Here is a 62066-nt window from a genome sequence, read left to right as displayed (position 1 = left end):
GGAGAGGCTGAAGCAGCGAGAGCATGGAAAGAAATAAGTTATGCTACTCAGAGGAAGAATTTAAAGGGCCCTGTGAAGGTTATAAAGACCCAGATGTGGATTGATTTAATAGGGGCAGGAGCATACAGAAGGAAATTAGATGGGAAGTCAAATAGAATCTTACTGGAGATGTGGTAACAACTGAAACTGGTGCAGCAGTTCCAGCCACAAATAATGAAGAGGCAGAGGCCAAAGACAGAGTCACAAGTCCAGCCTGTGTGTTTGCAAGACTTCCTGTTGGAGAGTGAGCCAACCTCACCTGAACCCACACAGGAAGATGACTGGGGGACACAGTTTGAGGGGAAGGTCGAATAACTGCCCTGAGGGAATAGGGGAGTCCAGAGGCCACATGTTAAAATATCTATTCATTGATCCCCAGTGAACATACAATGTATCCTGGCTCTGGTAGACACAGGAGCTGAATGTTCACTGATTTATGGCAACCCTGAGCAGTTTCCTGGGACCCCTGCTATTATAGATGGATACAGGGTTAAGGCTATCAGAGTGAAACAATCCCAGATCTCTTTGGGAATAGGGTGTCTACCCCCAAAGAAATATACTGTGTACATTTCTCCCATCACTGAATATATTTTGGGGACAGATATCCTGCAGGCCAATGGTTGCAGATCACTGAAGCTGAGTTCAAACTGAGGATAGTGTGGTAAAGGCAATTCTGAGGGGACATGCTAGGCACCTGCCTATAGCTTTGCGTATGCCTCGAAAGGTGACTAATACCAATCAATACAAATTGCCAGGGGGGCATAAAGAAATTGGAGAAACCTCCAGGAACTGGAAAAGGTGGATATTGTAAGCCCACCCATAGCCCTTTCAGTTCCACAGATGGCTTCTGGCATATGACCATGGATTGCAGAGAACTGAATATTAAGTCATACCCTCTATGCATGCTGCCATCCTTTCTATTGCAGACCTGATGGACAGCCTCAGTCACAAACTAAGAGCATACCATTATGTTGTAGATCTTGCTAATGCCTTCTTTTCTATTGACATAGAGCAGGAAAGTCAGGAACAGTTTACCTTCATGTGGAAAGGATGACAATGGACTTTCACTGACCTTCCAAAGGGATACCTCACAGTCCTGCCATTTGTCACAGACTTGTAGCCTGGAACTTGTCAGAATGGAAGGAACCACCAATGGTGTGGCTGTACCATTATATTGATGATATCATGTTCATGTCTGATTCTAATTCAGATCTAGAAGGTGCAGCTCCTAGACTGCGGCAACATCTACAGGAGAAATAATGGGCTGGGAACAGCACCAAAGTTCAGGGACCTGTTTGTCAGTCAAATTCTTGGGGATCGTCTGATCAGGTAAGACTAAAGTTATACCAGAAGCAGGCATAGATGAAGTCCAGGCCTTTCCTATCCCTACAACTGTGGCACTGTTACAGGAGTTTTTGGGCTTTTTTAGACTACTGGAGAGTGTTTCATCCTGCACTTGGCACAAATTCTGAAGCCCTTATACCGTTTGGTATGAAAGGGTGTCAGGCGGGACTGGGATGAGACATACGCATCTGCCTTGACTACAGTGAAACGGGTAGTCAAGGCCATGTAGGCCTTGAGTGTGATAGATCCATAAGGCCTGTGAGTTGGATGTTCATGTAGCTAAAGACGGTTATGGATGGGACCTCTGGCAGTGCCTTGAACAAACTCACCAAACTTGGATTCTGGTTGCAACTCTAGAAAGAAGCAGAGGTACAATACACCTTAATAGAGAAACAATTGGCTGCCATGTGTCATGCCTTGCTGGCTACAGAACCCATTACTGGAATGGCTTCAATAAAGGTAATAACCACCTATCCCTTTGTGGAGTGGGTATGAGACTGGACCCAAAAGCCACGGAATGGTGTGGCATGGACACCCACACTGGCCAAGTGAGGTGTGCACCTACAGCAGCATAGTGCCCTCTCTACTAGCCCCTTGAGTGAAGAACTCCCAATGCCTATTGGGGCCAGTGATATACACTGGTGAAAGGCAGGAAGAATTTACTTTAGAGCCATTAGTAGCAGAGAGTCGTCCCTATTGGGAGGGAAGAACCCCTATACCCAAAGATGCTTAGTACACAGATGGCTCCAGCCTTGGGCAGCCCCCAAAATGGAGGGCCATAGCTTCCAATCCTAAGACTGAGACAATACAGATGGAAGATGGTGAAGGGAAGAGCAGTCAGTGGGCAGAGTGGCCTTTGATCACCTAAGAGCCCTCCCTGACAGTTGTCTACACTGACAGCTGGGCTGTCTGTCAAGGCTTGACCCTTTTGGCTACCAACATGGTACCATGCCAACTGGTTGGTTGGTCACTGACCCCTTTGGGAGCAAGAATTGTGGCAAGGCTTATGGGCCTGTGGTCAGACTAAAACAGTTACAGTATATCATATGACAGGTCATTTGCTGCTGGCATCCCCAGGAAATGATGAAGCAGATGAATTGGCCCAGGTATGTTGGCTAGAAGGAAAGCCTGCCTCTGATGTGGCCCAATGGTTACATCAACATTTGTTGCATGCAGGGCAAAAGACAATATGGGCTGTAGCCTGTGTGTGGGGCTTGCCTTTGACCTTTGAAGAAGTCAGCAGAGCCCGGCAGGAGTGGATTGTATGCTCTAAAATGGACTTAGACCAAGTTCCACAGCATCATGGGACAATAGCTAAGGGGCTGAGAACCTTTGGTAGGTGGCAGATAGACTGTATGGGGCCTCTGTCTGTGTCAGAAGGGTACCAATATTCCATGACTTGTGTGGACACAGCTACTGGACTTCTGGTAGCTTTTCCTACATGTTGTTTAGACCAATGGATGACCAAAAGAGGCCTGGAGAGTCTCTTTGCAGCCTATGGCCAGCCACAGATAATTAAGAGTGGTCAAGGTACCCACTTTACTGGACATGATCTGTAGAATGGGTGTGACAGTTGAGAATCAAATGTAAATTTCATGTGCCATACAATCCCACTGCAGCAGGCATGATAAGAGAGGCACAGTGGCTTGTTAAAATCCGGACTAAAGTCAGATACCAATAGTCTGCGGGGATGGTCAGTCTGCTTATGGACTGTGCTATGGCATTTGAACAAGTAAAGGGAGTTCTGAGTCCTATAGACATGCTAATGCATATTGCTGCCTCCCCGATACAACTACAAGTACAAACCAAGGAGGAATCGTTGAAACAGGTTTCATCACCAGAATATTATCTTGCTGCCAACTACACTAAACCCCAGAGACTCCATTGAGTGGATGTGGCCTTGGACATTTTGACACATGGACCAGCTGACCCTCCTGGCACCTTGGGGACAAGGCCTAGAAGCTGGCCTCCTGTGTATTCCTGGAGTAACAGCAGAGTGGTCCCCAAGGATCACAGTAGTATATCCTAAATGGCCAGAAGGTAGGAGCATCTTACTGGGGAATTTCATTTTATCATTATGGCCAGTGCATGCACCTCCAGTAGCACTATATATAGACCCCTCAGTAACCCCCATGGGGAGAGGAGTAAAGGTATGGTATACTAGACTGGGACAGGACCCCCTTCCTATCACAGTCCTATCACAGGACTACTCTCTTCCATGACTCCTACCTGATTGACAAGATTTGTCTATGTTTGTGTCATTAAAACATGTGTCTTATCACCCTTAAGGTCTTTGAGGATTGGGCACACACCCTAGCAAAAACCTGCTACTTGCTGGGATGCATGGAGCTCCCTATCAGTACCACTAAGTGTGAGTCATGAACTCATCTGAGTAGAACTGGTTTTGAATATAGCTGGAGTAACTTCCTCAGGCTTAAGGATAATTATAATTTTTGTTACCTTGTCTTGTCACTGGGTTTCAGCCTCGGGCAAGTTCCCTATGGATTCAGTGAGACTGAGGAGTGACTATGGAACATTCTTGGGATGAAAGGGTTTATTACCCAGCTTGTTCTCATGTCAATAGGGTGAGCACTAGAATCACATCTGCATCCAACAGTCTGCAGGTCTGTAATCCTCCTTCATCTCTGCTTCCACCCAGATCACTGGGCAGAGCTCTTTACATAGAGTCAATTACAATATATTGCCCACACGTGTGTAGTGAGTTAGCTGACCAGGGGTATGTGAGAATCCTGGCCACAGGAACCTTCACTTTATCCACACTTCACCCCTCCAGGATTTTCACCTCTCAATCTATGTGCCCTGAATCCTCTGCAATGGTCCCTGTGTGAGGAAGCTAGAACATTGTTTCTGGCTTCTGCTTCGTCCTCAGCAGCCAGAACTGCTGCTCTGTCTCACTTGTTTGCACAGCTCCAGTAAGATTCTATTTAACTTTTCATCCAATTTATTTCTGTCTGTGCCTGCCTTTATCAAATCAACCCATATCTGGGTCCTCATTACCTTCATGGGGCCCTTTAAATTCTTCCTTTGAGAAGCAGACCATATTTCCTTCTGTGCTTTCATTGCTTGAGCATGAGGATAGAAGCAGAGCATGGAGTGCTCCATGACTTCAGGAGGGGGCTGCACCTCTCCTGGAAGAACCCGTGGTTGCCACCTTCAGGTTTTCCACTAGCTTTCAACCAGGTGGGGTTTCAACTGAGGAGGAGCTGATGCCTCCAGCACCACAGGGCCTCCACACCCATCTGTTTGTCAAACCTCTGCTCCTCCATTTCTGGGGCTGTCAGTTCCACTACATCCTTCATCTACCCCCACAGCACCTGGCAGCCTGCACACTCATGCTGCTGCCTCTTGGGCTACCACATCCTTTACCATTTCCACAGTACCTCGTAGTGAAGCCATTTCCACTAACAAATTGTTTACCTCGTCAATGGCACCTTGCAGCCAGCATTCTTGTACTGCCTCCTCTCGTATCAATGCCATTTCATTCTTCAATGAATCCACCGCAGTTCACGGCTCACATTCTCATGCTGCCATTTCTTGTGTCTCTTTCAGAAGCATGTTCTTCTCTTCTGTAGACTTTTTAAATAGTGTGAGAAGCAGCCAACCCACAGTCCCCGCTGCCTTACAGACACTCTTGTTTCTCAAAGGGCCACCCCTACTGCCTCAGGTGTCACCTCCACCTGCCTCTTGTCTGGGGTGGGGCCCAGCCTCCAGGAGGCAAGCCACCTCAGACCACTTACCCATTGGGGAACAATCAACTGTCTCCCCATTCATAGGAGCAGCCCACTGAAGCACCCCTCTCATAAGGGCAGCCTGTCTTTCTTTTCCCTTAGTCAACAATGAATCCTGCCAATGTTGCCAATTGTCTTGCCAATGGCTTTCAGCCCTGGGCAAGTTCACTATGGATTCAATGAGATGAGGAATAACAATGGAACATTCTTGGGGTGAAAAGGTTTATTACCCAGTTTGTTCTCCCGGGGATAGGTTGAGCACTAGAATCACATCTGCATCCAACAGTCTGCAGGTCTGTAATCCTCCTTTGTCTCTGCCTCTGCCTCCACTCAGAACACTAGGCAAAGCTCATTATGTAGAGTCAATAACAATGTATTGCCCACACATGTGTAGTGAGCTAGCCGACCAGAGCCAAGTAAGAATCCTGGCCATAGGAATCTTCACTTTATTCGCATACCTGTATCAAAATTTTGTTGTGTGAAAAAATTTTTTATTATCTCTATGTTGTTCTCCTCTGTTGCTGTTGTGAAATCTGGTTACAATGTTTCAGCTTCCTTGCACAGGGACGATTGTGGGAGATTGAAAGCATGTAGATTGTGAGGCGAGAATCCTGGAGGGATGGAGTGTGGGGAAAATAGAAGTTGCTATGGCCAGGATCCTCACCTGTACCTAAACTACTTGATGATGTAACTGGCTTACTGCTAGGCTACTGCTTCCACACCCATAGACAATAAGCTGTTGCTGATTGAGTCACTATATAAAGAGCTCTGCCCAGAACAAACCTGGGTAATAAACCCTTTTACCCCAAGAACGTTCCATTGTCATTCTTTGGTCTCACTGAATCCATAGTGAATTTGCTCAGGGCTGAAACCCATTTGCAAGACAATATTTCAAATACCAACTTAGTAAATATTTTCCTTATTGTGGTAAAATATGCATAAAAGTTCCATTTTAACCATTTATAATATACAATTTAGTGGCATTAAGTACATTTACAGTTTTGTGCAATCATCGCCATTATCCATTTCCAGAACTTTTTCAACATCCCAAACAGAAACTCTGTGCTTATGAAATATTAACTCCCTCTTTTCTCCCCCTGGTAACCTCTACTCTACTTTCCATGTCTGTGAGTTTGACTTCTCTAGTACCACATATAAGTGGATTCATACAATATCTGTACTTTTGTGTCTGGCTAATTTCACTTAGCATGTTTTCAAGGTTCATTTATGTTATAGCAAATATTAAAATCTCATTCTTTTTTTAAAAGTGACTAATTTCTGTTGTGTGTATACTACATTTTGTTTATCCATTAATCTATGATGGACACAGTAAACTGTAAATTGTAAACTGTATGAGGAACATGATAAAAAAATAATGTTTGAGGAGGACTATTCTGGCAGCTATGTTTTTCCAAATCAGATCTCAGGATATATGATTTATGGTTTTCTTTTTTCAAATTTGTGAACTTAATTATTTGAACAGTGTCAGAAAGTTATAAAAAATAAAATGCATCTTTATATTTAATGAATCATTAGCACTAAAAGGGAAAAGTACATATAATAGAAATGCTTAGAAAATCAAAAGTTGCAGATTTTGTGAATGAGAGTTGGGAAAGATAAGAATCTTTCTTAATTCCAAACCACAGCAAAGTAAATAAGCCAAACCAATTCTAGTTTTTTTCCCAAGTCCAAGAACTCAGCCTAACCTTTGGCTGGCAGGTCACAGCCCCTGCACAAGACTTGCTAATAAGCAATCTGGACAGTTCCTACCCTGATGCAGCTGAGATGGAGCTGCTGGGAATCACTACTCTTGCTCTTATGATTAGTGTCACTTGCCTGGTTTTCTTTTTTGTGCAGAAGAAAAGTGACAAAGGCAGAAGGCTCCCCCCTGGCCCAACTCCCCTGCCAACAATGGAAATATGATGCAGCTAAACCTCAAGGACATTCCTGCATCTCTCGCCAAGGTAAGGGGACTTCATTCTGGGTCCAGCCATCTCCAAGTGAGTAACCATCTTCCAGCTCTTCAGGTCATTGCCAATCTTTTAGTTTTGTGTGTCTGTTTCTGTATTACAAGACAGATATCCTCTTTCTTTTTGGACTGGATCACTTTAGGATAGGTAGTAAGGTGTATCAACCTAATTTGAGCTATAGGTTGAATTCTAGTGAATGAGAAAATTCTGAGATAAGAACATATTTTAATTAAAGGCTTCCAATACCCTCAGCATATAACACCAAAAGACAAGCCCAGCAAATATAAAAATGTAATAAATCTCCTTTTTTATTATTATTACTACTGTTTTATACTGAATGATCTGTGGGATCATTGTGATATTTTGTGATCCTCCTTCTAAAAAGTGATCTCCACTCCCTCCCCAGCATCTTGCTTTTGCACAGTCCAGCTCTGGCACCCTGACTAAAATTCATTCCTTTGGAAATACTTTTCAGGGAAAAGATATTATCTCCATGAGTTCATTGTGCAAGAATATATTCTCTAGAACAACCTAAATATCCATTGAAAGGTGGATAAAGAAATTTTGATACACATATACACACACACACAGGAATGTTATTTAGCCTTAAAAAAGAAACTCCTTTTCTTTACAACAACATGGATGGCTCTGGAGGGCATTATCCTAATAAGTGATGTAAGCCGGACACAGAAGGACAAATATTGCATGATCTCACAAGGGATCTAAACTAGACAAACTTGTAGAAATAGAGAACAGAATATTGGTTGCCAGAGGCTGAGGGGCAGGAGAAATGTGGTGGTGTTGGTCCAGTTTGCTATAAAATGAAATGTCATGTCACAATTGCCAAAAGGGAAGAATCTAGTGCACAAGTTGGGGAATTGGGCCTTTTTCTTAGGTGCATGGTATGTCATTTATATTAACAGAAAACCATGTACACTGACACAGATTCAGGTAGATGATTAAATGCTATAGTAAAAGCATAAAAAAAAAACCCTCTTCTGATTATTTCTATCATCTCTGTGAAATAGAGAGCAAAGACATCAGCTGAGGGTGAGGTAGAGAGAGGAGCTGGCAGTTTTACCCCCAAAAGAGATGCTCTCATTCATAGGGACAAAGGAAGCAAGTTCTTTTCTGGGTCAGAGAAAAGATACAAAGTGACAAAATTCTCCACTATTTAAGTCCAAGTAGAAGAGAAAAAGGCAGAAAGAAAAAAAAATAGGTGGCAAGTTCAATAAGTTTGGTCTCTTAGAAATAATTATTATAAATAAAAAATAGGAGATTATAACATACAAGTGGATTTTTAATGTAATTTTATTTTGCAACCATTTATTTAGAACTTGAACATGTTCCCGTTCCATTATATAGTCCCCTATAACTAATTTCAAATGGCTGCTCTGAAATGCTCTGGATGTAGGATAAGTCTGAAAGCCAATCCCCAATTGCTAGTTGTTTTAGTACTCTATTTTTCCTCTTGGAACAATGCTATCATAAATACGTAGATTTCATCCTTTTTTATCCCTGCTTAGTGAGCTCTTCTCCAAGCCCTGATCCTGGCTGCTGCTTCCTCACCTGTAGTTTTATCCTAAGTGTTACCTCTCCATAGATTCCTGACCTCTCTGTTTTATTAAGTTCCCCCATCATCCAGCACAGTGCACTCTTTATCACTGTCATGGAATTATGCTCAACCTGTATTGCAAATGTAGTTTGTTTGGCTGTTTACTACCTGTCACTTTCACTAGACTCTAGGTTCCCTGAGGGATCCTGGGCTGTGCACAGGGTCTGTCATAGTAAAGGCACTTAGTAAATAATTGCTCAGTGGTTGTGTATCAAAGAAAGAATAAATCCATGACTATACCCCAGGTCAATTCCTAAAATGGAATTGATGGAGCAAAGGCTAAGCCACATGTAAATTATTACTTAATTTCTGCCCATGCCTCCAATGGAGAGATTTCACAGTAGCACTTATGCAACCACTTGCATCTCTTTCCAGCTGGCCAAAGAGTATGGCTCTGTTTACACCCTGTACCTTGGATCCTGTCCCCTGTGGTCTTACGTGGATATGAGGGTGAAGGAAGCTGCGACTGATCAGGGTGACAAATGCAGGCAACATCTTCCAATTACTGAAGATACCCAAAAAGGATATGGTATATTTCAAATCAAAATACAGTTTGATTTCCTTGGCAAAAAAAAAAATCTGATAACTAACTTAATGATTGTCTGTAGTGTACCAAGCAACTGATAGGTACCACAATACTGCTGTGCAGTTCTGATTCCAACTAACCAGAGTCAGTGCAGATGCCATGTGTTAAGGGTAGTATCCCTAACAAGTCTGCCCCCACTTCAGATGCCAGCCACAAGTTGAGGGGTTCCCAGGTCACCCACACTTTTGACCAACTGGCTAAAAATTCCTGAACAAGTTGATTACATGGGCTGTATGTGAGCTGTAAAATTAATTTTTAACTAAAGCTGGAGGCTACTTGGCTGGATTGAGTTTAAGAGGGGAAAAAATTATTGCTTAAGAAATTGAAGGCTTTACAGCTCTCAGAAGATTGGTTTCCAAACTTCCTATAAAATTCTTGTTACTGCTTCTTGCTTGCATATGATGGGAACAGATAATTCATCTCTTCCTTTCCTAAACTCTATTCTGGAAAATAAGAAAGAGAAGACCCATTCACTGATACTTTAGTTTTCCTTCTGTATTAGTTTCCTAGGGCTGCCATACAAAGTACCAAAAATTGCATATAAACCTTACTACAACAGAACTTTACTGTCTCACAGTTTTGGAAGCTCAAAGTCTGAGATCTAGAAGTCAGTGAGGTTGGTTCCTTCTAAGAGTTGGAGGGAGAATCTGTTTCATCCCTGTCTCCTAGATTCTGGTGCTTTGCTGGCAATCTTTGGTGATCCTTGGCTTGTAGATGCTCTGCCTTCATCCTAACTTAGGCTGATGAAAGTTCTTGTTAAAGTTGTCCTTACCTCGCATTAGCTCAGCCCTTTGATCCTTCCTTCACCTTCGCCTGTGCTCCCTGAAATGTGATACACTCCATCCTATTCAGTTAGCTCTTTTAGTATAAGAATGAGACTTTCTTCTCCCTGATGGGTTTGTTAACTAAAAAATTCAAGCAAATAAACTCTCCATAGAACAAGGTAAGGCCAAGGCTGCACCTGCACTTGTAGTTGATTTTATTGGTTCACTGGTAGCTGGCAGGCAGGCAAAGGGCTTTGAGTACCCTGACCTACACTGTGAGCAAAGTGACAATGTGAGTACTGGTACCTTCCCTCCATGTATGTTGAGTGAATGAGTGCAATGTCTCTTATCCCAGCATCTATGGAACAGATGCTTGTCTCTATGGATTTACTCACATGAAAGAAGATAGAATATTCCCAGTTCTCTATGTTTCTTTTAAGGCCTCTAAGCTCCCCTCCATGACTGCTGAGTTGGCCAAAGTTGGGTTGAGCAAGGAGGTGGGATGTGATGATCAGCCTCCCTTTTTCTTCTGCTTGGATGCTGGAGGAAGGGATTCTGCACAAAGCATTTTCAATAAGGCTTAATGGTATTAAATATTTCATTTTGGGAAAAGTGAAGGACCATCAAGAGTCCATGGACCATAATAACCCTCGAGACTGCAGTGGTTGTTTCCTTGGCAAGATGGAGCAGGCACTGTGTGCCACGTCTTTGCCTGATAAGAGCTATAGTTCATCATTCCATCGAAGTGCCTGAAAGCATAATCACACCATAGAAGTAATTCTTGAGATTTTGGTATTTTATGGCAGTGGTGTACACTGTTATCATTAATAACATTCAAAAATAGTCCACAGCCCTTTTTTTCCTTTGCTTTTCTTTTCCTACACTTGGACATTAGCCTTTAAATGTTCTCGATATATATTTTAGATGAGCGACATGACATATGTATATATAATGGTATGAAGAAATTGAGTGAAGAAAAATTCGAGTCAGAGTTTAAAAAATAAGCTAATTTAAAAACCTCAAATTTAAAATCCAGTAGTATTAAAAGCCCACCAAAAATAATCAGCAATGAAAATAATTTAAATCTAGTGAAATACAGAAACTTGTATTAGCTTAACTGGTATTATACCATTAAACATTCATTCATTCAACAAATTCTTAATGTCAGATACTAGCCTAGGGTTGGGAATATAGCAACAAAAAAAACTTAATCCCTATTATTATTTTTGATATAGTTATTTTAAAATAGAAAGATCACTCGCTGTTCTTAAGGCCTGGATTAATTTATTTTTCAAACACTTTGTAGCTCCCATGTAAAAAATTTTAAGTTGAAATGTCCCATATCAACAAGTAGAAATGCCATTAATAATGATGAGAGGCCCAGCAGGTGGAGCTGGGAATGTCTAGGTTTGTGTAAGTTACAGAAACAGACCAGTCATGAACCAGTGATTTCTCCACATTGTGCTCACATGGACCTTATCATCTGGTCTCTTTTATTTAATAAAATGATAAAAGAAGATACCATTCACAGAGTATTTGTATATGTGAGGCATTGTTCCAAGAGCTTCCACCCATTAACTCTTAATCTTTATAATAACCGTATGGGCTATGTTCTATTTCTTTCTTTTTTTTAATTTCTTTTTATTTTTTATTTATTTATTTATTTATTTTATCTTGGTATCATTAATCTACAATTACAGAAAGAACATTGTGTTTACTAGGCTCCCCCCTTCACCAAGTCCCCCCAAGTAAGATGCTGTAAAATCACTACTTGTCTTCTCTGTGCTGCACAGCCCTCCCTGTGCCCCCTACATTATACATGCTAATCATAATGCCCCCTTTCTTTTTCCTGCCCTTATCTCTCCCTTCCCACCCATCCTCCCCAGTCCCTTTCCCTTTGGTAACTGTTAGTCCATTCTTGGGTTCTGTGATTCTGCTGCTGTTTTGTTTGTTCTATTTCTTTTTAATCCCAGTTTCATGGATGATGAAACTGAGTAAAGAAGTAAAGTAACTTGCCAAGGGCTCACATCTGTTCATTGACTATCCAGAGATTAACCTGGAAGGTTCAATTCCACCACCAATATTTTTATTCACCACACTACAGTGTACAAAATGGAGCCTATTACTAGTGAAAGGGTGTGATGTGAAGCTCTGATAAGCCACTGCCTTCTTTTCAACTCATGTAGCCATTAACTCTAACATTTACAGAGGAAACAACACAGTCTGAATTTGATGGGAGAACTTAGCAACTTTTGGATCAAATTTGTTTTCATCAAGAACAGAGATAACCAGGAGCACCCTGAGATCCAGGCCCCTGCTCCTAATGAAGCACCCAGATATGGAGGGTACAACAAATATTCTGGTGATCAAATAAAAATGAGAGCATGACACTAGGTAAGGGTGGGCAGGTAACTGCTGACAGTGACTGCTTCACTTTCTCTGAGCCATCCATGTGGTTTTGCTTTTATAGCTCAGAATTTTATCTAATGATTCTGATAAGGAAGAGAGACCTCTTTCGGAACTCAAAGGCTTTCATTTAAGTTAAAAACAGAGGAGCTGTGAGAAGCTGAAAGCTTTTCCTTTAAGATTGGGAACAAGACAAGGATATCCATTCTCCCCACTTTTATTCAACGTAGTACTGGATGTCCTAGCCATGGCAATCAGACAACACACAAAAATAAAAGGCATCCAGATTGGTAAAGAAGAAGTTAAACTGTCATTGTCTGCAGATGACATGATAGTGTACATAAAAAACCCTAAAGAATCCACCCTAAAACTACTAGAACTAATAGCTGAATTCAGCAAAGTTACAGGATACAAAATTAACACACAGAAATCTGTTGATTCCTATATACTAATGATGAACTAGCAGAAAGAGAAATCAGGAAAACAATTCCATTCACAATTGCATCAAAGAGAATAAAATACCTAGGAATTAGAGAAATTAAAGAAGACACCAATAAACAGAAATACATCCCATGCTCATGGATAGTAAGAATTAATACTGTCAAAATGGCCATCCTGCCTAAAGCAATCTACAGATTCAATGCAATCCCTATCAAAATACCAATAGCATTCTTCAAGGAACTAGAGCAAATAGTTTTAAAATTCGTATGGAACCACAAAAGACCCCAAATAGCCAAAGCAATCCTGAGAAGGAAGAATAAAGCTGGGGGGATTAAGCTCCCTGACTTCAAGCTCTACTACAAAGCCACAGTAATCAAGACAATTTGGTACTGGCACAAAAACAGACCCATAAACCAATGGAACAGACTAGAGAGTCCAGATATAAACCCAAGTATATATGGTCAATTAATATACAATAAAGGAGTCATGGATATACAATGGGGAAATGACGGCCTCTTCAACAACTGGTGTTGGCAAAACTGGACAGCTACGTGTAAGAGAATGAAACTGGATTATTGTCTAACCCCATACACAAAAGTAAACTCAAAATGGATCAAAGACCTGAATGTAAGTCACAAAACCATAAAACTCTTAGAAGAAAACATAGGCAAAAATCTCTTGAATATAAACAAGAGCAACTTTTTTCTAAATACATCTCCTCAGGCAAGGGAAACAAAAGCAAAAATTAACAAATGGGACTACATCAAACTAGAAAGCTGTACAACAAAGGACACCATCAGTAGAACAAAAAGGCAACCTGCAATATGGGAGAATATATTTGTAAACAACATATCCGACAAGAGGTTTACATCCAAAATATATAAAGAACTCACATGCCTCAACACCCAAAAAGCAAATAACCCAATTAAAAAATGGACAGAGGATATGAACAGACACTTCTCCAAAGTAGAAATTCAAATGGCCAACAGACACATGAAAAAATGCTCCACATAGCTAATTATCAGGGAAATGCAAATTAAAGCCACAATTAATATCACCTCACACCAGTTAGGATGGCCAACATCGAAAAGACAAGGAACAACAAATGCTGGCGAGGATGCAGAGAAAGGGGAACCCTTCTAAACTGCTAATGGGAATGTAAATTAGCCCAAACATTACGGAAAGCAATATCGAGGTTCCTCAAAAAACTAAAAATAGAAATACCATTTGACCCAGGAATTCCACTCCTAGGATTTATCCAAAGAAAACAAGATCTCAGATTCAAAAGGACATATGCACCCCTATGTTTATTGCAGCACTATTTACAATAGCCAAGACATGGAAGCAACCTAAGTGTCCATCAGTAGATGAATGGCTAAAGAAGATGTGATACATATACACAATGGAATATTATTCATCTATAAGAAGAAAACAATACCATTTGCAACAACATGGATAGAGCTAGAGGGTATTATGCTCAGTGAAATAAGCCAGGTGGAGAAAGAGAAGTACCAAATGATTTCCCTCATTTGTGGAATATAACAACGAAGCAAAACTGAAGGAACAAAACAGCAACAGACTCACAGACTCCAAGAAGGGACTAGCAGTTACCAAAGGGGAGGGGTGGAGAGGGTGGGGGAGGGGGGAGGGGGGAGGAGGGAGGGAGAAGGGGATTGAGGGGTATTATGATTAGTACACATGGGTTGAGGGGGTCATGGGGAAGACATTGTAGCACAGAGAAGACAAGTATTGACTCTGTGGCATCTTACTATGCTGATGGACAGTGACTTCAGTGTTGTATGGTGGGGACTTGATAATATGGGTGAATGTAGTAACCACAGTGTTTTTCATGTGAAACCTTCACAGGAGTGTATATCAGTGATACATACATACATGTGAGTTCCCTTCATAAGAGTGTGCATCAGTGATACATACATACATAATACATACATACATACATAAAACAAAACAAAACAAGCAAACAAAAACTGAGGGGCTTCTGAATCCTAATTCTTACATACACAATTAAGTGTCTAAGAGCAAGCTCTGATTAGATGAGGGACACAGGGGTTTCCCATGCTGGATTCTCATTCTGGATCTGCTAATACTTGGCTGTGTGACCTCAAGCAACTTATTTCTTCTTGCAGGCCTCTGTTTTACCATCCTGAAAATGTACCAGACTCCCCAAAGGGGGTTTTTAGTTGTGATATAATTAAAAAGTCAAAAATGAAATTGTAGTATTTAGATTTTCTCAAGCACATTCTCAGAACACAGGCCTTAGGAAGCAAGTGTTTGCATTGCTCAACAAAATTATGTTTGCCATTCCCACAAAACATAGGAGAGTGGATGAAGCTGACAAAGGAGATGCTCCCGCCAGAGTGACGATTAAACATTTTCCGTCTACAGCTGCTTTGCCAGAAATCATGGGATAAGCCTTAATCCCTCACAAAAATCTCTCCTCACCTGTACATGAGAACAGACCAATTAAGGCAGGAGACTGAGGACATACCTGACCCAGGCTTTACATTTCCTGGAGGAAAGTCTAATATTTGCAGCAAAATAGAAATTAGAAATTCCGTCAGGAAGAGAGCCATGGGCTGTTAAGCAACATGTCTGATCTTAGGAGCCTTTTCTAGGCCACCTTCTGTTGCACGTTGCAAACATTACCAGATCTCCAAGGAACACATCTTGTGAGTTGCATTCATGATCCCTGTCTGTGCAGCCAAGTTCATGAAGAAATTGACCATATGATTGGATGCAACCAGAGCCCCTGAAGGAAGGACAAGATGAAGCTGCCCTATATAGAGGATGTGTTGTATGGGATACAAAGATACATCACCTTCCTTGATCCAGGACACAAAATTCAGGCAATAACCCGCCATCCCCAAGGTTAGATGTGTGTAGAAGGGGCAGCATGGTACCTCAGTGGGGCCTGTGAGAGGCTTCTCGGTTCTGTTGTAGGAGGATAGGCAGTCAAGAGTCATGGAAAAAACACAAGGTCAGAGTTCCATGGTCTGGATTGAAATCTGTCACTGCCATACAGTGTACCTTCAGACCATTCTGCCACCTCTGTGGCCCTGTGTCTGTGTGCCCTCCTAGGATGGGGGAGGCTAACCTGGGGCTTCCAAGGCCCCTCCCACTCTCATAGAGAATGTATTAAGGGAGCAGTGTTTTCCATTAATGAGAATCTTGTGGGAACTGAAATCTGATTTTTCATGATGGATTAAAAAAAGTGGAAGAGATGAAAAACATGTCTGCAACTCAGGTGATCAAGCCAAGCGTCAATCTTCTTTAACCCGAATTCTCTCACATGCTAGGACCTCACATACAGGATGTTTGGGATATTCGTTCCCTTGACAGTTACCATTTGTAGAGCACTTAGCATTTATCAAAACATTCATGTGTATACTGGGGATGTAGTCAATTTTCTGTGTGATTAAGGGCTTGGGTTTTACATTTGAATAGTTTTTCAGAGCATAGTAGAGGAAGAAAATGTGCCAAACCCAACCAAAATAGTACAAAACAGGAACAGCCACCAATCTTACATATAGCAGAGCAAAAGTCTATGAACACATAAGCCTAGCATCACATTAAAAATACTACACCACCACCAAGTGAAGATAATGAGAAACACACGAATGGTCTAACACCAGAAAACAGTTTAATAAAATTCGCCATATAAGCAGAACTTAAGGGAAAGCCACATGATAATCCATTTGTAAAGAAAATGTTTTTGATAATATTCAATGTCAACTTTTAAGTTTTTAACCTTTAGTAAAATAGGAATAGAAGAATACCTCTTTAGCCAGAGAAAACATATTTCCCAAATCATGGTTATTGATGAAAGACTAAAAGCATTCCCATTAGTATCAGGAATAAGACCTGGCTACCCACCACTACTAATATTATTCAAGTAATATTAGAAAAGGGTAATAAGAGATAAATTTAAAAGGAGCAAATTTGTAGATGAAATAATTTTATCTAGAAAACACAGGAAAATTAACTGCAGCATCATTGCAAAACTAGAATTATTCAGTGGTTAGGTACAAATTTACTATTTAAATAACATTTGCCACACTATCTAAAATAACTATTTAAAAAATATAATTGAAACAAATTTCCATTAATATAAATGATAAAATACTTATCAATAAACTAAACAATTTGCAACCTCTATAGAAAGAAAACTTTAAAATGTTAATGAGAAAAATAAGAAAATAAGAACTCAAATAAGAAAAATCTGCCTAGAAAAAGAAACAAAGTCACAAGACAAGTAAGAAACTGAAAGGAAATTTTGCATAGTTCATAGAACAAAGGACTAATTACTGATAAATAAAATGAACTCCTATAGTCAGTATGAACAAAACCCCAAACCAACAGATACAGTGCAAAGGAAACAAAATTAAAATTTGAATAAAACTAATTACAAATGGTTTAAAAATGTTTAGAAATATACTCACAAAACAATATATATTGAAAGTAAAAATTGTAAAGAAACATTTTTACTTGTCATATGTTGGCAGGATGTGGAAAAGCATATGTTTTTTGGTAGTAGCATAAATTGGTGTAACCTCTATGGAAGGAAATGTGGCAGTATCTATCAAAATTTAAAATATATGTACAATTTGAAAAGCACTTCCACTACTAAGAATTTATCATTCATGTAATTTTCCCAAGAATCAGAATATTCACTGCAGTAATATTTGTGATATTTGAAGACTGGGAAATCCTTGTTCATTTTAGGAGGACTTTAAAAATTCCTTTATTTCCATAAAACAGAGTACTAGGTAAGCTACAAAACACTATAGAGTGCTACTATTTGTGTGAAAATAGTGGGGAATACATATGTGTTAGTTTACTTGTTTTTATCTGTAAGATATCTCCTAAAGGATATACTGTAAACTGGTAAGAGTGATTATTATATCAAGAAGGAAACCAGAGAACTTGAATATAGGAAAAGAAGAGAGTTATTTCCCTTCATACCCTTTTGTACATTTTTTTGTATTTTATACCATGTGCAAGTATTGACCTACTCCAATGATTATAAAATAATGTTTAGGAAATACAAAATAAAAATGAAAAAGGGAGCTTTCATTTATATGAGAACTTCATGATCATATGGAACTTAGGTCAAATCCTAACCATACCACTTCTAAAATAATAAGCTCAAGTAATTTATTTCTCTTTTGTGAACCTCAGTTTACTCATCTATACAATGTTAATGAGAAGAGAGCCTACTGGATATGGTTGAAGTGGGAATTAATTTATAGACAGATTATTGCCAAGAGAACAGTGACCCAGAGAGAAGAGCAGCAACAATTGCCCCAGCAGTGGACTCGTGGAGCTTCAGCATGAATCAGGTGTTTCATCCTTCTCCTGATGTTCTACTCTGATTAAAGCTTGGAAGAGAGACCCAGAAACACAGTTCTGTATGGAGAACGGGCTACCCAGGAGCTGTTATTACCAGCTAGTGCCTCGCCACCCAAAGCATCCACCACCAACCTTCAAACTCTATAGATGGCAGGAAGAAGCAGGAAAAGACCAAACCAGAAATGAATAACCCAGAAAGACAAGGCCCTAGTGAGCTACTCTACTCTTGCCTTTTGTCCTTTATTGCTGCACATCTCTACACATTCAGACACCATTTTCCTAAAGCACAAATCTACTTCAAAACAACAGAGTAGTACAGAACTTTACTGAAGATTCCTTGGGGATATGGAAGGAGAGGAAAACCCCACATGTCACAAAGCAAAACTTCCTATCAAAATCCCTTTTAACATCTCTTTTGACCCCACACTTCTACTTCTTCAGCATCGGTCCAAATCTTCCTCTTCTTTTTTCTCTCTGATTCTAAAGTCCCTTCCCACTCAGATCCCACTGACAAGCTGACTTTCTCCTCCTCCCTTTCTCCCCTTCACTTTTTTAGTTCAAACAATTTAGTTTCTTGCATTGACATCTATGCCTATTCCCAACTAACAATATCACAACAGAAAAAAGCTATTAAAAAAGAAATCCCGACATTTGCAACAACATGGATGGATGTCAAGGGTATTATGCTCAGTGAAGGGTATTATGCTTCAGATGGGGAAAGACAAATACCACTTATTTGTGGAAAATAAATACAAAGCAAAACAGCATGAACAAAAAGGCATTAGATTCATAGACCCTGAGAAGTGACTAGTGGTTACCATGGGGGGAGGGTTGGCAGTGAGTGGGTAGGGAGGTTGAAGGGGATAAAGGTGCACAAAGATTCTCAGTCATAATATAAGTTGGCCAGGGACATAGTAGTACAGCATGGAGAATATAGTCAATGATTCTGTAACATCTTTCTATGTTGACAGTAACTGCACTAGTGGGGGTGAGGATTTAATAATACAGGTAACTGTTGAACCACTGTGTTGTATATTTGAAACCAGTAGAAGATTGTATATCAACAATACTTCAGTAAAAAATAACACTCAAAAACTAAAAAATAAATATAAAGCAAATAATATCTTCCAGTTATTAAGTTAGGCACTGTGCCAAATATTATACATGCATTATTCTATTTTAATCTCCCACCAATGGTATGAGATATATAGAGATGACAAAACTGATGTTTCAAGGTTAAGAAACTTGACCAGGTTTACTCAGATAGAAATAGCAAAACTCAAATCTGAATTCAAGTGTCTTATAGTGAATCCCATGTATTCAATCACTTGGCCATATATCCCACTTGAGAGCACACCAATCTGTCTATACAACCAAGAGAAATTTGGCCCTAAGCCATTGAATTATCTTTGATAGCTCAGTTCCATGGGAGCCCTCATCTAAAGCAAAAGACATTGGTCTTTTAAATCTTGAAGGATTGAACAGCAGCAAGAAACTAAGCTACTCTCCATTGCTTTAGGTCACTGTGGAAGCAATATGTAACCTTCATCTCCCCTTCAGGCCCTGGCTTATACAGAGCTGTCTGAAGACCTGGCCCTGCTCACCCTGCTCCTGAAACCTTGGTTTTCTTGGAATTCCAAACTCCTGGATCTAATCTTTTGAATAATCTAATCTTAACCTTGAAACATCAGTTTTGTCATCTCTGTATATCTCACTTGGAAACTGAGCCTGTATGCCAGTAGGGAGTCCTCCCTGTCCCAAGAAGTAACAACTCCTTGGGAAATTTCCAAATTTACCTAGTGCCAATAAATGACCTGCCTGGTTCCTTAATCTTTTCCCTCAAACATATAGAGGCTTCTAGATGATTTTAGTCTTCATTTCGCTCCTGGCAGTCTCCTGTAGCATTCACTCCAAGTTAAGAAGATACAAACACATATTCTAAATGTCATACAGAAATGCAAGGAACCCAGAATAGCCAAAACAAGCTTGAAAGAAGAATAAACTACAGTTATTGTAAGATATTGGCATACAAACGGAAGTAAACCCTCACATTTATGGTCAATTGATTTTCAACAAGGGTATCAAGACAACATAATAGGGAAAGAATAGTCCTTTCCACACATGGTGCTGTGACAACTGGATATTCACATGCAAAATAATGAAGTTGGACCTCTTCCTTAAACCATATACAAAAATTAACTCCAAGTGGATCATAGACCTAGATGTAAGACTTAAAACTACAAAACTTTTAGAAGTAAACATAGGAATAAATCTTCATGACCTTGGGTTAGCCCTTGGTTTCTTTAAATGACCAAAAGCACAAGTGACAAAAGAAAAAACAGATAAACTGGACTTCATCACAATTTGAAACTTTGGTACTTCAAAGGACAACATCAGAAAGTGAAAAGATAACCCACAGAATGGGAAAAATTTTTTGCAAATTATATCTGATAAGGGAAATGTACGCAAAACATACAAAGAATCCTTATGCCTCAACAATAAAAAGACAAATAACCCAATTTAAAAATGGGCACAAGATTAACATAGACATTTCTCCAGAGGAGATATGCAAATGGCCAATAAATCAACAAAAAGAGTCTTCAGATCATTAGTCCCCAGAGAAACGCAAATCAAAACCACATGAGATACTACTTCATACCCATTAGAATGGCTAGAATAAAAAAGACAGTCAATATTAAGTGTTTATGAGAACATGGAGAAGTTGGAATCCTCATAAATTTCTGGTGGAAATGTAAAATCATGCAGATATTCTAGAAAACAGTTTGGCAGTTCCTTAAAATGCTAATCATAAAGTTACCATATGACCCAGCAATATCATTTCAGGAGAAATGAAAACACATGTCCACAAAAAAAATCTGTACAAGAATGTTCACTGTAGTATTATTCATAATAACCGATAAGTAAAAACAACCCAAATGTCCATCAACTGGTGAATGGATAAATGAGAAGTGGTGTATCCATACAATGGCACACAAGAAAAAAATGAAATGATATATGCTATAACATAGATGAAATTTGAAAACATTCTGCTAAGTGAAAGAAGACACAAAAGACCACAAAGTGTATGATTCCACTTACGCGAAATGTCCAGAATAGGCAAATCCACGGAGACAGAAAATGGATTAGTGGTTGCTTAGGACTGGAGAGTGATTGGAAATGGGTTGAGTTTTCTGGGGGGAGATGAAAATATTCTAAAATTAGATTACAAGTTATGATCACACAACTCTATGTATTCTAAAAACCACCAAGATGTATACTTAAATGGGTGAATATTTTAATATGTGAGTTATCTTAATAAAGCTATAGAAAAAGGAATAGGTGTACAAGCTTGAAATCATTAATAACCAGCACAAATTGTCCTGGCAAAATAAAAGCATGATGATGGGCAAGTAGCATGATAATTTATGGCTCATTAGTATCTTGATCCTGCAGGGTTTGCAGAGGTCAAAATGCAGGCTCAAGATAATATCCCAGCTGAAGGCATGTTGGAATGTCAGAAGTATGCAATTACAACAGGCCAGAAAGGAAGAGGGGAAGGTCCTAGTACCAGGCATAGCCAGAACTGGAGGAATTGGGCTATGTACAGGAAGCCAACAATCCAATCTAGAGTTTCCAAGGGGGCTTGGCAAACTCAGGCTTGATTGAGGCTGATGTTGATATAGGAGGAAGAGACAGGAGAGATGGATTCAATTTTGTGCTTAGGCCCTACTGGGTAAACAGTAGGTATTTCTACAAATTTGCAATCACAGCAACAAAGATTTAGGACAAAATACCTTTGGCCTTAGTAATGTCAAATTTTGAGTCTCAAAGACCTTTACATATGGGTACAAAAAATAATATATTCAGAGTGGTTAGTACTAGGTCTGAATTTTCAGTGAAGCTGAACACAAATTCAAATTTATAATCATTTGAGATTAAATAACCCTCATTAATCTTCCATTCTCAGGGCTCTTATAAACCAAACTCAAGAAGCTTGCCCAGTCCTCTCTTTCCTCATTATCTTTTCTGTTAGTTTCTAACGCAGAAGAAATATGTTTGATCTTCAATAGTGATTCAGGTATTCAACTGAAAAAAATTATTTTTGGTTTTAGATACCAATTATTTTTGTCTTTAGAGTTAGTGTTTGCTTCAGGAGGGAGCAGAATAGAATAAAGCTAATAGATTTTGAAATCTGATCATTTGTGACATATTATAGCTGTGTGACTTTGGAGAGGTCTAGACTTTCTCTTAACTTTATCTAAAAAATAGAATTAGTAACACCTACCTTCCAAGATTAGAAGGTGCAGGATTAGTGATAATGTATGTATTTTCCCTGGCAATTAGGAGGGGCTTTAAATTATGGTTGCTATTTTCAAGTTATTTAAAATTCTCCCATAGTCAATGCAAATTTAGGTTTTAGGTATCCTTTGTAAGTCATTCATTGCTTTCTTCCACTGTTTTCCAGTTTAAAGTATTAAATTCCAGGCTTAGCCACTATTCAATCAGTTAATATTTGTTATTATATTTCTTTGGTATGATAGTGACATGTTGGATTTCTTATACCTCTTATTATAATATTATATTTTTCTGACTCTAAGATGCCCTCTGTTTTAAGATACATTCCAGTTTCAGAGACATTAAACTGAAAAAAAAAGCACCTTATAGTCAATGAAATACAATTGCCCTCTACTACGATCATAGTTTGTTAACAGACTGCTCAAAGTCTAAGATATGTAGTGTTTTTATCCCAGATGACCACATCATTTAGAGTCAGGCTCCTCTTTTTCAGTTAACCTTGTGCCTGATACCCTGATATCTGATATGATGTCATATCAGTAGACACACATTAGTTTTTTCAAACTCAGAAAATAACACTTTAATCAACAAGGAGGATTACACATGTACAGGCTATTGACAAATTAGGCAACACTGGTACACAGAATGGATTCAGAGTCCATGCCATGCGTGCTTTCCATTGGCTAGAGGGCAATCTGAGTCACCGTGTCACTGAACCAATGATTGCCCTGTTGGAAATAGGGCTAGTCGGGGCATATGGGAGAGTCTGAGTTTCTGGAATTCCACTTAGTCATTTCCTGCCCTGTTCTAAAGTCAACAAAATGTCAATGCAGAGGAGATAGTTCATTTTTTGTTACTACTTTTCAACATTTGTCTATTACCTGTTAATATACCAAGTTTAGACTAGGGACTGAATGTCTAGAAACAAATAAGATACTGTCCCTAGCCTTAACAGCCTTATATTTTAATCAGGGAAGAGAAACAAATAAGCCAACTATTATAGCATAAAGATATCTTTGGGGAGAGATATGTACGGTTTTATGGAAGCACAAAGGAGGGACACTGAAATAAGACCCGAGGCAACTGATAGGGAAGGTTTAGAGAAAATGATGTTGGAATTTAGTTTTGAAACACAGTTAGCTTCCAAATGGAGCAAGAGGACATATTCAAAACTTATTTATGTTGGTGGTGTTAAAAAACAAAATTCAACCAAGGTCAGGTAAATTTGAAGATCTAATTGGTTTTATTAAGTGATTCATGAATGGAGCAGAAATTCCATCTAGCAAGTAGAGAAAGACTGAGTCAGGTTGTACAAAATGGAAGATTTTTATAGATGGGGGGTGGGGCCAAAAGTTACTAACAAAAGAAGATAAGGGATTGTTTCCAGTAAGGTTACCTTCCCTTAGAGGGGGAAGGGGACTTAGCAGATGACCTCACTAGGAAGGTCCAAACTGACTGGTTTAAAATTCCACTCCCGGGAGACACTGAAACTACAGTTTGGCTGGTCATTAAGCCCCAGTTTGGTGACTGGGCATATGAGAAGTGACTCCAGGTGGGGCCTGTATTTTCCTTTTTAACAGTGTATTTTACCATAATTTTAAAAATTGGAGGGAAAAAATGCAATGACTTTTGAAAGTTTGCAAGTTGGTATGGCTAGCAGGAAGGAGAGGTGTCAAGGAGGAGAGGCTACCTGTTGTAGGAAAGGCAGTAAACAGCAGGTCCTGGGGGTCTTGTCACAGGGGAAAGAAGTGTGGACTTCACTATGGAGACCGGAGAACCAGTAAAGGATCGGAACAGTGGAAGGGAGGGGAAGCAGGAGACAAGATGTGGTTTGCATTGAAGAAAGAGCTGGCCGGCTGGGACATGCGCAGTGGGAGGGAGTTGAATCCCAGGCAGCAGGACAGACCCAGGCGAGATGGATGAGGGCAGAACTGAAGCAGAGCCCCTGGAGGTGAGGAACAAGGGGTGGTTGTGAAGGTCATCAGAAAGTCATCCTCCCTGAGAGGACTTAGTGAGTGAGTGCATTTGGGAAATGGATGAGACAGAATTCAGAATGGCTCCCATGTTTTTGACTTGGGCAACAGGTGGTGCCATTTCCCAAGAGGAGCAGCTACAGGGGACAAGAAGCTGCCTTTAGGTTCAAACAGGTGGCACTTGAGATTCCTGAGGAATAGGCAAAGGGCAAAGTATCCTAGTCAAGTCAAAAGGAAAATAATAAATACAGGGAACATAGCAACTCTACAAAGATACAGCATATATATAGCACTCCACAGTTATACAAACCTGTTACTGAAAAGTGAGACATAATTGGAGCAGGCAGTTGGGGGGACAGGTCAGAGGGGTGTTTGTCTGGAGAGGAGCAGCAGCCTGTTTATGGAGAGCACTGAAAATCCAACGCTGGAGGTTGGGCTCGATTCAAGGAGTACAGGAAATCCCAGAAAGATTTCACCTTCTATAAAACCCCAGAGGGGCTCCATTTAGAAGAAAACATTCAAGAATATTTATTCTGGCAAACTGGAGTTAGAGATAGTGGGAAAAGGACATTTTGAATTCACTTACAACTCTTGAAATCACTGAAAGCAAAATTACAAGGCAAAAAATTAAAAAAGAAACGTCCAACCTTTAATAAGGTGTTAAAAAACAAAATTCATCCATGTAATTTGGAAGATCTACTAGCTTTTAGTAAGTGATTCATGGATCGGGCAGCATCCCCTCTAGCAAGCAGAGAGATGTTTCAAGGATTGCACAAAATGGACAGTTTTCATAGACGGGGTTGGGGGAAAGTTATTAGCAGAAGAGAAGAAGGGATTGTTTCAGGCTGGGTCCGTTTCTCTTAGGAGAAAGAACAGGGGAGTCTTACAATGAAGATGACCCCAGCTTCTTTTAGGGAAGGTGGAAAAGGTGCATGTGAATTATTTTACTGATGTGCTGACCAGACAGTTCCTGACTGACTACATTCCTGGGGGAGGTTGAAACTGTAATCAGGTTTAAGTGTCAGGCCCTGGTGTGGGTGACTTGGCCAAGCAGAAGTGACACCACAATGGACCTGTGTCTTTCTTTTTAAAAGAGAAAACAGTTATAAAACAAAACTGTGAAGAATGACTGCCACATGAGGTGAATTTTGAGCTAAAATATGTGAAAACAGAGAGCCAACACATCCCTGCAGACTCTGGGAAAGAAATCAACTTACCCCAAATTAAGCATCATGTTCCTGGGAAGTGCATCCAGTGATCCTCTGTGGATAACTGAAAAGGTCTAAGGTCTAACTAAGGGATGGGTCAGAGATGGTCAATGTCCTTCATTATCTGCCCTCTCTTTGAATTGTAACAGTCTCTGATTTTAGCCAGTCTGGGGTAAAGACTACGTTTATCTGCTTCCCTTGCATGTAGGCATGACCCTGTGACTAGCTTCTAGACTCTGAGATATAAATGGAAGCCATGTGTAAAAATGTGGGAACTTTACTTTTGTTTTTACATCTTGAGCAGCTTTATTGAGGTGTAATGCACACACCACATGTATATGGAATCTCCCACCATGTGGCTTTTTGTGCCTGACTTCTTTCATTTTGCATAATGTTTTCTAGGTCCATTCATGCTTTAGCATGTATCAGTACCTCATTTCTTTTTATTGCCAAATATGCTCTATTTATCCATTCCCACCACAGTGTGAGAGGGTGGGAAGTTTGCTTTTCAAGGAAGAAGACCTGTCCTTCCTAGTAGCTGGAATGCAAACGCCGTGGTGAGGTGGGAGCTTCTGTCTGGACAATAAGGTGAATGTGTGTTGAGACTGGTAGAGCAACAAGCTACCATTTGGTGATCACAATGGCCTTGAACTGCTTGCTCCCAAACTCCATTTATGTGAGAAAGGAGTAAAGCTATGTAGTCACTTGGAGTTTTCTATCTAATCCTAATGGATATGGGGTGTTGGTGGCAGGAAACACTCCTGGAAAATCAGAGGATATCACAGAAGCCATTCAGGAAGGCAGAACAGTGGGGAGGTAACTGAGGAAAGAACTCAGCAAGAAAAATAGAAGAGAAAAACAAAACCATTACAGAGAACTCGGCACAGCCTTAAAGCACCAGGAGTACATGGATTTTTATAAGAACTCTGCTGTCAAGACCAGAACAGACAGAGGCACTGATAGCCTTGATTTTATGGCAGGCTTTGACTAGTAAACAAAAGTTACTTTAAAGGCTAGGTAAATGCCCTTGGAAAAGGTATCAATATCATGGAAAAAATAAAAATTTTTAGGTCTAAATTATACTTCTGCAGCTCTTTTTCCATCTCTACAAGTTTTCTGCTTAATACTTACATAATGATGGAACATGAAATTTCCCTTCTGAAAACAAAGGGAGGAAGAGAAGCCATAGTTTAAAAAAAATATGTTAAACATTGTAAAGAGTTAAAATCTAAAAGACAGCTAACATTTGTGAGAATTATGGACATGGAACTGAATATAAGTATTATACCAACAGTGATGTGAATAATAAAAAGCTGGAGGCATTTGACTGCAAAAGAGGTTTTAGGAGGAGAGCTACTTTCATGTCATTTCCTCTGTGTAAAGCTCTCTGATGGGTTCCCATTACTCTTAGAATACAATCTGAACTTGCCAAGGGAATGAGGTGCAGGCGCACCTCCCCACTCTCCTCTTGCCTGGGTGGCCTCCTTGGTCTTCAAGCTCCTGCACTGGCCAGCTCCCCAGTCCTGAAACGGCCAGCCTGCCCTGCGTGAGCATGTGCGTGGGCTCTTCCATCTGCCTGGATGGCTCTCTGTCCCCAGAGACTCACCTGACTGACTCCTCTGATGAGTCAAATCTCAAGTCCAATGTCACGGCCCCCAGTCACAGGCCATCTCTGATCCCAGCCTGAACCAGCTACCCCCAACCCACCCTAGCCTACCTCAGGCCAGTCTCTATCACCATGCCCTGTTTTGCTTTCTTCATAAGTAAAATTTGAAAATGTCTCATTCATCATGTATTTATTATTATTTTCTGCCCTGTATACACACACACACAGTCACTCATACTGAGAGAAGGGATCTTGCCTGTCTTCTTATCTATCCTGTACATCAGACCTTACCACAAAGCATTCAATATATTTTTGTTGAATGAGTAAATGAACAAAAATATCACATGGTTACATGAATGTATACAACATGTCAAAATTCATTGAGTTGTGCATTTTACTGTAGGTACCTCAATTTAAAAAAATTAAATCACAGCATGGATTAGTTACCATCTGAAGATGAAATATATGGTTGAAAAAACAGCACAATCATCATCCCTTAATGACTTTTATCCTTTCTTTTTAGAGCCATTAGTTGGCAACTATTATTTCATCTTGTGAAGAAGACATTTTTCTAAAGGTAAGCAATTCCTTCAGCTTTATTTCAACTTCTTTTTCTTATGTTAAATATAAGAAATATTCAATATAGTAATTTTTATTTTTAAAGGTATAATAGCTGTGGTACCCTTTTTTTGGAAAGTTATTTATCTATCCTTCTATCTGAAAATTCATTTAACAAACATTTGAGTACCTAGAATGTGCTAAGCATCAACATTTGAGTACCTAGAATGTGCTAAGCATCATTTCTAAGAGTTGAGGACAAAGCAATGAAAAAAACAAGACAGTAATCCTTTCCTTCATGTAACTTACATTTTACTGGTAGGTTCAGACAACAAGAACAAAAAGGAACAAATAATAATATAATATGCTTTAGGTTAATGCTAAGGATTATGAAGAAGAATCAGGTTAAAAAGGTAGCAAATGATCAGGGGTAGCTGCCAGGGACTAGTTTAGGTAGGAAGGTCAGGGCCACCACTCTAAGGTGGCGGTATTTGAGCATGGACTTAAATGATATAAAGGGAAAAGCCACGCAAAGATTTAGAAGAGCATTCCAGGCAGGGAAAATAGCAAGTTTAAAGGCCGTGGGGCAGAAATAAGCCTATTATGTCCCAGGAATGGAAAGGACATGGCAGTTGTTCCTATGGGGCCTTTGTGTCAATGTAAGGATTTTTTATTTTAAGTATGATAGGAAATCACTGAAATGTTTTGAGTTGGAAAGTAATTTGATTTGTATTTTAAAAACACTGGCTACTGTGTAAGGAATAAAACTGGTGGGGCAAAATGGAAACAGGGAAAATATTTGAGGAGACTGTTGTCATGAGCCCAGTAAGAAATCACATGGTCACCTGGACTAGGGTGACAGTGGCCAAGGTGAGAGAAGTCATCAGCTCCAGATGTATTTCAAAGTAAAGTCAGTATAACTTGCTGTTATGGGGAGTGAGACATAAAGAGGGATTGGGATGAGTCCTAAGAAATTGGGTCAGTCATGGTAATATTTGCTAATTTGGAGAAGCAGAAGAGGAAAGGAATAGATTTTAAAAGTCATCTCAATAGGATTGATTGTCACCAATTGGTAGCAGTGGTTATTCCTAGCTGATGGGATGTGAGGGTAAATCTTTTTTTTTTTTTTTTTGGTATCATTAGTATACAATCACATGAGCAACATTATGGTTACTAGTTTCGCCCCATTAACAAGTCCGTACCACAAACCCCATTACAGTCACTGTCCATCAGCATAGTAAGATGCTATAGAGTCAGGTAGTATCTTATTTTCATCTTTGAACTTTTCTATGTTGTTGGCATTTTTATAACAGATGTATTTCATTTTTACATAAGCATATGAAGACATTTTTAAAAAGAATTATTTTTCAGATGCCCTTAAGAATGGTAAGCCATATTGGAGGCAATCAATACTCTGATTAAAATAAACAGGAGATAAGACCCAGCATTATGAAGGCAGGCCTCTTTAGATGAGACAATGTAACCAGGCCAAAGTGACAGAGGTATTCTGGTGTTGTGGAAAGCACCCAGGCTCTGGAGTCAGAAAGCTAATTTAATCTCCAGATTTGCCAAATATAAATTCTATGATCTGGGAAAATCATTTAAATCTTAGGGGTTCTCACATATGTAAATAGTCTCTCAAGAAAGACTGAAGTAAAGATCAAATAGTATTATGTGGGTAAAAGCATTTAATTCATTCAGTCATCACTTGTTTAACATTTATTGGTAAGTTACTAGGTGCTAGACCCTGCTCTAGTTGCTGGACACACATTAGGAAATAAAAGATTGATTAATTCTCTGCCCGTAAGATGCTTATATCCTTAGAGAAGACAATGAACAGACAAATATACAATATGTCAGATGATAAGAAGTGTTCTGGAAATTTATTGTGGTTAACAACTATTTGATCAATAAATAGGAGAGATGCCCTCACAATATATATATATATATATATATATATAAACACACTTCCAATTGTAAAATAAATAAGTAACCGGGAAGTAATGTATAGCATAAGGAATATAGTCAAAATATTGTAACAACTTGGTATGGTGATACCTGGTACCTAGAATTATCATGTAGATAAATGTTGAATCACTGTGTTGTACACCTGAAACTAATGTAATGCAATACTGTTGTCAACTACCCTTCAATAAAAAAAAATATATATATATATATATATATATATATATATAAATGAAAAAAAAAAAAAAGAAGTGTTCTGGAGAAATATTAAGCAGGGCAAGGTGAAAAGGGAGTGCTGAATGACAGGACTGGTTTCTCCTTGTCCTGTTGACCCACAGTCATTTGGTACCATTTGTGGACAGTTTCTATCTGTAAAGCTCTGCTCAGGCTCCAGGGACCGGAAGCGGGTGGGTGGTGTTAGGTTCGTATGCCTATTAGAAATCATAGTGGAGATGTGAGGTAGGCAGTTAGAAATACAGTTCTGGAGTTCAGAGAAGTGGAAGCAAGAGGTAAAAACTTGAGAGTCATCAGCTTATGGTGGGGTTTGTGGATGAGGCCATCTGGGAGTAAGCGCAGGTAAAGAAAAGAAATTCAAGAACAGACCCTGGCTGCCTCCAATAGGGTCAGGGTCATAGGAGGGATCAACAAGCCCTTTCCTCTCAAACACTGTCCCCAAACACATACTCCCCCACAGTTTCCATCTCACTAACATCTGTCCATTCATCTGTCAGATTTCAGTGCATGCATTACTTCATTTATTTTTTAGCTTACCCAGCACATTGTTCTGAGATTAAATGGTGAACAGTAAGATACATTAGCCTTGGCCAAAATTGAGTTTGCCTTCTACTAGTGGAGATAGTCAGTAAACAAACAAGAAAAGAAATAAGATACTTACAGACTGATAAGTCAAATACTTTGATTGAAATAAACAGGAGATAAGACAGAGCATCACGAGGGGAGGCCTCTTTAGGTGAGATGATCAAGGGAAGGTCCCTGCGGGCAGTTGATCATTGTGCTAAGGTGAGAAGCATAAGATGCGCTGGGAGAAGAACATTCCAGGCAAAGAGAACTGGAAAGGGTTTGACTTACCTCACTTTACTCAAGACTGACTTTCCTCACTCTACATGTGCTGCCAGGATCTTTTTGCCCTACTCTGTCATAATACTTAAAATCCAAATATCTCTCAGAGAGTGATCGCTGATTTGAATTGAGCTGGACTCAATTCATTTATAGGTCCAGCCCACTAATATTTATTAAGCAGGCTTAAATACATTGAGATTACTCTGCATGAGCTCAGAGTTATTGCTGGAGAATAGAAAGAACTTTTAAAACTAGAATAATTGGAGGTGTGAGTTGGGAAGCTGGTTCATTTGCCTGGACAAGGTCCACTCTTTGTCTCCCTCTCTCTCCGTTCTCCTCCTTCCTCTCACCTTTGTTAGGGCCCAGTGGGGGCTCACAGAGGAGGAAGGATGATTGAAGTAAGTATCCTTCTACCTCCTCCTGACACTTTGCAAGTTTTGTGCATTTATTTATTTGCTCACATCTCTCACTTGGGTTCTTTCTCCTTGTCTGCATTCCCTGGAGTTAGCTGAGTAAGACATGGGGCTCACAGTGCCAGAGGGCACGGGCACCTCCACTACTCACTAGTTAGGTGACTCTGGGCAAATCCCTCCTCCAAAGTGGGATTCCAGCACCCTCCTCCTCTGGCTGTTGTGAAGAATAAATAAGGAGCTAGTTAGTCCTTTGTCAGGCAATGTAGAATTGTTAAGTATTATTACTGTTGCCTGAAGTGGAGTGGAGACTTGGCCCAGCAGGGGCAGCTCTGAGGACACTGAGAACCCAGAAAAAGGGAGCACCTAAAAGCTGGGTGAGGAGAGGACCGAGAATTCTGGAGATGCGGTTCGGGCTGGTCTGACATGGTCCTGTGCAGGGCTGTCTTCCCAGAGTTTGAGTCAAGCTCCTGGGAGGAGGTAGACAGGTACACTTTCTGCCTCAGCTTCAGGGACCCCTCCACGCCTGGGGCCCCAGCTCTGTCCAAGACTTAAGGTATTAAAGGGTGTGGTAGTTTCCTTTTGCTATGGTAAAAAAAATTACCACAAGTGTAGTGGCTTAAAACAACCCAAATTAATTATTCTACAGTTCAGAAGATTAGAAGCCTAAAATGGGTCTCTCTGGACTAAAATCATGATGCTGGCAGGGCTGCATTCTTTTCTGGAGGCTCTAGGTGAGAATGAGTCTCCTTGCCTTGTGTGGTTTTTAGAGGCTGCTTGCATTCCTTGACTCAAGGCCCTTTCCTGCATCTTCCAAGCCAGCCATGGACCGCTGAGTCTCACATCACATCACTCTGACTCTGACCCTCCTGCCTTCCTCTTTCACTTATAGGGATGCTTGTGATTACAGTGAGCCTGCCTGGACAGTCCTTCCATCTCAGGATCAGCTGTTTACCTATGCAGACGGCACTCTTCACTGCCATGTAACATAACATATTCACAGATTCCAGGGATCAGGTTGTAGACATCTTTTGGGAGCCATTATTATACCTACTGCAAGGGGAGACAGGACTCTGATCTAGTTCAACTCCCACATATCCTCCAGCAAGCCCTCCCTGACCCTCCAAAACTAAGTTACATGACCCTACTTGGTGGCCCCATGTGGTTCCGTCCATCACTCTTCTCCCAGTGTTGTGCTTGTTCACTGATCTGTATCTTTGAGGACAAAGACTGCCTTTTCTGCTCTTGATTATCTGTCTCTTCACTAGAATATAAGCACCTCAAGGGCAGGCATCTTTGTTGGTTTTATTTTAGACTGAAAATAAGAAGTAAAGCCTTTAGCCTTTAGTAGTAAAGGCTCTCTGTATATCTGTTGAATGAATGAATCATGTCCCCATCACCAGCACAGTCTGTATCACGGAGTACATACTTAATGGTGCTCTGCTAATAATATTTATTGAGCCCTTACTATGTGCAAAGGGCTTGCATACATTATATTATTTGACCCACACAACTCATGAGGAAGTTGCTGTTTTTTCTCCACCCTGTGGAGAGAAATGTCAGAAAAAAACTGAGGTTTAGAGAAGTTAATTAATTTGCCCAAAGTCGAATGGCCTAAGAGGGAGCTGAACTTGTATTTAAAATTATATCCTTCTGCATTATGCTAAGTAAAATAAAACCAAGGAAGACAAATACTGTATGATCTCACTTATACATGGAATCTAAAAGAGCCAAACTCAAAGAAACAGTAGAATGGTGGTTTCCAGGGGCTTGGGGTGGGGGAAATGAGATGTTGGTCAAAGGGTACTTCCAGTTATAAGGTGAGTAAGTTCTGGGGATCTGCTATGCAGCACGGTGACTATAGTTAACAATACTGTATCATATACTTGAAAGAAGAGAGTAGATCTTAAATGTTCTCTCTCTCTCTCTCTCTCTCTCTCTCTCACACACACACACACACACACACAGATAACTAAGGTGATGGAGATGTTAACCCTGTTGTGGTAATGATTTTGCAAGATATACACATGTCAATCCATCAAGCCATACACCTTCAGTGCACACAATGTTATATATGTGTCATATGTCCAGGAAGTTGGAAACAATTTTTAAATATCATATACTTCTGACACTCAAGCTCTTTCGACTTCAATTTCGAGGAACGTTGTATGCACTCTGGCTTCAGGACACATGCTCTGGTACTCTGTGTAGAATTCCAGGAAGGGCCAACCTCAGTCTGATACTCAGAGAGCATTCACGAATTACAACAACCTGAACTCCAAACATGCAGGTAGGGGGATCCTCTCCTAGAGAATGGGGATTATCTGTTAAGTATGAGCAAGGTTCCCATAAGAACTACCAGAAAATTGGCAATTCTTCTATAGAGGAGCAATTTGGGGTTATCTGGGAGCTGCTAAGCCAAGCCTTCAGTAGTCACAGTAGATACTGTCTTAGATCAAGGAGAACACTGACAATGTGTGACAGAACTAGTGATGTATTCTGAGCCTTCTCTATTGATCCCCTGCCTTTGCCACATAGAGTATCTCATCAGAAAATTATTGGATTTTAGCAGTCATGGGTGTAAGGCAGAAGCCTGGTGGTTCTATAAATTTGGTACTTATCTTGGGCCAACCCTCTGGACCATCTGTGGGCCAGACTGTCCTGGCTATATAGTATTCACCCAATGTATCCAAGAGGGAAAACTGTCTTTACTGACATATTATAAAAGCATAGAATTTCTTGGGGAAAGTTTCTAAGGGAGAGCAGCAGGATGCACAAGGGAAAGTCAATAATGGGTTCACTCGTTCATTCATTCAACAAATGTGCACCTGTGTCAGGCTCTGGGCTAAGGCTGATGACCATCCTGGAGGGCAGGAATGGTGTGTCAGCAGGGCTGCAATCGATTCTGGCACTAACACCTAGTGTAGTGGCTAAGTACCTAACAGGCAAAGAAATAAGAACTGGAGAAACGAAGACTCATTGTAGCGGCGGTTGCAAGGGAGGTGAGGAAGACCCAGGATCTGGAGCTGGGTAAGCTACCTGGGGAAACAGCATGAGCAAAGCAGGAATCTGCGACGAGGCCATGCTCAGAAGACAGTAGGTGGTGCGGGGCTGCACTGGAGTGAGGGACAGGATGACAAGTTCCAAGTGGACCTGGTAGGAAGGACCTGAAGACCAGGCTGAGGCCTTTGGGTTTTACGCTATAGTGCATGAAGTGCATGAAACTTTGTTTTTTAAAAGCAATGTTATTGAGGTATAATTTACATACCATAAAATTCACTCATTTTAAAACAGATCCTACCATTCGCAACAACATGGATGGAGCTAGAGGGTATTATGCTCAGTGAAATAAGCCAGGTGGAGAAAGACAAGTACCAAATGATTTCACTCATATGTGGAGTATAAGAACAAAGGAAAACTGAAGGAACAAAACAGCAGCAGAAGCACAGAACCCAAGAATGGACTAACAGTTACCAAAGGGAAAGGGACTGGGGAGGACGGGTGGGAAGGGAGGGAGAAGGGGGGGAAAAAAGAAAGGGGGCATTATGATTAACATGTATAGTGTGTGGGGAGGCACAGGGAGGGCTGTGCAACACAGACAAGTAGTGATTTTACAGCATCTTACTATGTTGATGGACAGTGACTGTGAACGGGTATGTGGGGGGGACTTGGTGAAGGGGGGAGCCTTGTAAACATAATGTCCTTCATGTAATTGTAGATTAATGATACCAAAATAAAATTTTAAAAAATTCACTCATTTTAAGTGTACAATTCAACAATTTCTAGCAAATTTATCACATTGTGCAGTCATCACTGCAGTCATCACCGTCATCCATTTTAGAACATCCTCATCACTCCAACAAGATCCCCTCATGCTCATTTACAGTGAACCCCCACTCCCATCCCCAGCCCCAGGAAATAACTATTTTCCTTTCTGTCTCAGTAGGTTTACTTTTTCAGGGCATTTCCTATAAATGGAATCATATACTATGTGGCTTTTTGCACTGGCTTCTTTCACTAGCATAGCATTTTTGAAGTTGTAGCATGTGTTAGTATTTTGTTCCTTTCTTTTGCTGAACAGTGTTCAATTGCATGGATATACCACATTTTATTTATTTACTCACCAACTGATGGACATAGGGTAGTTCCCACCTTTTACCTATTTTTAGTAGTGCTTCTATGAACATTCTTGTGTGCAAGTCTTTATTCTCCTGGAGTGGAATTGTTGGGTTGCATGGTAAACTTATAGTTAACTTTTAGAGGGTTGTACTTATTTTATTTCTTTTTTAAAAGTAGCTTTACTGAGATATAATTTGTGTACTATAAAATTCACTTGCTTTAAGTATAAAATTCAATGAGTTTTAGTATATTTACAGAGTTGTACAATCACGACAATCAAAATTTAGAACACTTCTATCCCCTTCAGAAGAAATCTAGTGCCTATATATATAGTCATTCTGCATTTCCACTCACAGCCCTAGGCAACCTCTAATTTACTTTGTATCTCTATATATTTGCCTCTTCTAAACATTTTATATTAATTAGATCAATAATATGTACTCTTTTGTTACTGACTTCTTTCACTGAGCATAATATTTCTAGGGTTCATCCATGTTGTATAATATATCACTACTTGACTCTTTTTTATTGTCAAAAGATATTCCATTGCACTGATATGCCATCTTCTGTTTATTCATTTATCAATTTATGGACATTTGGATTGTTTCTACTTTTGTCTACTTTGAATAACACTGCTGTGAGCACTCACATAAAAGTTTTTCAATTCTCTTGGGTAGATATTAAGGAGTGAAATTCCTGGGTTAACCAGTAAGTGTTTATTTACCTTTTAGGAAACTGTAAAACTGTTTTCCAAAGTGCTGTGCCCTTTACATTCCCTTTGGAAATATGTGAAGTTTCCAGTTTCTCCCTATTCTTGTCAACACTTGTTATTGTGTCTTTTTCATTATAGCTATTGGATGTGCAGTGATATCTAATTGTGATTTTAAGGTGTATCTCCTTATTGACCAGTGATGTTGAACATCTTTGATGTGCACATTAGCCATTTATATATCTACTTTGGTGAAATGTCTATTCAGTATTTTCCCCATTTTTAAATAGGACTGTTACTGTGTTGTAACAGCACTTGACGTATTCTGTATGTATACTATCAGATATATGATTTGCCGTTATTTTCTCCCAGCCTGTGGCTCATCTTTTCATTTTCGCAATGGTATCTGTTGAAATATTTTTGAGGAAAAAAGGCACAAGACAGAGCTGTGCTTTAGAAAGATAGTCTGGCAGTTGTATGTGGGATGGATCAAAAGAGATAGAAGGCTTTATTTTAGTACACCTGCTTAAATTATAATATCAGGAATGAGCACAGGCCAAGTTTCTCAAAATCCTCTGGGAATCAAAGGGTTATAAACAGCTATTTATTAAAGCCTGTTTACAGTCCAGTTAATCAGTAAACCAGAACCAGTGAAACTACCCAATCTGGAGAAGTACAAAAACCTTTCAAAAGACTTTGCTGGATTAGGAGAGGCAGAGAAATGGGGGAGGGGAGATGAGTGGCTATTCCAGAGCTACATAAATAATTCTCAGCTTCAGACAGGACAGTTTTGCACCTCCTTCCCAGGGGCTGTCACACTGGCATTCACTGGGAGTAAACTAGGAAGAGCTGGCTCTCGGCCCTTGGATTTTGACTGGTTTGGGAAGAGGTGCGGCCCATTTCAGTGGATCTCTGGAAAAGCTCACCAAGATGTCAAATCTGTGCTCAGTCTTTCTCCACCTCCTTCTCTTCAAGTTGATTGCCCCCATGACCTTTCGCCACCACCGTTACGACGACCTCGTGCGGACGCTGTACAAGGTGCACAATGAATGCCCTTACATCACCCGGGTTTACAGCATCGGACGCAGTGTGAAGGGGAGACACCTCTACGTACTGGAATTCAGCGACTACCCTGGAATCCACGAGCCCTGTAAGCCCTGAGCAGTTCTTGGAGCATATGGGGCAGGACCCTTTCCTTACAGATCCAGTAATCGGGGTGGTTTCTGGGGAGGTCTGTGGACCCCCCCACCTATGAAGTATCATCTCTTCCTCAGACTGTGCTGAATGTTTCCCCTGCTAAGCCCTCATGCTGCCCTAGTCTCTGGGGAGCTGTAACCCCAATTCAGTCTTCAGTCTTTTCCTCCTTTTTGGATTCTGTTTGTTCAAGACCTTAATGGCAAAAGGTGAGTCGTCTTCCCTGCTCCCATCCCATTGCCCTGCCTTCCATCCCATTACTGTTCTTTCTCCCCTGCTGTTATTTTCTCTTCCCCGATCCAATGCCCCAGGAGACATAAGCAGAAACAATGAGCTCTTTTAGTCTTCCAGGAAGCTTGGAAGGGGTTAAGGGTACCTCTTGGGGAATGACAGTGTGATAGAGTGTGGAATCCTGGAGAGAGTTGGAAGCCTAGGGTATTAGTTTTATTCATTGGATCATTTTTTGTTAGTTTGTTTCTATTATAAAAGCAATCTGTATTTGGGTTAAAATAAAAATTTAATAAGGAAATAAATAGATAAAACTCTCCCATAGTCCCACTACTCACAGATGACCACTGTTAATGTATTGATGAATATCCTTCCAGACATTTTTCTATGCATGTTTAAACCACCACCCCCTTACACACACATGTAATTTTTTTCTATAAATGTGGAATAATATTATAACTGCTTTTCTTATTTCATAGTCTTTTATGAGTAGCATCCATGTCTGTAAATGTAGATCTACATCATGATGATTTGGTTGCATAATATTCCATTGCATGATTATATGTAATTGTTCATTTATTAATGGCCATTTAAATTGTTTCTAATTTCTCACTGCTTTACTTACACACAGCCATTGTAGTTACAGCAACTTCAAATTATGTCAGTTCCTCCTTCAAACTGTCAACTTCAAATCTTTCTTTCCTCTCCACTTCTAACCCAGTTCCCAACCCCATCAAAACCATCCTTAATTATTGCACTAGGCCCCTGATTGTCCTAACTGCCACCTAACTTCTCCTAAGTCCGAACTGCCACTCTCTAAACTTTCTGTTTAGCACACAGATAACCAGAATAATTTTCCCAGGTACTGATGTAATCCTCTCACTCTCCTGCTTAAAAACCATTATGACAACCTTGTGCCCAGTGGCTTCTGTCCTGAAGCTTCAACATATTACATGACCAGTGGGAGGCTCAAGGAAGGCCCTGGGAGGAAGTGAGGATAAGGGCCTTGTTTTGAAGCTGCCCTTGCGTAGAAAGCATGCTGCTTTGCTCAGGTTGTGTGTTCATTGTGGAAGCATGTAGGCGCTAGTGGACGTTACAGGTAGCCCTCATTCTGTGCCCCCTTCTTGATGCCCCCTCTACTTTCTAGCATTCCAGGCCTTCCTCAAAGCTTTTTCATCCTATCCTAGCCCCCACTGATCCCTCTCTTCTCTGATGCCCTTTAATTTAGCTGTTCATCCATTAATTCCTCTCTCATTTATCCTTTATTCATTCCACAAATATTACTGATTATCTCCTATATGCAAACACTTTTGTAGACTCTGAATATACAATAAAGAATAGCGGTCCTCAGGGCCTTAATTCTAGTGTTAAGACAGGCAATAAATTCTAGTGGTGTAAGACAGAAACAATTTGAATGGCCATTTCATATTATATCAGATGAAAATAAGTACTGTAGAAAAAAATAAACCAGGGAAGAAAGATAGGGAATGCCATGGCAGACTGTGGATTGAGCAGGGTGGGGGTGATCATTGCTGTTAGGGAAAAGCTTTTCCTTTGAGGTGATTTTTGAGCATGTGATGGAGTGTGCCATACTGATATACGAGGGAGGAAAACGTTGCAGACAAAGGAAAAGCTGGGGTATACTCAGCACGTGTGAGGAATAGTAAGGAGGTTCCTGCAGCTCCAGCAGAGTGAACAATGGGAAAGCAAGCTCAGAGCAGGATGGTGGGGCACACCGGCAGGGGGTGATCATGTCTGCCTTACAGGCCTTTGAAAAGATCTTGGCTTTTGAGTGAAGTGAGAAGTCACCAGAGGATTTTAAACAGCAATGTGACATAATCTGACTTAAATTTTTAAAAGGTGACTCAGAATAGGGGTCAGCAAACTATAGCCTGAGGGCCAGCTACCTGTTGTGCTTAATAGTTTCACTGAAGCACAGTCACACTCACAGTTTTTGTATCATCCATGTATGCTTTCAGTAAAGAACTGAGTAACTGCAACAATGACCATATAGCCCGTGAAGCCCAAAGTGCTTATTGTCCTGGCCCTTCACAGAAGCTTGGCGGCTTTGACCCAGGAGAACAGCCTTTAATGGGGCTGGGCAGATGCAAGAAGTTGAAGAAGTTTTATTTTAGTAAATTATTTATTGCAATAATCCAGAAATAGGGTGTGGAGGCTTGAATCAAAAGAATAACAGTGGTTTATGAGAAGTGGTTGTATTCTGGATACATGGGGAGTAGAGACAAATAATTTTATACTAAGCATCTACCAAGTGCAAAGCACTACACTAGGTTCTACAGGGCAGTGGTTCCCAGATGTTTGGATTTTACAGAAGTTTAAACATTTTTTATTAAATAAGAGAGATTGGAAAAGACTAAAATAGATTTTCCAAGTGCTATTTTACTGAACAAAGATGTTGAAGGTTACTACCTGCCACCTATCGCCATACTTCCTTAAAAGAAAGGATATTTTAACACCATGAAACATAAGAAAAACATAATCTAAGATTAAAGAAATACACTATGATTAAAGAATACACATTACAGAAAATCTACTACATGATCCTTCTGGGTTATAGACATTCCTTTGGGAAAGACTGGTCTAGGTTTACTAAGATAAATAACAATGGGTTGTACCCTAAAGAAAATTTTTAAATTGCATACATTGCAAAGGCCAGGTCTAGTAAAGGAAATAGGATTTGTGCAAAATTAGGTAAAACATAGAGTAGAAAGCGGTAAGTACCGTAAAAAGGAAGTTCAATAGCCTGTTCCCTCCGAGCACGGAGGACCCAAGCTGGCTTCCCAGGGTAACATTTGAATTGAACCTAGAAGGATGTGAAGCAGATTTGGAAATGTGGAGCTGAAGAGGTACAGAATCAGGAAAGCTATGGAGGAGGACACTGTTGGGTGAAAGGGAAATCACTTGGCAAGCGCTGTTCTCCTTCTTTTTACAGGGGTCAAGAATCATTTTCTTTAAGTGGCTTGAGAGGTTCTTTTCATGACCTCAATTCTTCTTTCAGTTCAACAGTTCAGGCAGCCAAAGAGGAGACTAGGGAATGAGACATCTGTAGACTCCTTCCTACTCTGCACTTCCAAGACATGGCATTCTCAGATACGAAGGAGAGAGTTCAACTTCCTGAGTACCAGGGAGATTGTTTTCAACTGGGATAATTAGGAACTGTTATGCTAAAATCCAGAGTATTTTATGCTAGCAGATCTTGGAAAAACACCATTCTCATCCTGAAAAGAGCTGTCTCTGAGAAACATTGAACTACTATAAACACCACGTGGGCTTTGGTTTCCATCATGTTCATTAGCTAGATGACCTCAGGCAAGGTACCTAACCTCTTCCACACCTAGGACCCTCGTCCTGAGGTTAATAATACCTACTGAACAGGTCTCTGGTGAAGATTAGCAATAATGAACATAAATGCCTCATACACAGTAGGGGTTCAATAAATAATGATATTATCTGTGGAATGAATTTTTACAACATTTGTAATTGTAATTTTGTTAAAGGGGTTCAGGGATTATTGGAAAAGACCCAAAGAAGCTTGAGTTTTTCTTTTATTCACTTCTGGAAAAGAAAGAAAAGATTCCTTTGCAAGGTTAGGCATCAGTGGCACTTAAAGCTTTCCTCATTTTTTTATCCACCTGCGTGTTTTTCTCACGCTTGCAGTGGAGCCGGAAGTCAAGTACGTGGGGAACATGCACGGCGACGAGGTGCTGGGCCGCGAGCTGCTGCTGCAGCTGTCGGAGTTCCTGTGCGAGGAGTTCCGCAACGGGAACCAGCGCATCGTCCGGCTGGTGCAGGACACGCGCATTCACATCCTGCCGTCCATGAACCCAGACGGCTACGAGGTGGCCGCCGCCCAGGTACTGGGCCCGAGGGCCGGGCTCTGCAGAGGGAAGCCATCTGAGGAATATGTGAAGCCGCTGGACGAGGTGTCCTCTCTGTCCCACTGTAAATGTCACTGTATAGAAATATAATACAGTATGGAGTTAATTATTGTACATAGAAATATAATAAAGTACAGGGTTCACCCTAGGCAGTGAATGTGGGCTGTCTCCGAGCTTCAGGTCCCAAGACCTTTCCAGCTGCCCGCCCTCCCCCGTTTTTACTCCGAGGATCAATCAGGCCATATCTGTGACAACACTTTGTAAACTGGAAAATACTAAACCAATGTGAAAGGATGTTACAAACTACATCTTCCCTGAACTTTTGGCTTTGAACCTTAAATATGCTTCTTCCCACGCTATGCTAACATTTGTGTTTGGGGGGGGGATAGAGTAAGCGTTCTCCAGAATTGAAGGGTAGGATGTTAATTCTAGATTCTTCATACTTTATTGTTTTTCTGTACAGCTTTTCCTTTTACTAGTATAGTTCTCAGCCTTTTAATTATTTATTTTAGACTCACATTTTTCACAGGAGTTCTCAGCCTTTTAATTCTTTATTTTAGAGTTACATTTTCCATGGGATAGATAAGAAACATGTCTGTGGGCTTTTACTTTGTTTCTCATATAAATTCAAAATGTCAGTGCTTAATTTTAAATCAGTGGTTCTTTTATGCCTCTGCACCAGAATAATAGGTGAAGATACTTGAAATGCAGATTCCCAGGTCCCCTCCCACCCACCCCCAATTTACTGAATTAGAATTTTCAGTGGAGAAGCCAGGCTCTGCTTTACACAATGGATATGTTCCTTTAGAACCTCATTTATTTTATTTGTGGTGGGGAATAGAAAGAGAGTTGTTTTAATATTTAAAAATTTGTTTACTTCGGCTAGTCTTGAAAATGTTTTTTCTTTTTAAAGACTAGACTTCACCACTTTACTTTTTATGTAAAAACAAGATCTACCCTTTTAACAAAACTAAGTGAGCAATAACAGTATTGTTGACTATAAGGACAATGTTATACAGCCGATCTCCAGAATTTATCTATCCTGCTCAACCAAAAGTTTATGCCCCTTTGTTAGTAATCCCCCATTTCCCCTTCCTCCCATCCCTTGACAACCACGGTCCTCCCTGATGTCATGAGTCTGACACGTCTGTCCCATACAGGTGGAACCACACAGCATCTGTCCTCCCACGTCTGGCCCTTCTCATTTTAAACCTACTTGAGAACAGGGCTAGGGAATGAATAGAGGCAGGAGCTAAAATGTTGAACAATACACAGATTTGACCCTTATAATCTCTCAAAACCTTCCTGCCATGAGCCAACAAATAAAAAAAGAAAATTTTGACCCCACTGAAATCAGAGAGGTATACACTAACATGACTTGAGACTTGAGTTGCCAAAATACCAGGAAAATCTGAAAGAGGTCGGTGGGGGGGCAAAGTCCCACTTGGCTTCTTTCTGTTGGTCCCCCTTCCCTGCATTGCAGTGGGGAAATTGCAGAAGCACCTCATTACTGACCATGTCTTTTGTGGGATGAGGTGTGGTGGAAGGCAGTGGGGAAAGCCCCTAACAGCTCACTGAATCCTAGAGCCATCTTTGGGAAGTCAGTTGCCTCTGCTCACCTGCTGTGTACTTGTTCAGAGGGAGTGCATCTTGAACCTGAACCCAAGAGCCTAGGTTCTCAAACTCCCAAAACTACTTGTTATATCCAGAGGAAACCTGTCTGCAAGGCTACATAAGGAATAGCTGTCTGGCCGCAAACTTTAAAGCCACCTATAAGTAAAGCAGAATAATGTCCTCCAAAGCTGTCTAAATCCTAATCCCTAGAGCCTGTGAATATGTTATGTTACATGGCAAGGGGGAATTCAGGTTGCAGACGGAATTAAGGTTGTTAATCAACTGACTTTACAATATCCTGGGTATATGCGTGGGCCCAGTGTAATCAATCACAAGGGTCTTTTAAATGTGGAAGAGGGAAGGAGAATGTCACAGTTAAAAGAGAGATTTAAGGATGTTATACCACTGGCTTTGACAATGAAAGAAGGGACTAGAGCCAGGAAATATGGGTGGCTTCTAGAAGCTGGAGAAGTTAGGAAACAGATTCCCCTGGACACTTCAGAAGGAACACAGCCCTGCTGACACCTCGATTTTAGTATTTTGAGACCCATTTCAGTCTTATGATCTCCCAAACTGTAAGGTAATTGGCGTGTGCCATTTTAAGCCACTGAGTTTGTGGTAATTTGTTGCAGCAGTAATAGGAAACTAATATGGCACCAACCTCGTTTAAGGGAACCATCTGTTAAGGGAGGTCCTTACCTGCCAGCCTCACTAATGACCCAGTGTGAGTGATAAATCAACTGGGAGGTAAATTATCATGGCTGATAATATGCACAGATATGAGTTATGTTGATACAAATGAGCAAATAGTGAAAAACGCCTGGGAACATGATCTCACAGTGGAAAGTCAGACTCCAAATTGAAAAATCATAAATGTTTTCCACTGAAATAGAACTGACATAGGAAACGTAAGAGAATTAAAAAATTTATATGCTCCCAATGAGGCCTAAGAATAGAACACAAGCAGGATGCCATGAAAAGTAGAGAAAGCTGATTAAAAAAAAAAGACTTCTTAGAAAAACGTGAGAGCCGTAGTATGTCTGTGAGTTTTTGGCTGCCCAGTGTCCATCTACTCACCTGCTTTCAGGAGTGGCCACCAATTTGAGCTCTGCCCTCTCAGTCCACCATTCCCCTTTCTACTGCCACACAAAACATTATATGGGATTTCGATTTTGCAAGGGCCTTTGAATGTATCTCTTTTCTACCACTTTACATATCTTAATTATTTATGTATAAATCTGCCTCTCATTGTCTCTTTCCCTAGTGTCTTTCGGAGGGCTTTGAATAGAGGTGACTTAATAAATGTTGATTAACTAAGTGGATGAATGAATGAGTGAATACATGACCAAATAAATGATAAAATTTGAAGTGTGAGCAGAGAAATGAAGGGATCCAGGAAGTTGACATTTCTCAGAAGAAAGATAAGGATTCTAAATAAAAAATAACAAAGGGGGTAGGGTGGTTTCCATGGTGCAGCCACTTTGGAAAACAGTTTAGCAGTTTCTGAAAAAGTTTATGTAGACATATCTTATGACCCATCAGTTCTGTTACTAGGTATCTACCCAAGGGAAATGAAAACATGCATCCACACAAAGACTTGGCACATACATGTTCATAGCAGCAATATTCTCAACAGCCTAAAAATGGAAAAAAATCCAAGTATCCATGTACTGGGTTGAATGGTGTCTCTCTAAAATTCATGTCTACCTGGAACCTATGAATGTGAAATACATAACCAAGTTAAGACCAGTCATACTGGAGTAGGGTGATTAAGTTAAATATGACTGGTATCCTTATAAGAAAAAAAGACAAACAGTGTAGAAGGCAATGTGAATATGGGAGTAGAAATTGGAATGATGCTTCTCTAAGCTAAGGAGTTGCCAACAACCCTGGGAAGTTAGAAGAGACACAAAAAAGGATAAATCCTCCTCTAGAGCCTTTAGAGAACATGACCCTGTTGACATCTTGATTTCAGACTTCCTGCCTCCAGAACTGTGAGAGAATAAATTTCTGTTGTTATAAGCCACCTAGTTTGTGGTAATTTGTTACAGCAGCCCTAGGAAGCTAATATAGTCTATTAACTGGTGAGTGGAGAAACAAAATGTTTATAAGCATTTTTAGAAATCCATATAATGGGATTATTCAGCAATAAAAAGGAATGAAACACTGATACATAGTACGTGGGGGGATCTCAAAAACATTATGCCCAGTAAAAAAAGCCAAACACATAATATATGATCCCACTTATTCAAATGTCCAGAAAAGGCAAACCTATGGAGACAGGAAGTGATTACCTTAGGCTAGAATAGAAATGATGAGTGGCTGTAAACAGTCATGAGCTTTCTTTGCAGGGTGATAGAAATATGCTTAAATTAGATTGTGGTGATGGTTGCACACCTCAGTAAGCATACCACAATTCATTTAACTCCCTTAAAGTGGGTGAGTTTTATGGTATGTAAGTTATACCTCAATACAACTGCTTTTTAAAAATAGGGGTTCCCATTATCCTAAAACACCCTATTCTTGTTAGAGTTTCTCTTGGGATCTCTACCTGCAGCACATGGTCCACAGGGAACTTGAACCATGCCACTGGGACTTTGGATACGTTAAAGAGGAAAATGCTTCATTGTTTGATAGATTAAGCTAATGTTTAAAAAGAATTATACAGTGGTCTTCAAATATAGGATTCAGTCTGAAACCTTTATTTTCATTTCTTCATTTTCCCACTAGGGTCCAGACGTTTCTGGGTATCTGGTTGGCAGGAATAATGCAAATGGAGTGGACCTGAACCGCAACTTCCCCGATCTCAACACCTACATCTACTACAATGAGAAGTATGGAGGCCCCAACCACCACTTGCCCCTTCCGGACAACTGGAAAAGTCAGGTATGAAACGCAATTTGCATGCAGAAGCAGGTAAATCAACATATGGAATTTCTTCTAGCAATCTTTTGCGTCACCTAAACAAACAAGAATTAAGCACTGACTCTACATTAATCTGTATTTTATGTTCTTTGTATTTATTTCCTCCCTCAGCATAGAGCCCTTCATGGAATGCAGTCTTTTGGTTGTGAGAGAGATGCAGTGGTATCATACAGTTGCAAGGTCTTTTACAATTTTACAAAATTCTTTCTTAGCTAGAGTTCCAGTTGATGACTATAACGCTGGATGGTGAGTGCATCAAGCAATTTATCCATCCTTGTTTTAAAGATATTTCTTATAGATAATATAGTTTAAATTCACACAGCTAGTAATTGATGGAATCAGATTTAAAACCTGGGCCTTCTGACTCCTAATCCAACATTCTTTCTACAGTACTATACTGTCAACAGAGAATTCTAACATTCTGTAGAGAAATCTCTCCTACATGTGATGAACTAGATGCTCATCAACAGTTAGCTACAGAAAGAGGTTCAGGGATTCTCATCTTACAACTTTTCCTCTTCCCTTTCTGTATCCCTTGGCTGACTGCCATACTTTTATCTCTCTTGCTTTCTCAACTAAAGGATCCCACTGGATGCTCCCAGGCCTCTCTCTCCACGTGGGCTGTAATGCCAGCTTTGGTTATGTGAAAGGTTTCATCCTGCTGGTGGGCCTGCTCCTGGGAATGACTATGGGCATCCTTAGAGCATCACCACCACCCTGTTTCTTACACTGTCTGAGATAATTCTAACATTCCATTTATGAATATCTAAACTTAGAGATGGGGGAGAGAAAAATAAAGCAGTTATAAGGCTTTATACTGGGAGTTTCCAAATGTAATATTCTCAGTATTTTTCCCCTTGGAAATGATGCAAGTCAGGCTGACATGTTTAGATTTCAGATAGCAAGTAAATAATACATCAAAAGTAGCTTTGTACTAACAGCATATTCAGAAGGATATTCTGGTTTATTAAATTTGTCTAAGAAAAATAAGGTAATGAAGCCAATAACAAACTTTCACTGGCTCTTCTGTCTGCATCTTAGAAGGAAAAAGACAATTAGAAGTAAATCTGTCTTGCTCCTGATGCACAGCCTTGAGGGAGAGGAGCGATGAGAAGCTGGCCTCGTCCCGATGGATAGAGGCTGAGGACATGGAGGCAGGGATGCCTCAGAGGGTCTGAGCCCCAGGCACAGAGCAGGACTGGTGACCTTGGTATTATACCCGTTGTGACTGGGTGAGACCCAGCCCTATTCATCCAGGCCCCCTTGGGATGGAAAAGATGGGGACTTCACAATGACCCTTGGTCCAGGAGGGGCCATTGACATATTAACACACATAACCTACATTGTGAGAGGAGGAAAAACACTGAAGACTCTAAAGTATTTACTTATACTACAAGTCCAAGTAGATTCAAGGCTTTCTTTAGAATACTGTCACTCATAAGCAATATAATAAAACAATAGAAGGGTGAAATTTCACTGCTTAGCCAAGACTGGCCCATATTACACTCTGTCTAATCCATGAAACTTGGGTTCCACACGTCCATGTCAACATTACAGCAGACATGGTGGGGGAAGGAGGAGACTGAAAGCCATACTGTCAACCAGCGTTTTCCAGATTTATTACTAGAGCCCTAAATTTCTGCAGAGGTGCTTCAAAGGCTGCTGGAGCAGTGGGTAAACTGGAGAACTCTTTCCTTGTTGCCACAGAGACACTGTGCCGGGGCTCTGAACTCTCCAGTCATGAGCCCTCTCTTCAAACTGCTCTCTCTCTCTCTAATAGACTTTATTTCTTGGAGTAGTTTTAGGTTCACAGCAAAATTGAGCAGAAAGTACAGAGAATTCCCATAGACTCTCTGCTTCCTGTTATTGCCGTCATCCACCAGAGTGGTACAGTTATGGCAACTGATGAAGCCACAACGACCCATCATCATCATCACCCAGAGCCCATTATTTACACTAGGGTTCATTCTGTGGGTTTGGACCAAGGTATCATGACACGTGTCCACCATTACAGTATCATACACAAGAGCTTCACTGCCCTAAAGGTTCTCTTTTTAGCTATTTTGTATATTGGATTTCCATGTGAGACTTCATTTCAAAAAAGGGTTCCATCCATTTAATTTCCACTTAATTTTTAAAACCATCAGGCAAAAGATCCCCATTTCCCCATCTGCACTTCTGATATCTGGCAGGACACTCTTTATGTTATTCTGTCCTCCCAGGCCACTTCCTGTAAACCTCATCTGGACAGCCATGTGGCACCTCCAGTTGGAGCTTCACGCCAGGCTCTCATCTCTCTGCAGGTGGAACCGGAGACCCAGGCCGTGATCCAGTGGATCCGCTCTTTCAACTTTGTTCTTTCAGCCAATCTCCACGGAGGGGCAGTGGTGGCCAATTACCCTTATGACAAGTCCCTTGAGCATCGGGTCCAAGGTTTCCGCCGCACTGCCAATACCCCCACGCCTGATGACAAGCTTTTCCAGAAGGTATGGAGAATGGCAGCTTGACCAGCAGAGGAACTGGAGCTCGGGAGAGTAACACAGGTCAAGTCAGCATCCCAGGACCCTGTTGGGAATGAGCCCACAAAAAATAATTGAAAACACTCCCTGCTGGTTGGGAGCTTACGATCTGGTATTGTTACCTTTTGTTTTGAGTGATAAGACATAAATTCATGAAAAAATAAATAGGAAAGCTTTATAGTACAGTTACCATAACATAAAAAATACTTATACTAAAGACAAGCAAGAGATATGCCAAAAGACTAATGGTGCTGGTGATAAACTAATATATTAAATATGAATTTGGGGGGTTCTAATTTATCATTTTATGGTAATGTGGCTATATTCATGAAAATAGATCATGCACATGAAAAGGTTTATATAACAGTTCAAAACAGCAATAGCATAAAATCAACCAATTTATCATTAATATATTATTAATAATGTACAATTAACATAAATACTAACATTAATTATTAATTCAATCAATGGATTACATAGAGAATAACACCAGTTGTTGCTTTGCAAAACAAGTATATTATTATATTTTCTTCTCTAGTAATCTCGTTTTGTCTTCTGTTACAAAATAGTAATGAAAGAGAATTATAGAGATTCCAAATATATTCCTCTCCCTCCAACACATACCTTTCACCCCCAGTACATGCAGCAGTCTCCCCTTGTCCACGGGGGATATGTTCCAAGACCGCCAGAGGATGCCTGAAACCACAGACAGTACTAAGCCCTCTATATACTATGTTTTTCCTATGCATACATACCTATGATAAAGTTTAATTTATAAGTTAGGCACAGTCAGAGATTAATAACAATAACATAATAAAATAGAACAACTGTAACAACATACTGTAAGAAAAGAGATGTGAATATGGTCTCACTCTCTCTGTCTCAAAATGTCTTATTGTGCTGCACTCACCCTTCTTCTTGTAATGATGTGAGATGATAAGGTGCGTACGGGATGAGATGCAGTGAGGCGAATGGCATAGGCATTGTGATATAACCTTAGGCTACTCTTGACCTTCTGACAACACGTCAGGAGGATCATTGCCTTGCAGACTGTGGTTGGCCTCAGGTACATGAGCCACAGAAAGTGAAGCCACAGATAAGGGGGGACTACTGCGATTCTTTTCTTGGTGAAGGCCTGTCTTACCGGCACCTTGATTCCTTTTGCAAAACTCAGCTAGAAAATGATGCACCTCAAAGGGGCCTTATGTGGCATTTAGTGCTGCCTCTCACTTTGCACTTGAAGAATTTAGCCCTGAGATGGTGGAAAAACCAGAATACAGGTCTCCTAACTCTAGTCTGCTACACCTATACCTACACCCCATCTCTCTATCCCTGCTGGTATTTTCTTTCACTAAAGCAAAGAATTGGTTGTTTATACCTAGAAGGGTTTCTTGGCTTCACCCCACTTCTGAGTATGAGCATTGCTGTATGAGTTGGAAACAGTCAAGATCCCTTTCCACCCGGTTTCCCTATAGCTGGCCAAGGTCTACTCCTATGCGCATGGATGGATGTACCAAGGTTGGAACTGTGGGGATTACTTTTCAGATGGCATCACCAATGGGGCTTCCTGGTATTCTCTCAGCAAGGGTAAGAGTCCTGGGTGTAACAGTGCTTACAGTTGAAGTAGAATAGGGCTCATTTCTTTTTCTAAATAATCATTTTTCTTAGAAAAACTACAGAAATACTATAGAATTTTGCATTCAAGTAGAGATCAGAAAAATGGAGAAGTCTGAAGTCTGAAGTTGGCATTTAATGTCACCTTGTGATTCTTTAAAACAAAGGTAGGGACACCTTGTGGTCTTTAATGGTTTACATAGTAGATTAGGGCAGAGGAGGGAAATAATGTAGTCAAGTGGTTACAAGTGTGGGCTCTAAAGGTGCACTGAAACCCTGCTTGCCCATTTACCAGTTATGTGCCTTCAGGCTAATTACTTAACCTTTCTGGGCTTTGGTTTTCTCATCTGTGTTGTAAGAATAGCAATACTTGCCTCATAAGTTTGACTAAGTATTAAATCAAATGATACACAGCATTTGGAAATGCCTGGATTATAAATGTTAGGCTTTTTCCTGTGATGGATGCTGTCTGTGCCCTGCCTGCCCATCTCCCATAGCAGGAGTTTGCCATGGACATCGGCTCTTGTAACGTAGCAGAGAGGCTCCTCTTGCTGTTCCGTGGGCTTTCCCCCTCACTTGAGGGCTGAGTTAGAACCTCTGTTTGTGAACCTTCAGTAGATAAGAACCCTAAGGATAAGGAGGAGGCTGCAGCCGGAGGCCAGGTCCTTTTAGGGAGCATGCGTGAGCAGCTGTCTTTCCCCATCCTTTCAAGTCTGTCCTGGCCAGAGCCCAGGTAGCATAGAGCTCACCAGTAAGAGCTGAGCTGATGGCCGGTCCTGTGGAGAGTGCGGAGGAGGAAGGTTAGGAGTCACCGTGAACTGGGAAGGTGGCAGACTTCTTGTGGCCAAAAACTCATTTGAACATAGGCAAGAAGATTTTGTGGAATTTTATTTTCATTAGTTTGCCATTAGGAAAGCAATAGGTTCCCCCACTAATTTAAAATATCAAATATACTTTAAAAAATTACTCTTGTTCCTCTCTCTCCCTTCCCATCCTCTGGGAAAACATGGCCCATGCCTCCACAGAGAATCACTGCCCTAAATTAAGCTGGTACAATTCCAAGATTATTAAGTTCATCAAAACGATTGTTCCAACAGTGTGGTCTCTGGACCAGCGTCATCAGCATCACCAGGGGACTTGTTAGAAATGCAAAATTTGAGGCTCCTCACCATACGCACTGGATCATGGACTCTGGGCTACAGCTCAGCAGCCTGTATTTGTCCTGAATGCACAGGCTTGAACCAATTCTGATGTAGAGAGAACCAGTGTGACAGGCTATAGGTACTCTCCCACGTTCCCCTTCAGTCCGTAACAGCTGCTCGCACTTAGCAGCTTACAGAGCAGATGAAAGTTGATTTAATTTTTAACCCAGATAAATTTGTGCTCTAAACATCATTCTAATTATCAGAAACATATTAAAAATAATTTATTCAACTGGATAATATATAAGATAGAAGCAGACAAGCATCTAATGGAGGGAAACTATAGCTGCCTTCTGCTTTTACAGGAATCTGTTTCTCTAGTTTCTCAGGTCAGTGCTGTGGTCTCAGGTAGGAGGACAGATGTGAAAGCCAGACAGTCACCTCATCTCTGGCCTCCCAGGTCTGAAGGACATCACAGTGCAAAGAGAAAATCAGCCCCCTGAAAGCAGTACACGTGCATAGTTTAATATTGAGGCTCCACTAATAAGTGGACTTTGGAAATGCTAAGAGGGACAAGAAGTGAATTTAATTCATGAAAAGGAAAAAAGTAGAGGATAGAGATGATAAAATGGGCATTTGTGAAGGGAGAAAACTGGAAAGATAAGAAGGCATGTGAACCAGGAAACTGGGGCAAGGTTTTTTGGAAGAGAAAAATAAATGGAAATCAAGAGGAAGAATAAAAGGCATGGGGATGTGCATGTGGAGAACTGTGATTAATGAGAATTGAGATGGGGCGTTGGGTTGGAGCCTGGTTGGACATATCTGCCGCTGCCCTCTTCCCCCCAGGAATGCAAGACTTCAATTATCTCCATACCAACTGTTTTGAGATCACGCTGGAACTGAGTTGTGACAAATTTCCCCGCCAAGAGGAATTACAGCGACAGTGGTTGGGTAATCGGGAAGCTCTAATCCAATTCTTGGAACAGGTAAAAAACCCTTTAACTTTCACGGTGTTTTGTAATGGTAGGCAAGGTTTTTTTGTGTAACTCTGGTCTGACTTTTGCTCTGACTCAATACAAGAGATCTGAGTTTCTTCTACCAATGACATTTATTCATTAATGTTATTGAGCACAGCGATCTGTCAGAAACTGTACTATATGCTGGGGATTTTGAGTAAACAAATATCCCTGCTCCTATGGAGCTTATATTCTAGTGAGAAGAGACAGACAATAAAAAAGTAAAATAAAACATTATATAACATGTTAAATGCAATGTGCTATGAAGAAGGTCTTGCAGAAAAAGTGACAATTAAACAGACTGAAAGGAGAGAACCATGCAGATATCTGGGGAAAAAAGGGCTCCCTGATGGAGACACAACAGCAAATGCAAGGCCTACAAAAGTCCATGAAAAGGTACTCAGCATCACTAGTCATTAGGCAATGCCAGTCAAAACCACAATGAGCTAGCACTTCACACTCACTAGGATGGCTGCTCTAAAAACACAAATTAAGAAAAAAAAATGACAGAAAATAGCAAGTGTTGGCAAGGATATAGAGAAAGTATAGCCCTTGTGTATTGTTAATTGGAAAATAAAATGGTGCAGCCGCTTTTAGAAACAGTATGGTGAGCCCTCAAAAAATTAAAAATAGAATCACCATTTGATCTAGCAATATCACTTCTGGCTGTGTATTCCAAGAAACTGAAAGCAGGATCTCAAGGAGATATTTGTGCACCTATGTTCATAGCAGCACTATTCACAGTAGCTAAACTGTGAAAGCAACCCATTGATGGGTGAGTGGATAAACAAGATGTGGTACATATATACAAGGAGATATCATTCAGCCTTAAAAAATAAAGAAATTCTGGCTGTAACATGGATGAACCCTGAAGATACTATGTATGCTAAATGAAAAAACTCTTTTCAAAAGTACATATATAATTTTATCAAGAGTAGTCAAATTCATACAGAAAGAAAGTAGGCTAGTGACATAATTTGACTTCCATTTTAACAGGATCACTCTGACAGCTCTATCGAAAAGAGATTATTGGGGACAGGGTGCTGGGCAGAGAGACCAGTAAAGGGGCTGTTACCATAATCTCTGTGAAGATCAAATGCAAAAACATATGAGAAAGGGCCTTGAGGACTCTCAAAGGCTGTATAAATGTGTTATGATCATAACTACATACACTGTAAACTTCCCTACAGGTGCACCAGGGCGTCAAGGGAATGGTGCTTGATGAGAATTATAATAATCTTGCAGATGCTGTCATTTCTGTCGGTGGGATTAACCATGATGTCACTTCAGGTAAGTGGCCACTGCTTCGCGGGATCAAAGGGAAGTTTCACTTTCTCATTTTCTTCAGCATGATCAGGTGGCCAGTGTGTAAGCCAGGGAGACAAGCAGGGATGTCAAAGACGTGGAGTGGGGGATTGGAAGAAGGGAGCCTAGTAGAAATGGGGGCACTGAATTAAGAGGCAAGGACCAGGAGATGTAAATGTAACTTCTCTCTCAGCACTCAGGAGTCACCATCTCATGCAATTACATTACGGCTGTTTTCAGGGTTTGAGCTATTCATAGCTCACATACTGGTGTGAAATGGGGTGGAAGAGAAAAGAACTGTAAAGCTGATGTTTCATCTTGTCCCTGAGCCAGGCATTCACTCCACCTCCATTCAGGGAAAAGTTAGCAAGATGTATCCCATAGGCTTGTTACAGGGCAAGATCGGTGGTGGAGGCAGATCTTCTTGGAGCCAACCTGGAACCTCCTAGAATGATACACAATATCTCACAGCACAGTGGTGTTGCAGACTGCTCCAGCCCCATTTGATCATGCACAACTCTTAGGGGTCTGGGGGCTGTTTGTTTTGTTTTTAATGTAGATTTACCTACCTCCACAACCTCTATAAGTAAGTCTCAGCTGCATTTTACCACACTAATGTTTATTACCAAGCAGGCATCTTACAGTTCAGACAGTCTATTTAAACTGGATGAAATCTAAACTGTAAGGAGTTAACTAATATTCTTTAAGGTGATTGCAACATATCTTATGTGAAAGGTTCATTCAAGGCAAAGACAGCAACATTCTAAAGGCAGAATTCTCAGCCTCATAGTAAGCATCAGACAACTGGAATCCTCCAGCCCAGTGGCTGGAGTCAGGACTGTTTAGGGATCAAGTCTCTGGCATCCCTTAGAGTTTCCAAGCTTGCTGGATTCTTACACCTGTCCATGCAAGGATGGGGAATGTCTCTGAAACATTCCAACCAATCAACATATATTTGGATACCACTAATTTCACCAATAAGAGCCCACTTTCAAGCCCCATTATGCTCAATTAACAAATTACTCATTTCACCTCTGAAAAACTGATTGCTAACATTCCTTATGCTACTTAGCCAAGCATCTAATGTTGATTAGAGATAAAGTTGGCTGAAGCGCTTGTAGTAGCTGCATCTGAAATTGGGCCTTTCTGATACAACTAACTAGCTAACCACTCCTGAGTGTTAGGAGCGAGCCCCCAGTTAAGAAAATGACAGCCCCGGGGTGTAACATAACCTACCCAACCTATGCATAATAACACACTGCTTTTGCTCACATATTTTAAATTACAGATATTTAATAGGGGGCAGGAAAGAGAATTCCTCATTATTTATTGTCTGTCTCATTCTTAATTGCATTTATTGTTTCAATTATCTATTGCTGTACACTAAAAGAGATTTTAAAGGCACAGTCACAAATGATTCTGAAGATATATAAAGTCATTAGTCAAAAATGCTATATCCAACAAAGATCCACGCACTGCTACAGCTGTAGATGCACTCATCCCACCAGTTCCTGGACTTGCCATGGGAATGAGGAAGGAGATATCTAAGCTGGCCTGTGCATACAGTAAAACAACAAAATTGGACTGGATCTATACTGTTGGAACTCAACCAAGAATTTGGAGAAGTGCAAATTGTAGCGCTCCAAAGTCTTACAACTACAAACTATTTATTGTTAAAAGAACATATGGCATGTGAACAGTCCCCAGGAATGGGTTGTTTTAATTTGTCTGATTTCTCTCAGACTGTTCAAGTTCATTTGGACAATATCCACCATATCATAGATAAGTTTTCACAAATGCCTAAGGTGCCTAACTGGTTTTCTTGGTTTCACTGCAGATGGCTGGTAATTACAGATATGCTTTGGTTATGTAACTATACTCCTATTATGTTAATGTGTGTGTGCAATTTAAGTAGTAGCTTAAAACCTATACATGCTGAAGTTACTCTACAAGAAGATATATCAAAGAAATAATCAATCTTCCCATGTTTTCTTCCGCCTGCTACTTCTATAGCTTTTCTTCTTCCTTCCTAATTACAACCCTTAAATAGAATTCGTGCCTCATATCAAATTTACCGAGTATCATAATTCTTCCAAGTGGTAAAGATACCTCAAGACAAATGCTGGGCATAGAAGCCACAGGGCATAAATATGCAAAGAAGTAAAAAGCTAACTTTTTCAAACAATAAGGCTTCTCTCTCACTTACCAACTTCACATTTCCCTGTATGGCCCCGGAAGATGACTGGTTAGCCAGAGACGGGTAAGATTCCTCAAGGGAGGAACAACCTAAGACAGGCACAGTCGCAGGGGGGCCATCAGGTGAGAAATTGGGGATCAACAGAGGTGAGGCTTAGAACCTCACCCCCCCGTTCTGAGAGAAATCTTCTGCATACGTGGATGTTTTATTGCCCTGGTCTAGCTTGGATTAACACATAGTCTACAGGCACACACCTGATCATCTACATTTGCTCTCTTACAACACTAAACTATGTTTTCTACCTTTATCTTGTATCTACCTACCACTTCAGCATTTTATTAAAAATAATAATAATAAAGAGAGAAATGTGGTATCCACATATAAATCAAGTATAAAAACCAAATGAGTATTCATATTTGAACTGACTGTTTATAGTTCATAATGCATGAGCAAAACCGAAAGTTTCTGTGATGACTGCCCTTGTACTGTTCACTATGTAACTTATTCATTATGTAAGAATTTGTTCTACATGTAAAAACTTGTTTGTTATGCCTCAGAAGATTGGAGACTGACAAAAATTAGGCTTGGGGTGGAATAATGATTGTGCATTGAGCATTGACTCCCCTATACAGAATTTTATTGTCGTTAACAACCATTTGATCAATAAATATGAGAGATGCCCTCACAAAAAAAAAAAAAAAAAAAAAAAATGCTATATCCCTGTCATAGAGTAATTGGCTTTCTTCGGAATTTTATTTTCCTCTTTTGAAGGTGATGAAATATTAGAAACAGTAATTTCAAAATCATACTTTTAGTGGTCATTTAGTCCAGCCCTCCCACGCAATTTAAGATGACACACATATAACCCCAGCGACAGTTGGTTGGCTAACCGAGGCCCCCACATCCTTTAGTGCAGGTTGTGCACTGCACATCTGTGTAGCTTTTCCAGGATCCCTCATTCAGTCTCTTGCTTGAGTGTTCACAGGTTCATAAAGCAGTCCATTTCTTTTTTTGGTAGCTCTGTCACAATTGTTTTTGCTTCTGTTCATCAGTCTTCCTCCTACAACTTAAATTCATAGATCTCATTCTTATTTAGGTAGACATCATTTCTTCACAGTGACTTTTTAAACATTGAAACAAAGGTCTCATGTAGTTTCTTTACCAGGCAAAACATTCATAGATCTTTCAACTTTTCTCCTAGTGACCCTAGTGGTTTGTTTTAAAACATAAGGTCTAGAATTAAACACAGTATTCTCAATTTGCAGGGCACAGTGAAACTTCCACTTTCCAGGAGCTGAGGCCCGTGCTCTTACTGCATATGATAGTCTATAATTGTTTTAGGTCTCAACCAGTTTCGTCTTGCTATTAAGAAAAATCAAGCTTATGGCCAGCTAAAATCCTCAAATTGTTTTCATGTCAAGGCCCATTTAGGGCAGATTTCGAATCAGCAGACTGAGTTATATCCTTGCAACTTTTAGGTGACCATGGCGATTACTTCCGGCTGCTGCTTCCAGGTACCTACGTGGTCACTGCCACAGCTCCTGGCTTTGACCCAGAGACAGTGAGTGTGACCGTGGGTCCTGGGGAACCAGAACAGGTGAGTTAGGCTGACCCTTACAGAGCACTGCAAAGATCACTATGCAAAGCCATCAACAATCAATGACACAGTTCTAACTTTGTTGAGCTTCCCCCTTTCACCATTAAAAAAAAATTCCTTGCTGTCATATACTACTTTTCTTCTGTCATTCTCCTGTTATATCCTTCCCTCCTTCCTCTGGCTTTCCCTTTTCCTTCTGTTTAACAGAGCATAATGATTAGAAACACTGTCTGGTTCTAAAGCCAGCTCATTTGTCCTCAGACCTTGAATGAATTACCTAATTGCTCTCTTCCTCAGTTTCTTCCTCGGTAAATTAGTGATAATAATACCTCCACAATAGGGTGGAATGAGTGCATGTAAAGCATGTACAGTGACCTACACATAGAAAGTGCTCAACAAATGTGAGCTTGTGTATCTCAGAGACCTTGCCCAGACACACAGGCTCCCTTGGGTTACATTCTTCTGTGCCATCAGCAAGGCCTACCACGAGAGGGCACTCTGCCTCTTCTAGTGCCCAGTGTGCCCAGACAGCCTTGATATCTATACGCTTCAGCTAAGAGCCAGCTGCCCTCCAACATTCAACCCTCCGTGCTTTCTTTTGTAGGTAGGATGAGAAGCAAAGAATTTTTTTGATTTACTGCGTGGGTATTTTCAGCTGTGTTTTAATAGACTAGGATCTCAGAGCTAAAGTGGCTCAGAGATCATGGACACTACTCAGAGTTCTCAAATGAGGAAAAGGTAACAAGGTGTCCTGTTCAGTGAGCATCTACAGGCCTTATTTCCCACATGTCATCCTTCCCTCGGGGCTCCTCACTCTACCCAGTTCCTTCTCTATGCAACCCTTAAACGTAGCAGACAGACCCTCTCTCCCTTTCCCTGTTAATTCAACGCAGTCAAGTCAGGTAGCTTGTTTTTTTCAAATACAGTTATAGGTACTATTTATTGAACAGTTACTATGTATCAGACACTGTATGAAAACTTTCCAGAATTATCTGCTTCATCCTTGACAGCAACCCAGTAAGGTGGGTATAAATATTCCCATTTATGGCTAAGGGAACTGAAATTTAGAGAAAACAAGAAACTTGTCCAGCACCACACAGTGAGTGAGTGGTGCGAGTCATGATCCGAACCTCTCTTGGGCTTTCAGGGATGTCTGCTTAGCCAGCATGTTACAGGGCCTCACACTAAGTAAGCTTGCAACCTGTGCTCATAACCCCTTATTTTAACATACAGATCAGGGTAAAGAGTTCTTGGAAATCCTTTGAAAATTCCTCTGAAATTTCTAGAGAGCTCCCCCTTTCCCCTCTCCTAGTCCCTCCATTCCTGTCTCCTGCATATTATAAACTTCTACTTGCAGACACAGGAAGCAGAGGGATTCTTCCATGGCAGCCTGTACCCTGCCAACAGATCCTCTTTCCCTTTATACCCCTGCTCCTCATCTACTCTAAAATCAGAGGACTGTTAGGCAGCTGCATACAGAAGTCTTGCATTACTAATAAGTCTCTTCAATACCAAATTCAAATAAATGCAAATCCTCTTAAGTAACATACTCTATTTCAAAAAATTTCACTTCCCTTGTTATACAGCTTTAATAATTAACATAATTCATCATATGTCAAATATAACTCAGAGGAGTAAAAAAAAATCTGTCTTTTGGCCACACTTCGCAGATATAGCAACAACTAAGAATCCATTTGCTGATCACAGTAGAGTCTCTCTTCCCATTCTAAGCAGAGATCTATCTGGTTGGTGGAAGAAAAAAAGAAAAAGAAAATTTACTAAAGGGTTCTCATGGTACAATTAAGACTCTTTTGAATGTCTCCCAGAGCCATTTCCCTCCTGCTTCCCCTGCAGCCTTCCAGATGTCCGAGGCCAGGTACCATCTAGAGGTCCTGCTCCATTCATCTTCCCCTGTACCTGCCTCATTTTGGTGTCTTTTTTTTCTTTCCCAACTCTCTGTATTACTCTATAGGAAACAGTAATGATACAGTGCAATTGGCCCTGGTTGCCGCTACTTTAAGGAACTTGAGTGAAAGCTGGCTGTGGCTTTTTGTGGATGGGGCAGGAAATAACCCCTGGAGAGTCGTGTTTTCCAGCTCCCAGCTGGCTTCAGCAGCTCAAACCATTCCAAGGTCCTGCAAGCCAAGGCTGCCTCAGGGGAGCGCGGTTAGAACACTGTGCCACTCCCTCTCTCAGTATTCCCCGGGAAGGTTCCCCAGCAGCTCCACAGCCACACAGCCCACTTTGTCAGCCCAAAGCATCTTTCCATCTGTGTGCCATCGCCAGCAGGGAGGTTTCAGTGGACTGCTGGAGAGGATGCCTTCATGCACTTGGATATTTGTAATTGAGGAATCCACACTTGCCCTCTATATCATCTCTCCTATCCGTATTTCCAAACAGTTATGGCAGGAGATGTGGTTCTGAAGGTCAAGGCATTCATTGGCATGCCTGAGCAGGACACCTGTGATTCACAGTCAGCATAAAGGGGATTATTATGGCACCATCAGTCATAGCTCTTGTCCTAAGCAACAATATTGGTGAAATTGTCATTTGAGGTGTAGATGGAATTTTTTTCTAATACAAATAAAATGAGTGTGTATTAAATTCATCCAGATCCTCCGGTGATTATGTATTATCACCAGTGATTGTGTCCCCTTGTTGGGAAACATCAGCCCAGCCTGTATCACACCAGTGGTGCTGCTGTGGCTCATTGTGTAATAATTCTCCTTGGTTTGCTGCCCTCAGAACTGTGAACTGTGGTGAACCCAGGTCCAAACAGGTCTTTCCCCAGTTTCAATGCCAGGAAATAGAAAACTGACTCCTCTACTCTCCTAGCTTCTTCTTTTTTTCTTCCAGGTTAACTTCCAGCTCAAGAGAAGCACCCCTCAAGCAGCCCCTGTGAGGAGAGCGTCCAGCTCAGGGCCTGGGGGCAGAGTCTCACCAAAGAAAGGGCGGCCCCAGGCAGCTAGGAAACAGGTGGAGTTGGAGCAGCCGCTGAGAGCCCCTGCCTGAAATCCACAGGGCCTGGGGCAACACTTGAAAGGCTTTGTTCCTGCTTGCTCCCCCAGCGGATGAAACATTCTTTCTATTTTCTTATCTGAGACATATTTAAATATAAACATATTTAGAACAATTCAGAATGATCTCTGTCTGGTCTAGGGTAAGCCCTCTGCTATAGTAAGACATACATTCAGTAGTGTTCTGTAAGATTCCTATTCTGGGGTATGACTTAGGTCCAGAAGGCCCGTGGCAGTCCTTATACTATATCCAGAGATGGGTTCGGACTGGTTGGCCGTCCATCTCCAGAGTCTAGCACAGAGCCTGCAGCACGGTAGGGGCCATGGAGATTTCTGAATGAATAGCCAAAAGGCTGAGATGATCCCTCATTGGTGTTGTTCCCATAGCAAGACCAACTGACCAATTCTTCTGAAATCCCAGAGGACTGTTTCAACAACAGCCGACAGTGTCTTAATAAGAAAAGGATGTCACATACAAATACCTAGTCCCACTACTATCCACTTTTGGACACAGGTGTTTAAACAATATGCTTCTTTCAAAACATTTTCTGGGTATGTAAGTGTAATGCAGATAGCCAAGGGAATGACTGTCCTCTGCCAGCAGATACAGTAATACTCTCTGCCTTGCTGAGTTCCCCAGAATGGACCCAGGACCCATTTGCAGTCGATGTTACTAAAGATTTTGAAGGGGTGTGTAGTCTTTCATCATACAGCACCCAAGTTCATAAACACCCATTGGGCATGTTGGGGTTCCGGGTCCCCTGTCCCCTGGGCTTGGTGGGAGTTCTTTACCATGCACCCCATTTCATGGCTTAGCCTCACCTAAACAGATCAGGCTCCAGTTTCCTCCACTTGCTCTACCTCCCTTCACCCCTTTGACCTCCTCCACCTTCTAACTAACCCAACCCTTTAACCCAGCGATTCAGCTCAGCAAGTATTCCCACACCCACCAGGAAACAAGAGGGACTCCAGCAGTGAGAACCCACCTTCTGCATGAAGCCACTTAAGATTAGGATCAACACATGATTTACTTTTCTGTTATTTGAGCAATCTCTTGATCTGTGGCCAAAGGGAAACAGAAGAAAATGTATCTTTTCCCATTGAAAAAGGGAATTCTTTCCTCAGGGGATTAATCCTTTCTCTACATTTTTTCTTTCTTCCCAGTTTTAATCTCATGTACCTTGTTCCCTTCCTGTTGTAAGGAAGCAGCTACTTGGGAGGGCTCTTTTCAGTTCAGGGACACTTTATGCCTGAGGTTGCCATATGCATTTGATTTTTCCAGAATGTCTGAATATCACTTATTTTTTCAGGCTCCCTGGTACACAGTCACTCGACAGAGCTGATGTTTGCAAATATGGTCACAGTGCTTTCTTTGGCATTCAGCTGCATACTTTCATTCGTTCATTCATCATTCATTCAGGGAACATTTATTGCATCCTTGCTCTCAATAAATTCAGAGACTACAAAGAGAAATAAGATACAGCTAGTGATCTCAAGTGGCTGTGCTCTAGTTAAGAAAACAGGTCATTACATTGCATTGTGATAATTGCTAAGATTCAGTAAACTCAGCTGTGGGGGTGGGGAGACTGCA

The 62066-nt window shown here is 40.7% G+C and overlaps 2 protein-coding genes across 5 annotated transcripts; both read left to right on the top strand.

The window, feature by feature from the left end:
- Positions 1-6703: 6703 nt before the first annotated feature.
- Positions 6704-37292, top strand: LOC118919171 (cytochrome P450 2C23-like). The gene is given in 5 exon segments (XM_036898858.2): positions 6704-7041; positions 7044-7096; positions 9093-9246; positions 27891-27944; positions 37184-37292. Coding segments are annotated over 4 exon segments (366 nt in total). The 5' UTR covers positions 6704-6917; the 3' UTR covers positions 27926-27944; positions 37184-37292.
- CPN1 (carboxypeptidase N subunit 1) lies at positions 36904-60608 on the top strand. Of its 4 annotated transcripts, none has more exons than XM_036898854.2 (9): positions 36904-37358; positions 41309-41574; positions 45874-46029; positions 48372-48554; positions 50063-50174; positions 52190-52329; positions 53550-53649; positions 57340-57458; positions 60315-60607. In XM_036898854.2, the coding sequence occupies exons 1-9, from the start codon at positions 37139-37141 to the stop codon at positions 60468-60470; spliced, it is 1452 nt and encodes a 483-aa protein (XP_036754749.2). In that variant the 5' UTR covers positions 36904-37138; the 3' UTR covers positions 60471-60607. The 4 variants fall into 4 exon arrangements, with proteins under 4 accessions (XP_036754749.2, XP_036754752.2, XP_036754750.2 ...); XM_036898857.2 differs by having other exon boundaries at positions 53605-53649; positions 60315-60445; XM_036898855.2 differs by having other exon boundaries at positions 36906-37358; positions 41309-41505; positions 60315-60606.
- Positions 60609-62066: the final 1458 nt, after the last annotated feature.

This window comes from Manis pentadactyla, chromosome 8, assembly GCF_030020395.1.
Source record: "Manis pentadactyla isolate mManPen7 chromosome 8, mManPen7.hap1, whole genome shotgun sequence".
NCBI lineage: Eukaryota > Metazoa > Chordata > Mammalia > Pholidota > Manidae > Manis > Manis pentadactyla.
The sequence above is the reverse complement of the archived record's forward strand: the minus strand, read 5'-3'. Positions and strand labels throughout refer to the sequence as shown.

Coding starts and splice junctions, on each gene's coding strand:
- CPN1 (XM_036898854.2), top strand. CDS start 37,139: ATGTCAAATCTGTGCTCAGTCTTTCTCCACCTCCTTCTCTTCAAGTTG. Junction 50,175..52,189: donor CTGGTATTCTCTCAGCAAGG/GTAAGAGTCCTG, acceptor TCTTCCCCCCAG/GAATGCAAGACTTCAATTAT. Junction 53,650..57,339: donor TAACCATGATGTCACTTCAG/GTAAGTGGCCAC, acceptor TGCAACTTTTAG/GTGACCATGGCGATTACTTC.